A 72,089-nucleotide genomic window follows, 5' to 3' on the forward strand; every position below is an offset into this window, starting at 1 on the left:
TTTAACAATTGATACAAATATTATTAGTAATATGGAACAGTTTGTTGGTGAGAGAGACACGGACAATCTATCAGGTATGGGTATTGTTCATTTTAATATTCGTGGGCTCAGAAAACATCTTGATGAATTAACCATATATGTAGCTACTATGGAAAAATATTTTGATTTAATTGTTCTCTCTGAAACGAGAAATCTTTTTGAGGTAAGCAATTACAATATTCCTGGATATAATCTGTTTTATAATGATTCTAAAAAAATTATATGTGATGGTGTTGCCATCTACATAAAAAATTCAATTAATGCAGACGTTAAAGTAATATCAATAAATGATAACAAATTTCTTAGAGTTACATATTTATTAAATTCTACTTATTCTAAGTATTCATTTGGTGTAACAGCTTCATACCGATCACCTTCTAGTAAAATTGATACTTATATTAATGATTTAGAATCATATTTCTCGCAAATTCAAATGATGGATATTGAAATACATCTAGGTGATATCAATATTGACTTACAAAATCAAAACTCTCCCGAAACAGTTATATATTTAAGTATGCTAAATATGTTTGGCTATACTTCTTATATTAATAAACCTACAAGAGTAACTAAAAAATCAAGTACTACGTTAGACCATATATTTATTAGACAGAATAGCGCAATACAAAATTCGTTTAGAATTGATCCTGTAATTTTTACTACTGATATGACAGATCATTATACACCGTTTGTATATTTTAATACTGAAAATGATAAACCGCTGTCCAATTTAAACGATACCGCCCAGATAATAGATTATAAACAATTAAATGTAAAATTGTCCGGTGAATCATGGAATGACTTATATTCAAGTAATACAACGCAAATTGTTTATGATGAGTTTATAAATAAGTTAAATAATTTCATCATAAACTCAACAAAAACTATAAAAAGAAAAAATAAAGAACAATGTAAAAAAATTAAACCCTGGATTAGTTCTGGTTTAATAGTGTCTATTAAAACTAGAGACAATCTAAAGCGAAAACTATTAAAAAACTACTCTATTGAACTAGACAAAGAATATAAAACTTATCGAAATCACTTAAGTAATCTAATTAAAAAGACAAAAAATGATTTTTATAAAGCTAAAATTAATGAAACAAACGGTGACTATAAAAAAATGTGGTTTATTATAAATGAAATTTCAGGTTGCAAAAGTAAACAAAACAATCAACTTGAAAATATTCCGTTGATTAATACACAAGGAACTCAAATAACTAATAATATTGAGAAATCAAATATGTTTAACAATTATTTTACAAGTATTGGGCAAAAAATGGCTGATAGTATTACAAAAACTACATTACCACCGGGTTTTGAAAGAGACTTAGAATTACAATCATCAATTTTTTTGGAACCTGTAAATATAAATGAAATTATTTTATTAATATCTAATTTAAAAAATAATAGTGCGCCAGGACCAGACGGAATTACTTCGAAATTAGTTAAAAATATTCATGTGCACATTGCTTCTCCATTAGTTCATATCATTAATCTCTGTTATACAACAGGAAAAATCCCAACACAATGGAAAGAATCACTTGTAACACCTGTTTTCAAAGCCGGTAATCAAAAACAAGTCGACAATTACCGTCCTATATCAGTCATTAATAGTTTTTCGAAAATTTTTGAACAATCTCTCAAAAAGAGACTAATTACACTCTTTGATAAATATAAAATTATAACCGAAAGGCAATTTGGATTTGTGAAAAAAGCTAACACAGAGAAAGCTATAATCGATCTTGTTGATCAAACAGTACAATGTCTAGAAGAATCAAATAAATGTCTAGCAATTTTTCTGGATCTCGCTAAAGCTTTTGATACTATATCACATGAGATTCTTCTAAACAAATTATATAAAAATGGGGTAAGAGGTATAGCTTTAAATCTTATTAGTAATTATTTATCTCAAAGAACACAAAAAGTTAAAATAGGTAATTGTATTAGCTCAACTAAAGAGATTACTGTTGGGGTACCCCAAGGAACAGTACTAGGTCCGATTCTATTTATACTGTACATTAATAGTATAACCGAAATTCATGGGTTTTCAGGGCGAATTTTATGCTATGCTGATGACACAGTCTTAGTATTTAAAGATTCAACATGGGACCGCGTATGTAAAACAGCTGAATCTGGCATAAGTAAGATACAGTTATGGCTTAACCACAATCTGCTCAGTCTGAATATAAAAAAAACTAAATTTATTACTTTTTCTCCCACCATGTCTGATCAGCCAACTAATATTAGTTTAAAAATTCATAGTTCAGATTGCAACAGTGTGCAGGCATGTCCATGTCCCTCTTTAGAAAAAACTAAATCTATTAAATATTTAGGAGTTATAATTGATCAGCATCTGAGATGGCGTGAGCATGTGGCACACGTTGCAAAAAGAATTAGATCCTTAATGCCTAAATTTTACTTATTAAGAGACATTCTCTCAAAAAAAACCTTGAGTATCCTATATAACTCTTGGATTGAATCTATAATACGATATTGTATTGTTGTTTGGGGTGGTACATTTAGTAATACCTTACATATTTTACAGACAGCTCAAAATACACTTCTTAAAATAATATTTAAAAAAAGTAAACTTTTTTCCACATCACTTTTATATAAAGAGCTAAAACAAATGAGTGTCCGATCTATTTATATACAGCAATCATTAATTTGGGTATTTTCCAATTCAAGTAAGTTAAAAATAAATCAACATCAAAAGTATACAAGGACAACTGAACAACTTTTGGTTAAAGTACCATTTTTCAGCAAGACAATTACAAAACGATCACTATTTTATTATGGTCCAACTCTATTTAATTTATTGCCAAAAAATATAAAAACAATAATAAATTATAAACAGTTTAAAAGAACCATAAAAAATATGATATTAACTTAAACAATTGAATTCAACATTTTCTAAAAATTAATTTTCTAGCCAAACTGTCTTCTAGTAAATATAGTTGCGCCATGCCGATTAGGTCTTCTCTCCTCTCACTTTCAATTGTATTTTGTCAATCATAGAGTATGTAAATTATACCAGCCACAAGTACTTACTGTTTAAAATTGTACAATAGGGCTTTTCATCGATTGTCATTTGTTTCGAGCTTCTGTCATATTTTGCATAATCTGTGTATAATATTAATATACACGGATTACACGACATTTGACAGAAGCTCGAAACAAATGACTGTGAATGAAAAACCCTATTGGATTGTACACCTTCAGGGATTAAGGTTACAATACAGGTATTAAGTTGCCTAGTGTGTTTTTTCCCTGAAGTGGGTGCATTATATTAAATATAATATTATTGTTAATTACAATGTACAAAATTCTTCTTTGGAAATAAAATTGAATACAAGAAAATGCATAGTGTCATACAGCCTTAATGAACCAAAAATGGTACCGACCTAAAGACATATTAAAAAATTTGCCAACACAAAACAAAACACAGGCACAGTACACAGATCACTTTTCACTTTTTATTTCTAGGAGGACACTTCGACACTTTCTTGTTTTTTTCTAATTGCACCATCGGCACTTCAACCCTCGAGCAGTGAGGTAAACGTTAATACGGAAGACATTATTATAAATAAACCCGCCTAAAATAAAACGAAGGAAATAAAGCTCTTCACGTTTCACTTTCATTTTTTGTTGTGAGAAGCTGATATCGTGATATTAGTGGTTATGATCATCGATTTTAAAAATCGATTATTTTTAAATTACAGTTAAACTATATTCAACTTACTTTAAATTAGTATTACGTATTTTCTTTTTGTTTTTAAATTTCTTCTACTATTAACTAATTGGTCTTACTAAAAATCTATTTCAATACCAGAATAATATAAAAAATAATCCTATCGAAACGTATCTATTATTCGATAAATCGATTAATTTAGTTTTCGAACCAACTATGTTAATCATGTACCGTGGTCACGTGATAGTATTTAAAGGAGGAGAAAGGCTTGGTAGTACGTCATCACCGCGCGCGATTTGAAAATTAGACTCAACTGTGATACTTTCATCATTTTAGCTCCTGTGATACTTTTAAAGAAAAAAATAGCGTCAAATCAAGGTTGGATTGAAATAGTTATGCTAAATGATTTTAAAAGCGAAATCATAAACTTTTTGTTTAAATATTGGTATTATTTACATTACTTTTACGTGAAATACATCTAATTTTTCGAAGTCCATAAAATACAGTGAGTAAAATTCAAGCGATACGTATTTAAGCAACACCGTTGTAAAATTTTGTTTTCCAAAATATTTCTCAAAATTTAACCAAAGGAAGTTATTTCTGTTTCGTGATTATTACGTGAAATAAACGTACCTTTGCGACATAACCGACATTCACACCTATTATAAAAAACATGTACTATATTCGTCATTATGATTTTATATGATTTCTAATGACAAACATGTATAAAGGAAGCCCTAATATATAGGTGAATGATTTGGCACTGAAATACGTTTTTTTCCCGTCATAAATCACCGAGTTACGTATTCGTTGAAATTTGCCGTAAATTTCACGTAATCATCACGTAACTGGGCTCAAACCTGTTTGCTGGGAGCAGAACACATTTTATGCAATTGCATAGCGCTGTTCTACAAACGACTAAAATTCCAAGAAGAGGTCACCCTAACGCCCTCTGACATAGAAAACAAGTCACCTAGGATACTAATCAATTTCATCAGAAGTATTGGCATCCTAGAATTTAACTGGATTAAGGTATGCACAAAAGATCTTTATATGTCGAAGTGCTGAGAAGCTCCATAGCCTTAACGACCTCACATAATTAAATCTAATCTAATGTGACGTCACGGGTCGTTTGAACTATTTTAAATCACAGAAAATTTTAGATTTGTACTTCTAAGTTATTATGAGTTTTTGAAGCGTGAAATTTTGGAAATCTCATTATTATGTAGGTAATAAAACAAATGGGCAAGTTTCCTATTACCGCAAAATGGGCACTAATATTTGTAGAAAAATAAAATTAAACTATGTATTTCTGATACATTTTCAAAATATTGCCACCTAATCTACCTGATTATCTGTATAATATGTTAAGTCGACTATACATTACATGATTTTTCATGTGATTTGTCATATGATTTGGTCATGGAGTGAAATTTACATGTTTGTCATATTTGATGATTGTGTCATAATCATTGTGTTTTATCCACTGGTTTTATCAGGTTTGTTCCAACATGAACTTTTGGACGGTCCAGAAACCGTCACGAAACTACTTGTACCGTTTGTTGTGCGCATGTTCGTAATTGTATCGCCCAGTTATCGTCCCATGACGGTAATCATATATTTGTCATTTTTGTTGGTGACAGCTTGTGTACTTTTAGTCGATCAAAGGCTCAAAAACTTTAAATAATTAAATCCTAGTGCGCAAGTCAGTCCAACCAGCACATTATGCATTTGCCCGATTACTGAAATGATCATCACGAAACCGTCACCGAAAGATCACAATTCTTGTTGGAACAGTGGGAAGGACGATCCGATGACGATCATATTTTTATTGGAACGGATTTTGTTTACTGCGCAGGAGCGTTACCGTTTCGTGACGGTTCTCGGACGTGTTGGAACAAAACCTATAGGCCCCGTCTCACCATCAAATAATTTGATCAAACTTGACAGTTAGTGACACAAAGTGACAGTTAGTGACATCACATCCTGAACATCTGGGCCCAGATTACGTACACTCGATACGCATCGTATCCGCCATGTTTTACTGTAGCGCCTTATGGGAAAACATGGCGGATACGATGCGTATCGAGTGTACGTAATCCGGGCCCTGATTCAAGGCATAATTCAAGGTCAGTTTGCTCAAACTCGACAAATGACAATCAGCTGTTAGACATAACATGATGGAATTTGAATTTTTAATAAATAAATTAATATTCAAACAAATGAGAAGCGTTGAAAAGTCCTATTTTATGAACAATAATATTATTATATTACTGATTCTGATTACTACAACACCTAGAGTGACTCACAGCTTAAATTCTGAAATGATACAGTCGCTACTTGTGTCACTAGCTCAATATTGATTAGAAAATAATTACATACTGATACTGAAAGTAAGTTACTATACGTCTTCTAACATAGCACAAGCTATATGTTTTGGGTTTTAAATATACCATACTTAAATACCTTGAATTATTTTATGTATGATTTTGATGTCAGCTAAAATGATAAAGCAAACTTTTAAATAAGAATGAGAAAATAAACACAAGGCAGTGAACTATGATTGCTAATATTTTATAGGTCCTTCGTTACCAGGTTCCAGTTACAGTTGGGGTACTATTTATGTTATTTTTTAATGTCACAAATTTTCAATAACATTCAAATCTGGTGACTAGGCTGGTGTTCTAATGACATTTCAGCACTTATAAAGCAACCAAATATGAACCTGATATAACATATATGTTTTGAAAATCCACAAGGAAGGACTTCCTGTAGTTGGCTGTATACCATTAATTACAAGTGAAATTTAATAAAAAATTTTCTTCTTGGTAAATGGTATATTAGTTTAAAAAGCCCTAAAGGGCTACAAACATGTGAACAAAACGTTTTCGCTCTGTAACAAGAGCATCATCAGTGTTACAAGAACATGGTGAGCCAACCAAAAAAAAAAAATACAAAGGTCAAAGCCTTTTAAAAGGAGACAAAAGTCTTATATCAATAACTACATTTGAAAAATCCAAAGGATGGATAGAAATTCCTAAGGATACGGCCCTAAAGCAACATATGACTCCCACACGTTGTAAGTGGGTCAAAAGGTGATTAGGTCATTATGTTATATTGTTGCCTGCCACCTCTTATAACATAATGACCTAATTACCTTTTGACCCACTTACAACGTGTGGGAGTCATATGTTGCTTTAGGGCCGTATCCTTAGGAATTTCTATCCATCCTTTGGATTTTTCAATGTAGTTATTTATATAAGACTTTTGTCTCCTTTTTAAAAGGCTTTGACCTTCGTATTTTTTTGGTTGGCTCACCATGTTCTTGTAACACTGATGATGCTCTTGTTACAGAGCGAAAACGTTTTGTTCACATGTTTGTAGCCCTTTAGGGCTTTTTAAACTAATATACCTTTTACCAAGAAGAAAATTTTTTATTAAATTTCACATATATGTTTTGGATCAATGTCCTGATAAAATGGGTAATTATCATCGATACATAATTTTTGAGCACTAGCAGTGAGATGATGTGTTAGTATATCCAAATATATGTATTGGTTCATATTACTGTCAATAAAATGCATGTTACGTACTCCTGCAGACAACATACACCCCCCACATCATCACCTCCTACGTGCTTTCATTTTTTTTAGTCTTAGTTCTTTAGTCTATCGGACCCAAACAAGTTTATTTTCATCAGCAAATATTACTGAATTCCAAAAGTTACAATCTTTGTTAATATGCTCCCTAGTGAACACAAATAATGTAATATGCCCATTTCTTTGGCTGATAGAAGATTTATTTCTTGCAGTTCATGTAGATTATTCTTTTGTAATATCCTAAATAATTAAATTTATTTCAAAGGTTTATTAATATTTAAGTACGGTATACTTGAAACCCAAAACAGCTTATGCTATTTTAAAAGACTTATACTAACTTACTTTCAGTATGTAATTTTTTTCTAATACATATTGAGCAACTGACACAAGCTAGTTTTATAGAGCTTTTCATTCACAGTCATTTGTTTCGAGCGTCTGTCATATGTTGAATAATCCCTGTATATTAATATTATACAACATATGACAGAAGCTCGAAACAAATGACAATTGATGAAAAGCCCTATTGAGTAGTGGCTGTGATGTATGCAAATAGGTAGTATTCGGAACGCACTCAAGTTGGTAATATTGTAAGAGTGACGTGACAGTGACAAGGACAGTGAAGCGGAAATAAAACCATTCTGAATCTAGACACGATAGATACAAGTTGTTTCATTATAAACTATCCTCCAAAGTTAACCTAGGAACCCTACCACGTGTTACATTATAACATTACATGGTGCCGAAACCGTAACCAAACCGAAGAAAAACGTATATAAGAAGCATAATGGAATTCAAGGCAGCAATAAATTCCATGCAGATGTCGGGTAACGTGTACGAAAATTGGAAATTCTTCATACAAAGATTCAAAAACTACTTACAAGCTACAGAATTAACAAAGAAACCTGAAATAACCCAGTGTGCACAGCTATTACAGTTAATAGGGGACGAAGGGTTCAAAATATATAACACGTTTAAGTTCTCAACAGAAGAAAAAGACAAGTTAGAACTGTTAATAAAAAAATTTGAAGCACATTTCAAGCCAAAAAGCAACGTGTCAAATGCAAGGTATTGCCTGTTCACCAGAAAACAAGAAGAAGGTGAGTCAGTAGACAAATTTATAACAGATATTATAAACAAGGCAAAAAATTGTGAGCTAGAGAATTTGGAGGACAGTCTGATTAAGACTTGCATAACTCGTGGGGTAGCAGATGAAACGATGAGACAGAGACTATTAGAAGATGAGATGAGCTTGGAAAAAGCAATCAATCTGTGTAAAAGTATAGAAAGTTCGAAAATCCAGTCTGAAAACATGAAGTCAGAGGAGGTGCACTACGTAAAGAAAAGAAACTTCAATAAGAAATATGAAAATAGAGAACAGTGGGAAGACAGAAGAGTGAATCCAACTCATTCGAAGTCCCAAGACGGCCAGTTCAATGGTAAATCTGGAAGCAGTTCAGGGTGCAGTAGGTGCGGAATGGAGCACAGAGGCCAACCATGCAAAGCATATAAAGCTAAGTGTAATTTATGTAATAAAATAGGGCATTATGCAAAAAAATGTTTTCAAAAACAAATTAAGTATGTAGATGTAGATGATTCAGAATCAGATGATTTGTTTATAGGCTTGGTAAATACTAAAAATAGCAGTTTTGATGATGATTTCATGATAAATTTTGAAGTTAACAAGCGTAATATCAATAAATAAGTTAAATTCTCTAGAAGTTAATGTTGAACTACAGAAAACAAACTGCAGGTTAACGACATTTTCGGATGAAACACTTAGGGTCATTGGAAAATGTAGTTTAGAATGCAAGTATAAAGATAACATGTACAACATAATGTTTTATGTGGTAGAAATTAATTCACCAACGGTATTAGGTCTTCCTACATGTAAAGCTTTAAATATTTTAAAAAGAATCAATATTATAGAAAAAATTGAAAATAATTTGAATTCTAGCTAAGTGTAATTTAAAAATGATTACTCTGATGTGAAAAAAATATTTAAAGAAGTTTTTTCAGGTATAGGCTGCTTGGATGAGCCATACAAAATCATGCTAAATGAAACTGCACAACCAGTTATACATCCTCCAAGAAAGATTCCACTACAATTAAAGGAGAAACTAAAACTTGAATTAGCTGAAATGGAGAAAAATGGAATAATTGAGAAGGTTGATGAACCTACAGATTGGGTCAACTCGATAGTCTTGGTAAGAAAACCAAAAAGTAATTCCATAAGAGTTTGTATAGATCCTAGAGACTTGAATAAAGCTATCAAAAGAGAGCACTTTCAACTCCCTACGATTGATGAAATAGCTGCAAATTTAAAAGGTAACGTTTATTTCAGCAAGCTTGATGCCTCAAAAGCATTTTGGAGCATAAAGCTTGATGATGAAAGTAGTAAATTATGTACTTTTAACACTTGCTATGGTAGATATAAATTTTTAAGACTGCCTTATGGCATTAGTTCAGCAAGTGAGGTGTTTCACAAAAGATTCAGTAAAATATTTAATATGGAGGGTGTAGAAACATATATTGATGATTTAATTGTTTATGGCTCATCAAAACAACAACATGATAAATGTTTATATCAAGTTTTAGAAAGAGCTAGGATAAATAATGTCAAATTTAATTATGAAAAATGTAGTTTTGGTGTAAAAAATGTAAAATTTTTAGGATTTAATTACAATAAAGATGGTCAAAGTGTTGATAGTGATAAAATTAAAGCCATTCAAGATATGAAAAAGCCAGAAAATAAAAAAGACATACAGAGATTATTAGGAATGATAACGTATTTGTCTAAACACATAAAAAATTTGTCAGACTTAACCGCACCTCTTAGGGAATTAATTAAAGAAAATGTAGAATGGCATTGGTCACATAAACATGATGAATGTTTTAGTAAAATTAAGGAAATAATTTCAAAAAGCCCAGTATTAAGACATTTTGATATAAATGAAAAGTGTTTAATATCGGTTGACTGTTCAAAAGACTCAATAGGAGCTGTACTCTTACAAAAAGGTCAACCAGTAGCTTACATATCAAAGGCTTTAACTTTAACACAACAAAATTATGCACAAATTGAAAAAGAACTTCTTGGAGTTCTGGTGGCATGTGAGAAATTTCATAATTATATATATGCTTCCAAGTTTGATATAGAAACTGATCACAAACCATTGATATCCATAGTAAAGAAACCCTTAATGAATGCACCACCACGACTTCAAAGAATGTTATTTAAATTGCAGAGGTATGACTATAATCTGATGTATAAAAAAGGTAAAGAACTATATATAGCTGATACGCTATCGAGATGTTGTTCGGAATTGCCTGTAATAAAGAATGATTTAGATATTGAACTAGAATCACAAATTTCTTTAGTAAGATTAAACATTAATGTTTCAAACAATCAACTGCAAAAAATCAAAGAAGAGACTAGCAAAGACAAAACTTTAATTGATCTAAAGACTTTCATAAAAAAAGGTTGGCCAAAAGAATTAAATAATGTACATAAAGATTTAAAAGCATTTTTAAGATTAAAGATGAAATAACCTTCTTTGATAGTTTGTTGATGAGGAATAGTCAAATTATAATTCCTCATGTAATGAGAAAAAAAATGTTAAAAAGAATTCACTATGGCCATCAAGGAATAAATAAATGTAAAATGTTAGCTAGACAATCATTATATTGGCCTTCCATGACAGTTGACATTGAGAATGAAGTTAAAGGTTGTCCAATTTGCCCACAATTTGAAAATGCAAAGAGAGAACCTTTGACTCCACACAATATCCCAGAACTCCCCTGGGAGGAAGTTGGCTCTGATATATTTTACATAGGTCAAAAAAGTTATTTAATGGTGGTAGATTATTACAGTAAATATCCAGAAATTTGTCTGTTGAACGATAAAACCAGTTCAACTATAATTACACATTTAAAATCGATATTTGCTCGTCATGGAATACCAAAAATATTTTACTCTGATGGTGGACCACAATACACAGCCAATGAATTTGTTAAATTTTGTCAAGAATGGGAATTTAAAAGCATAAAGTCAAGCCCAGAAAATCATAGATCTAATGGTCTAAGTGAAAGATATATTCAAACCTACAAAAAAGCGCTAAGAAAATCTCTTAGAGATGGTAAAGATACATATTTAACATTGCTACAACTTAGAAATACACCAATTGATTCAAATTTAGCATCACCATCTCAACTTTTAATGTCACGAGTACTTAGAACTCAGATTCCCACCACTGACAAAATTCTAAAATCAAAATTATGTAATTCTAAAATAGTAATCAGCGATTTTCAGAAAAGACAAAACAGTCAAAAAGCTTATTATGATAGAGGGACAATAAATTTAAAACCGCTTAAAAATAATGAAAAAGTTTATATTAAAGATAAAAACAAATTAAGAGAAGGTCTTATCACACATAAATTAAGAGATAAAACCTACTCGATTAAATTAAGAGATTCTGGGTCAGAAATTGCAAGAAATAGACAATTTTTAGTTCGCATTCCTGCAACTTCTGACGATGAACATTCAGATAACGAATCTGAAACTAGTGAGTCACAAAATTTTGAAAGTGTCTCTGATAACCATTCTGATCATCACTCTCCAATAAACTTACCTCCACAAACCTCTTCAGGTCGAATTGTTAAAAAACCTGATAGACTAGATTTATAAGTAATTTTATTATAAAATAAAAGGGGGTAAAGGGTGAATGAAACAATTGTGGAAATTTATAAATGTTTATTTAAAGATTTGTTAAAGAAAGTTATGTTTATTTTGTCATTATAAAAAGAGGGGGATGTGATGTATGCAAATAGGTAGTATTCGGAACGCACTCAAGTTGGTAATATTGTAAGAGTGACGTGACAGTGACAAGGACAGTGAAGCGGAAATAAAACCATTCTGAATCTAGACACGATAGATACAAGTTGTTTCATTATAACCTATCCTCCAAAGTTAACCTAGGAACCCTACCACGTGTTACATTATAACATTACAGTGACTGCATCATTTAAGCTGTGAGACACTGTATATCAGTGGTGGCTTCGCTACATATTAAAATTATTGTTGATCTTTCCTTCCTTGATTTCCTTCTTTGCTTTCTTTAGCGTGCATACTAAACAAGTTATTTATGTACAGCAGCTTTTGTAGCCAATGGTTACTCTTGTTTGTTTTCTAGATTTTTTCTCATCAGGACTTCTGATTGCTTTTTGGTTTGTTACTTTTTACAATTCAGAGACAGAGTTTGGGGCTTATTATTCGTCCAAGTGTTGGAATGCTTGTGGGTTTTGATATATATGTACCAACTACCTACTAGGTTTGGGTTGAAAGGCTAAGGATTTGGTTGTGATAAATATTGTGGGATAATTGATTGCATTTGTGTGGATAAACCTGGCATCTGTTGATTTTGATCTTGGTAGTCCATCTTGAGCTGTGCCATTAGCACTAGGAAATAACTTTGTTGATATGACATATATCATTTACTTGATATCCAGTTTAAAAATACAGCACACCATTTTTAAATCCCTTTTTAACATCACTGCACTAGTAGTAGGATTGTTTCTGGTTTGTTAGTCGAAATAAAACACTTGTTTTATTTTTATTTATTTTGGCCACTCATAATATTAATAAAACTAATTATATTAATTATCAGTGTAATAATAATTGAAAATCTTCAAATATACAATAAGGTTTAACTAAAAAGGCACTAAAATAATTTACATTTTAAACTTATTCACAGCCGAATGTTGCTAACTGCACCAATAGCTATTAAAAAATCTGAAATTAAAATCTGATATATTTGGATCATTTCTTCTTATATCTGCAATAAGAAATTGACCATCTGCATAATATAATACAGCAAAAAGTAATGGCCGTCAGTTCCTTTATAATTTCTATAGTATCCCTTCTGAGAGGTTGAAAGTTCACCATGTTTCCATCCATAGCTTCTAGACAATGTGAAAACTGCCATTTGCTATTCAATTTATTGCTAATTTAGAAAAATTATATGCAATTGTCGTGGAAAAGCTTACCCTTTTTAATGTGAGCCCTGTGCCTACATAGCGTAAAGCAACAATTAATCTGTAAAGAACAATATTGTATTGCATAGATGTATTTTTTCCCAATGTCTTCTTGTACACAATTTATTTTTTATTAGGGCTTTCATTTCATGGAAAAAGTCCAGGTCTAGCCTACATTCTTTCTTTTCTATTTTTTCTGCCTGATATGCCCGAACAGTGGTAATAGGTGCCCTACTTAGTACTTGACAACAAAGTAAAGTCACAACTCCCTTCAGCACTCCTCACTCCAGCCTTTTCATTTCATTTTCAATTTTCATTGTGGATTAGATTTTCAAACAAGTTAGACAACTCTTAATACAGAAAATTTGATCAAACTAGACTGATCGTGAGAACACCGATTTTTAGAATTTCAACAAACTGCAATTGTGACGTCACTTTGACGTACTTCCTCTCGTACGTCAAGTTTGCTCAAACTGTTTGATCAAATTATTTGATGGTGAGACGCGGCCTTCATAAGCATTGTCATGCGGCTCGTCATGGGCAAAATCATATGACAAATAATGTAGTGTAAAGTTGACTTTACTCAGAATTATTTGGAAAGGACGTTTTCCAAGCAACGCACTTCTTTGTTTTACCATTAAAAAATATTCATTTAGATATATGATTTATCTATTATTTTATTTACTACTAACTATAAAAACCTAAAATTTTGTGATATAAGAAATTTGCTTCATAACATTTAACAAAGTTTTTAAAGTTTTGTACAAAATGTGTTGCTAGTAGTTTTGTTCCAACACGACCAAGAACCGTGAACGTTCCATGTGTTCCATGGGAACGAATTAATACGTTTCATGGTATTGCGCAGGACTGTGATCGTTCATGGACGGTTTCTGGGTCGTGTTGGAACAAACCTAGTACATTTTGTGTCATTCCAGTACATTTACAAAATTCCAATATTCCAGTACATTTCCAAAAATTTCTCTGGCAACACTGTTAACGTGACGAGTGACGATGACGATTAACATGACATTGACGAATGACGCGACGCCATCTCCGATTTCCGCCATGGCCATCTCATTCATCTCCATCATCATCCATGACATGTTTGGATTGATGTTTGGGCGTTTGGGTTTGTTTCACAGTACATTTCTGTCATGTAATGTGGTTTGTTTGTCTGTTTTTGTTTGTCCCCTTTTGTCCATGAAGCGTTTTAAAATGCATTTTGGATATTGGTGCTGCTAAGTGAAGTTATATAATGTTGGTTTTAAGGTAAACACATGCAGAAGAGTAAATTTTTACAACTGCAGGCACATTCTCTCCAAAATATGATTCCTTAATCAAACGTCTGAATGTATATTTGACCACGTAAATGCCGGCGTAAGTAACTCATTTAGTTCATAACTACTCATTCATCTATTTTAATTTTTTTTTTATTTTTTAACATCAATGCTATTCTTAGTTGCTTACATTTCCACATTATAAAATAAATCGAAATTTACGGCGATTCATGTTGCTAAAATTATGGTGCACAGTATCAAATTCTCAAGTCTCTGTGGAGACCTCGCCATAATATTTGTTAAATCTAGATTTATTTTACTTAGGAACAGTTACTTTAATATAGCTAGGAGACCTACTTATTAAAATTTGAATATTATCCAAAATGGATGTTGTAATCATTTTGTTTTAACAAACTCTGGATTATGTCATCTTGTTAATTTTAATATTGTGGCAAATCGTCAGTGTAATTCATTTAGTATTCCTTGTAACTCTGGAACAACCAACTTTACAGGAGCCAATTAAACATTCTTGTTTCTTTTTTGGCTTTTTTCCCATTATGAGTTCTCTATTTTTGCCCTCAACAGTATGCCCTTCTCACATTCACCTTCTCTGAAGTCTCTATCTGTCATAGCATTTCCTATGTACATTTTCCATCTCATAGCAAGTCTTCTTCCCAGCAGATACCAGCCTAATATATTATGTTCTGCCACATGTGCTCTGGTATTCTTTGTACATGTGACATACCCTACACTGCAGGGCACTGTGTTCCAACTTTTTTGTAATTGAGCATTCTACTTCCATTCTGTCCTTTATTTCCTATGTTCTTATTCTATCCTCTAATCCTCTTCTTTGGTGATTTGTAGACATCTTCTCGTAAAGTCGAATTCAATTGTTCTTATTTTATTTCCTATTTTGCTGTCATTGGGTCTTACACACATTTATCTTGAGCCTCCATAGCTCATACTCTTTCTTTAATCTTCTTATATTTCCTTATGTTCTTCCTTTCGTGTGCAAAAATGACTTGGTAATTGGCGAAAAGTAGTGAATGTAATATTTTCTTGTACTGGAACAAGAACATTCTTGTTTAAAACCTATCATCAAAAAAATTATTCAGATCTAATATTTTTGCTAAAAAAATCAATCTTAGTTTAGCTGAATAATATACAGTTTGTCTGCATAACTTGAAATCATATGGGAAATTTATTATCTATTTTATGAATAACCGTTATTCTTTATAAACGGCTCTGCATAGTCTAAAACAGTATACGAGGTATGTAAAAACATATGAATTTCACTCAAGAGTAAAGTATGTTTATAAACTTAAGTGCATAGAAATCGGCCCACTTAAAAATTTGGTAATTTTTGATTTTTCATATTTCCTAAACCTGTTGGCTGATTTAAGTTCTTTTTTGATCATGTTATAGCTTGATTCTTTAGCAATACCATTGTAATAATATTGTTGCTAAACAGGTTAATTTTCATTGTATAGGGTCAATAGGGGCTAATATGAAACAAAAATGTAAACTTTGCAATATATCTTATGATCTATTTGCCCCAAGCCCAAGACACAAACAAAAATTCATTAGTATGTATCTTTGTGTCCTTTACAAGTTGGTGGTTTCAAAAATGTTTTTTGTCATAAAATAAAAGCACAAAAAGTAAAACTGCGTTTCACTTTACCCCCATGAAAAGGGGCTATTATGAAACAGCAATGGGGCTATTGTGAAACATATACTTAATTGCCTTATTACAACCATTAAATTAATCAAAAAACATATCAGCATTTAGCTGTGTATGTAAACTTTCAGTACCTACTAACCCAGCGGTTCTCAACCACTGTGTCACGACACACTGGTGTGCCGGAAGAACCTATCAGGTGTGTCGCGAGATTTACGAATACGATATTTTTATTTATATTTTTTTACTTTTTTTTTTAACTATTAGGTATATACCACGTTATACCAATCAATAAAGTGCCAATCCGTAACTGTTTCCGTAAAAAATAATATGCTTAATATATTCATCTGTACTTACCTGGAATCAAACTGGAATCAAACAGCTGTCATCAAGGTGGATAATGAAACAATGCAAGCTCAAAAAATTCTCAGAGGTGTAAGACAGGCAAGGTTCATAAATAGACAGGTTGCATGGTAACTTTCCACCAATCAGCGTCGAGAATCTAATGGCGGGAGTGACGTCACCCAGAATGCTGCATTCAAATTCATTCACTTCACTCATTGAAATGAACTCGGAAAATAGGAATGTTTTTAATGATTGAAAATATATGTATATTTAAAAAAAATACGTTTGGATTTTTAATGACTATTTATTTAATATATTCTTTAAAAAATGTAGTAGATACCTGTAGAGTTACAAAAATCATAGAATATAATTGCAATTAAATATATGCAGTAGAATAGCATTACTACTTAATTAAAGCAGAAGTAGATTGTTTCTTGTGTTTATATATGGGACTAAATCATTCAAATATCCTAGGTATATTAATAATGGGTTGAATACAATTTACTTTTTTAAATGATTTTGAGTAGGTATATAATCATTTTGAATTGGGGATAATGCATGTAGTACATTATTATAAATTCCTTCTAACGTGTAAACCATGGTGAAAAAGAGATTTAACTAAAGATTTATGTACCTATCAAAATTAGTAGTTTTTCCCTTAAGTTTAACATAAGAGCAACTGATTACGTTAGGTACTGGATTATAATATCTAAAACTATTAAAACATTATGATTCCATTCAATAGGTACCTGTGAAGTTTTACATTAACAGTAAATTATAAAAAAAAAATGCAATTTCAGTGCAACAAAGGGAATTTTCCCTATTTTATATATTCATTTGCTTTATAATTGTTTATTCAAATGATCTTCAGATGACTGCAATATTAGGTTATAATTTTTTATGAAACAATTAGGTACATATAATAGATCTATTATCTATAGACTTAATTAGATATATTGTTCAATAAGTCTCAGCAGATTGTAACGTACACAAATGATGTAAACTTGATGTGAAGAACCGCAAGAGATATTACAGAACTGTATGTGGAGCTTAAAGAAAATGCGAAAGAAATAGGGCTAGGCGTCAACGTATATAACACTTCTTGTAAAAGAGTTTTGGGTTTAAGTTATTATACTAAAAACACTTAATGATATCTATAGATACATTATATCTCAAGATATAAACACAAATTAAAACACTAACGATATTTAATAACAAAATATAGCCTCCAAACCACGTATCCTATTATGTTTACAAACAATTCGTAAAATTGATCGTCTGGGTGACGTCACGATGACAATATTTCATTTGTCAATGTCAAAGTTACCATACAACCTATGGTATAGGGACCTTGAAGACAGGGATGCATTCTCTCCCCACTACTGTTCAATATATATTCAGAAAGTATCTTACAGGAAGCTCTTGAGGAATGCGAAAGCGGCATCAAAGTAAATGGTACCTGGGTCAATAATAAACGATATGCGGATGACTCGGTCTTAATAGCAGACAATATAGAAGACCTCCAAAACCTTCTTAATAAAATTTGAGAGCATAGTGAGAACATGGGACTTAGCATCAACCAAGATGTAGAGCGTGTAAGAAAGTTTAGGTACCTGGGAACCTGGCTATGTGAAGACTGGATGTTGGATATGGAAATTAAATGTCGGATAGAAAGAGCCAGAAGTGCATTCATGAAATTCAGAAACGTCTTTACGAACTCTGACTTTGACCTAAACCTAAGACTAAGATTCACAAAATGCTATATATGGTCGGTGCTCCTATATGGCATGGAAGGATGGACTTTAAAAATAAACACAATGAATAAGCTAGAGGCATTTGAGATGTGGATCTATCGACGAATCCTTGAAAGTTCCCTGGACCGCAAGAATAACAAATGAAGAAATCCTGAGAAGAATTGGTACAGAACGACAACTGATGTGCACAATTAAACAGAGAAAAACGGCATACCTGGGACACATAATTAGAAATGAAAGATATCAGTTTCTGCAAACCTTAATTGAAGGAAAGATCGAAGGAAGAAGGGGAGTGGGCAGGAAGAAAATGTCATGGCTCCGTAATGTCAAACTATGGACAGGACTAAAAAACATAGGAGACCTAATACATACTGCAAGGGATAGAGAAAAATGGTCAAACGTGATCGCGAACATCCATTAGTGGATTGCATAAGATGAAGATGAAGTACTTACCTACCACTAGCAAAAATTTGTACATATAAGGGTGTTGCGAATCTGTAAGAAGTACGTTAGTGCGTCGCTGAGTAAAAAAGGTTGAGAACCGCTGTACTAACCTACTACCATATCCCTTTCAGGCCTGAATTTTTTTTAATGAAAATGAAGTTTCCCTTTGAATAAATATGATATATGGTATCTAAAAAAGGTGTAAAAAATGCAGAAAAAAAAATTCATTGTTTGAATCTGTCACAAATGACATGTCACGTTCGTGCGCTCTGGGCTTATGTTCTATGAATGCGGGATCGTAAGTGTATGAAAAAATTCATTTTTATTAAACGTAAAACACCATTAGGGCCAAATAAAAATTATTTTTATAATTGTTTAATGTGCTATTACATACTAATAGGTCTGGATCCCGCGTATGAAAAAAAAGTTGATTAATAGCAAGCTGAAAATTTGTTAATAGCTTAAGGGTGTCTAGTCGAATAAACTTTGATATGTGTGAACACTGGAACAGGGGTAGTTTTAATTGTGGAACAGGTTAAAAATTTAGAACGGTCACAGCACGAAAACGGCACATTTATTTTGTCCGACAGAACAGACTTAAACTCTTCGAACAGAGATTAAACTCTCATGCAAAAATCAGACTGCTATTTATCACCAAATGGGCGTTTTAATGAGTGGAACATGTAGAATATGTCAAATGACAGGAATTATGACAGGTAATAAATAGCAGTCTGATTTTTTCATGAGAGTTTAATCTCTGTTCGGAGAGTTTAAGTCTGTTCTGTCGGACAAAATAAATGTGCCGTTTTCGTGCTGTAACCGTTCCAAATTTTTAACCTGTTCCACAATTAAAACTACCCCTGTTTCAGTGTTCCCATATATCAAAGTTTATTCGACTAGACACCTTTAAGCTATTAACAAATTTTCAGCTTGCTATTAATCAACTTTTTTTTCATACGCGGGATCCAGACCTATAACTAAAATAGAACAAACATTTTTTGCTGAAATGTCATGTCTTTCCATTGCCTCTTTGTTGAAGAAGAGCTCGTTGAAGGAACAGGTTCTTCATCCAATACAGGTTCTTCATCTAATACAGTTTCTTCAATATCCTTGTCATCGGTGTTATTTTTAAACATCTGAACGTCAAAAGCAATATCATTTTCGCCATCTAAATCTTCTCTTTCGGACTAGTTACCATCATTTAACACCTCTAGAGCCAAATCGTGGGTGAGAGGCACACCTGTAATAATTAGAAAAACTACTTTTATCATTAAAATATAGAAAAATTAATAAAAAGTCAAACCAATAAATATTTAGTATTTTAATTTCCTGCTTTAAAAATTGAATGTGTGACGGCAACTCACTATCGTGATATTCAAATTTTACGGGACAAGATCTCTACAAACAAACCAATAATTTCTTAAATCTTGTTTATTATCTTGAAGTTGAAACTTTATCTATACCACAAACCCGTTACAATAACATAAACACTTATAAAAAAGAAGATATCTTTTACTTACCTTTATCGGTTTTGTTGTCAAAATACACAGCCTTCTTTATAGGATATTCTATTGCAAACTAAGCGCGAATTCGTTAAACAATTTCAGTTACTCTAATAATACACGATAGACACAACATATTGATATCATCTTTCCTAGTAAAAATATGTTTATTTTGATATTGATACCCACATAAACATGAGCTCATGATCGTGTGAGCCGGTCACGAAAGGGTTATAACTTAATTTTTATACCTACATTTTTTTGCATTTTATCACTTTGCAACTATATTGGCCAATTAACTGATACATTAAAACAACAACAATAAGATAGTTAAATATGGATTTAGGTAGGATTAATCTCCATGGAAATTAGTAATAACAATAACAGTTTACATTTGGAAGGTTTTTATAATTCAAAATAAGCAACATAAGCTACAATACAGAACTGGAAAAATGAATAGCTGAAATATGAACAAATTTGTGTATAGGCCTAAGCCTTTGCTAACTTCAGTCATTGTTCATACACATTGACACTTCCAGGGAATACATATGTAATTTTTCTGGACTTAAAAGTGGTTACTGGATAAGGTAGAACCGCAACTATTTCCATGAAATCTATATTGAAGATGTCACCTTCCTTATATATACAAATTCCGTCATACAGCTGACTGAAAACTTCCAGCTGAAAAAATGCCTACCTTTGACACAGAGTAAAAAAGGAAGAAGCGGCATGAATAAAACAAAAAGAAAAACAAAAAGACATAACTATTTTGTTTTTAAATGTGGTAGGCGGATACAAATTTTATAATGTAGAATATTTTTGCTTAGAGTGTGTTTTGAAATAATACTGGAGAGTGTTTCACATTAGCCCCAAACACCGTTTCATATTAGCCCCTCGACTTTGGTGGATAATATTTTAGGTTTGGTCAGAGTTAGGACAAACATTTATAGCTAAAAATGCTCATTCACTCTAATAGAATGCATTGTAATTAAATGATTGTGTTTTTAAATGTATTTTTAATGCCTGAGAAAAAGTTTTGGCATTCCGATTAAAAGATTTTTTCCTTAAAATTGCAAGTCTATGATTTTTATATTTTTCTATACACAGTTAGGTGGATTTTGACTATGTTTGATATGGGGTTTAATTAATTAATGTACTAGCTACAAAATGACATAGACTCCACATCTTCATCTACTAAAACTTTAAAGTTATTTACATGTTTCAGATTAGCCCCAATGTTTTGTGTGTTTCACATTAGCCCCGATTGACCCTACCGGGTTTACCAATCAAACTGTGTTTTTTTCTCAAAGTTCACATCACCCTGTGGAATATTTTATAAAATACTGAAATTAAAACCCAACTATAGCCTCAGGTTTTCTTAACATTATGTTTTTTTTCATTTATGTTTTAACAGTTGGCCATATAAATGTATGTCTGCAAATGTTTCGTTTCCGAGATACGGGATGTTGAATTTTTGTCTTACAAATTGACAATTTATTTTATTGCTTTAAAACCAGTTGATATATGCCAATGAAATTTGGTGGGTTTTAAGAAGTAGTTAGTGCACATTTTCTGACATACAATTAAGAATTTAATATTCACCATTGGCGCGCATACGGGTCATATTACCCGGTCATATTACCTGTATGCATGCCAATGGTGAATATAAAATTCTTAGTTGCATGTCAAAAAATGCGCAATAACTATTTCTTAAAAACTACCAAATTTCATTTGCATATCTCAACTGGTTTTAAAGCAATAAATAAATCGCCAGTTGGTAAGAAAAAATTCAACATCCAGTATCTTGGAAAACGAAACATTTGCGGACATATGTTTATAAATCCAACTGTCATTATTTTTAATGCAGAATTACCCTTAAAGTTTGTGACACTTATTTAGAAACACCGTGTATTGGTGATTTTGAGTGCTGACAACATGCCTGTGACTTGTATAGTAGTGAACTGTGGAAGTCCAACTGATCGGGATAATGTTAATTTTAATTTGTTTTTTGTCCTGATTTTGAACTAATATAGTATTTAAAGACATTTATCAGATTAATTATTTTATAAACTTTATGTTTTTGGTGATTTGAGTTCTGACAACATGCCTGTCACTTGTATAATAGTGAACTGTGCAAGTCCAACTGATCAGAATAATGTTAATTTTAATTTGTTTTTTGTCGTGATTTTGAGCTTAATATAGTATTTAAAGGCTTTCTTTGGATTAATTATTTTATAAACTTTACGTTTTTGGTGATTTTGAGTGCTGACAACATGCCTGTGACTTGTATAGTAGTGAAATGTGGAAGTCCAACTGATCAGAATAATGTTAATTTTAATTTGTTTTTTGTCGTGATTTTGAGCTTAATATAGTATTTAAAGACATTCATTAGATTGATTATTTTATAAACTTTTCGTTTTTGGTGATTTTAAGTGCTGAAAACATGCCTGTAACTTGTATAGTAGTGAACTGTGGAAGTCGAGCTGATCAGATAATGTTAATTTTTTTCGTGTTCCCTCTATAGGGCTTTTCATTCAGTCATTTGTTTTGAGCTTCTGTCATATGTCGTATAATTTGTGTATAGTAATATTATACACGGATTATACAACATCTAACAGAAGCTCGAAACAAATGACAATCGATGAAAAGCATTATTAGAAACTCATTTGTTTCCTCGCCTAACTAAATTATCAAAAAACAGGACACACTCATGCTAGGAATTATGGTTTTTATTAATATTATTACAATTATTTATATGTGACACTAACGTAACTAGTGACATTAATTTTAGGCCAATGTGACAAACTTTATTAATACTAAATTTAACATTTATCCCCTATTTTGTTAAAACAATATTATTTTGTTTTTCATTTATTCAAAATAAATGCAGTTTTGACAGGGAATTTGTTTTGTTATTTATTTATTCCATATAGACCTGGATCCCGCGTACCAAAAAAAAGTTGATTAATAGCAAGCTGAAAATTTATTATTAGCTTAACAGTGTCTAGTCCGACAATCTTTGATGTATGGGAACACTGGAAGTTTTAACTGTGGAACAGGTTAAAAATTTGGAACGTCAAACTACGAAAATGTTTATGTAATTTGTCAGATAAAACTTCCAATTGATTTGCTACCAATTCATTAAACTCTCATGCAAAAACCAGACTGGTGAAAAAATCACCAACTGGGCATTTTAATGAGTAGAACACGAAGACCATGTCAAACTACAGGAATCATGTTGGTTAGTAATAGCAGTCTGATCTTTGCATGAGAATTTAATGAAAGGGTAACAGATCAATTGGATGTTCTGTCCAACAAAATATATGGGATGTTTTTGTAATCTGATGTTCCAAATCTGAGTTTCCAAACTGTTTCACAATTAAAACTACCCCTGTTCCAGTGTCACAATACATCAAAGTTTGTCCAACTGGACACCGTTAAGCTATTAACAAATTTTCAGCTTGCTATTAATCAATTTTTTTGGTACACGAGATCCAGACCTAATAGGTTTGTTCGTAGTATGACACAAACGATTAGCAACTGCTGCCAACCATCAGGTGCATGAGCAGTTAACAGTTAGCGTTGTGCAGTTAATAGTTAGCATTCATAGACTACGAATGCGCATGTGTCTGATGGTTGGCAAGAGTTGCTGATCGTTCTACGAACAAACCTATCAGTAAGCACAATTTGTGATATCCATGGGTAGTTACTAACAGAAAGAGGCAGGATTTGATTTTTAAAACATTTATTTTAGAGTCAAAACATAGTCATACCTTAAACGATAAATGTATATTATCATTACAAGTTGATACTAATTACAAAAATAAATACACATTTAAAAGACCAATACATAATTACTCATGATGAAGAAGTACATTATAATTAAAAATTAATAACCATTTTCATATCGCTGCAACACAATGTCAAAGCCATCTTATATTTCAATTCGTTTAGTGAGCGCCACAAGCACTCTGACCAAACAGTTTCAAAACTCGTTAGTTTTTCATCACAGAATGCATATGTTGCTATCTCCAAACCATGTAGCTGTAACATATGTACATGCATTGGGTTCTTCTTCGTCTGTCTTGCCCTGGGCATACTCAGCTAAAAATAGGATTGCTGCAATATGGCTGCAGACTTCACTATTACCGGCCATATGCATACAATGTGCATTTGCTATGTCATCAGAACTGGCTATCACCCCACCCAAGCATTTAGTCGTTTAGCATTAGCTTTTTGGAAATGCTTCACCTAAAAAAAATATTTTATTTTTTTGGAAATTCTTCAACTACAAAAATTTATTTTTATTAGAATATTTGCGTTCTTTACAATGATTGAGAATATTTTATTTAAAATCAGACATTCATATAATATAATTTTAGAACAATCATGACAGTAATTCAAATAGATGGCAGTAATAAATCATTTTCAGAGAATTATGGAGTTCGCTGTTTACAGATTAGGACGACGATATGTCTGGTTTCATACAGATATATTTATAAACGTAAATAAATCTAATATTTAGAACCAATTTATCCAGAAGACATTAATACTGTTATCCATATATTTCTTAATGGTGAATAAATAAAATAAAGGCATACCTTTCCAACAATAATATGGAAATCAGGAAATCATTAACAATTTTTACTCCATTCAAAACAAATCCAGCTGTAAAATATTTATATGCCTGAAGGCTTTTGTATGCTTTCATCTGCTGCTTAGAGTAGCAACTGTGAGACTCCACCAGATATGTATAAATATCCACTGGCGAAGCGTCCATGTAACCATTGTTACCATTGGTAACAGTTAAAATTTGTAAATAAATATTTTATGACTACTATGAAATAATTCCATTTATATTTTTTAAAAATAGAAATATTTGTTAATAGTATCTACCTAATTCAGTAAAATAGCCAACTAGACGCACGAAAATATCAGCGAGTTTATGTAAAATCGGTTGCACGTTATTATAATACGCCCTTACCACAGTATAAAGAGGTTCCATATTTATTATAGTGTGCCCTTACCGTGCGCCGCGCCGTTTACCACTTCTGTGAGTGGCAACGATAGTAGGATCTTTGACTGGATCGTCTCTGAAAATTTTGCGGGGACGATGGCTCTGAAACCGCGTATTGGTGTTACCAAATTTTAATTTGGTGACGCTAGGTAGGGCCGGTGTCTATCGGGACAGAAAATACCGACCGTAAGAATATCAGACTTAATAAATGCCATTTTAATTATTATTATAATTATAGGTAATAATTATAATTCCATTTATGAAGTCTGTTATTCTTAGGGCCGGTATTTTCTCGATTAAACTCCGGTTAGTTAACCGTACCGGCCCTTTGGATTTGATTATTGCGTAATATGCATTATTAATTATTATTTTATAACTTGTAACTGTACTTGCTTATTATACAGATAATACTTCTATACCTTTTTATCCTATATAAATCATATTAATCGATTTTAATTACTTGTCGAAATATATTAATTAACAACATTATTATAATATGACATATAATAATATTGATTATACAGTACCGGGTGTCCCAATAAGAATGGCTCTCGGCCATATCTCAGGAACCGTTTATAGTAGAGCTTTGAAATAAAAAATTTTATAACAAAAGTTGCCTCAGGAAAAGCCTGGAAATTATTTTCATAATTGTGGGTCCACCGCTAGAGGGCGTAATTGAATATCAAAAATAAAAAAATCTAAATTTTACCAAATTTTCCTAATGACGGGGCACTGGAAATCCGATTATTGTATTCTTCATCAAATTCTGCGCATATTTGATTTAACAAGTTTAACTCTACCTTTGCCAATAAGAGGTGGGGGTGAGTGGGAACCTTGTTATGAAAAAATGGCTGTAAGTCCGGTTCTGCTAAATCAAATTTTGAAAACTGGGTCTTGTTGAAGACAGATCTTTTTCTTCAATGTAAGCGTGATAATTTTGAACCATCCTAATAAGTAATAAGCCAGCTGGGAGGCGTTATTTAATTTTTTTTCAGAAATCTAGTTTTCTTTGGAAAATATTAAATACAAGTATGCATTTTTAATCATACTTTAAAAAATTAGATTAAATTAGCAATAGAATAGCGAAAACCGCATGTCGATACCTTTTTTCTATCTCAAGATATCTCAAGAAACGTGTAAATTTTATACATAACTGTTACTATCACCGGTAAACTAAGTTAATGAAAACTAGTGTGCTGTGGAAAAAAACAAAATAACATTTCCCAGATGTCAACGTATAAAAATATAATTAATTAAAAAAACAATATAAAGAGAAACAATACTATTAAAATTAAATATAACACAGAACAAAAAGAACTACTTAGTGACGACCTAAATATTCAAATTGTTGCCCATCATACACTACTCTAGAATACATTATCCAGAGAATACTAAACGCCATTCAAAGCATATCAAGAGCAGAAATTGAGACTGCTGTTCAATCTACTCTTGAAAGAGTAAATGTTTGCAACGAAAATGATGGGCAAAAATTTGAACGTTTATGTCATCACTAAATAGTTGTTTTTATTTCTTTGTAATAGGGCATTTCAACGCTTCTCATTTGTTTCGAGCCTCTGTCATATGCCGTACAATCCGTGTATAATATTAATATACGAGATATGAACGAGGCTCGAAACAAATGAGAAGCGTTGAAAAGACCTAATATACGTTGACAGCTGGAAAATGTTTCTTTGTTGTTTCCATAGCACACTACTTTTAATGAATTATTTCGTTTACCGGTGACAGTAACAGTTATGTTTTTAAATTTACACGTTTTGTAAGATATCTCGAGCTAGAAAAAAGGTATTAACATGCGGTTTTCGCTATTCTGTTGCTAATTTTGTCTAATTTTGTAATATGGTATTAAAAATGCATGTTTGTATTTAATATTTTCCAAGGAACACTAGATTTCTGAAAAAACTTAAATAACGCCTTCTAGCTGGCATATTACTCAGTAAGTTGGTTCGAAATCATAACTTTTACATTGACGAAAAAGATCTGTCTTCAACAAGACCAAGTTTGCAAAATTTGATTAAGCAGAACCGGACTCACAGTCAGTTTTTCATAACAAGGTTCCCACTCACCCCCACCTCTTATTTCCAAAGGTAGACCTAAACTTGTCAAATCAAATATGCGTAGAATTTTATGAAGAATACGACGATCGGATTTCCAGTGCCCCTTCATTAGGAAAATTTTGTAAAATTTAGATTTTTTAATTTTTGATATTCAATTACGCCCTCTAGCGGTAGTCCTACAATTATAAAAATAATTTCCAGGCTTTTCCTGAGGCAACTTTTGTTATAAAACTTTTTATTTCAAAGCTCTACTATAAACGGTTCCTGAGATATGGCCGAGAGCCATTCTTATTGGGACACCCGGTACATTGTAGTGTATAATCAATAAAATAAAAATTATTTAATATTTTAGGCTAAAAATGACAAATGAATATACTGATTAGTATACTAATTATACAATTTGGATTTTTTAATAAAGTATAAAGGTGATATAATACATATTTTACCTAAAAACAACAAATATGTTTTTAGTTTGTAGATACTTTATATAATTTCTTAAATTTTTAATTTTTTAATTTTATTTCATCTATTTTTATAATAGACCTGGATCACGCGTACATACCAAAAAAAAGTTGATTAATAGCAAGCTGAAAATTCACGGTGTCTAGTCGAACAAACTTTGATGTATGGGAACCCTGTATATATAAAAATATTTATAAAATACATTATATATACAGGGTGTTTCATTAATAATTGTCCATATAGTAACTGGAGAAACCTTAGTACAAAATAAGAAGATTTAACCTAAAACACTTAAATAAAATGTGGTTCCTTACTGAGTTACAGGGTGTTTTATCTGAAAATTTAAAAATTATTTTTGCTCAGCATTTTAAAACTATTCGACGTATCCTTTTCATACTTAGCAGAAAGTCTACTATACACCCTACTAAATTATGATAAACAAACGTTTCCAGCTACTACCAGAGACGTACGACAGGGGATAGTGAATGGTTGACCCTTCTCAAATTCTACGCCACTGGAGGAATTACTATTTTAGTGCCATTTTTAGATTCTCCAATACTTTGTACGTAAATAATATGCTCCTCATTGGTAACGATAAAGTCATTAGTTTTCGAGATATTTGAAGTTAAATATGAAACGGCACAGTTATTTTGATTAATTTATGGTATGATTCATATGATTAAAATTTAAAAATAATTTGTACCCAGTTACTTTAAAACTATTTGGCGTATCCTTATCATACTTGGCAGAAAGTGTAGGTACTGTACACCCTACTAAATTAAGATAAATAAACGTTTCTAGTTACTACCAGAGGCGTACGACAGGGGATAGTGGCTGGTTGACCCTTCCCAAATCCTACGCCACTGACGAAATTGCTATTGTAGTGTAATTTTTTGATTTTTCAATACTTTCTATGTAAATAATATACTCTTCATTCTTAACGATAAAATGATTAGTTTTCGAGATATTTGAAACTAAAAATGAAGCGACACAATACATTAATCAAAATAACCGTGTCGTTTCATTTTTAACTTCAAAGATCTCGAAAACTAATGACTTTATCGTTACGAATGAAGAGTATATTATTTTCATAGAAAGTATTGGAGAATCCAAAAATTGAGCTAAAATAGACATTCCGCCAGTGGCGTAGAATTTGAAAAGGGTCAACCATTCACTTTCCCCCGTCGTACGTCTCTGGTAATCGACAGAAACGTTTGTTTAACATAATTTAGTAGTTTGTACAGTACCTATACTTCCTACCATGTATAAAAAGGATACATCGAATAGTTTTAAAATGCTGAGCAAAAATAATTTTTATATTTTTAGATAGAACACCCTGTAACTCAGTAAGGAACCACATTTTATTTAAGTGTTTTAGGTTAAATCTTCGTATTTTGTGCTAAGGTTTCTCCAATTACCATATGGACAATTATTAATGAAACACCCTGTATAGATAATATATAATATATCTGGTATTAATGAACAAAATGAACAGTAAATAAAAATTGTTTCGCCTTCCTTTCTCGCAACATCTGGAGTTTCCAATAATAATTTCCTTAAATAATCAATTTGCATTGTGGTAAAGTTTATAAAGTTCACAAAAACAGGAAACGAAATCCAAATGAATCCAAAATAGACAAAATACGACGATAAACAATGAAAAATCATTGAAAAATAGATACAAACATAACCTCTTTGTTAGTTTGTGTGCCAACCAGAGGTCACGTGGTTTGGATTGCCTAATTCATTTCATATCCGTCAATGAATCTAACCTCAATGTTTACATAAATACTTCTATAAATGAATATTCTTGTTTAGTTCCAAACTTTACTTACCGTTATTTCACTGGAAAACAATTTTTTTACTCCAATTAAAATTTTTAATCAAAAACTTTAAAAAATTAAAACTTAATATTGCATGCTATGCATGCCCAAGTAATCTCTGAGTTCAAGCACCAAGATCCAGAGAAAATAAAATACACTTAGTAATCTCAGTGCGGCTGACTTCCAGTGGCATATCATTGAGTCATCTGAACTTAACAGCTTACTTAGCTGTCCAGCCACTGAGATTGTCTGTATATACCAGGGTTGGAAAAAACCAAGGTTTTTTCAAAAAATAAAAAAAACAGGTTTTTTGTTTAAACCAGGTGTATTTGGTTTAAACCAGGTTTATTTGATATGAAGTATATAAGTCTAAATACTTTAAAAATGAATAAATTATTATTTCTATGAATGTTTAATAACATGCTCATTATTCGCTATTTTTTCGTAGATAATAGCACCCATTACTGTATCCATGAGTAATAATTCATTACTCACGGGCTGAAGTTACTCACGGGCTGAAGTTAGATTCAAGTGACGCATGCCACTTTTAATATTAATCGTATATAAACTGCAAATAAAATTACTTGTTGTTTATTTAATCCAATAATTTATTGTAATTTATATCAATAATTAACTTCAAAAAATTTTTAATAGTATATTATTCAACGAGCATGTAATGATGGCTATTAGCTATTACTCACGATGATGAAGTTTGCGACACGAGCCGTAGGCGAGTGTCATAATTCATCAGAGTGAGTAATAGCCATTACATGCGAGTAGAGTACTATACTTTTTCTACGACCTTTTTTTTATTTTAATTAGTAAAAAATTTAATTATGAACTACTCCAGATTTAAATAATAATAATTTACAAGAATACCTAAATGCTATTTACCCCTAGTACTTACGTGGCTGAATAATTGGTTGCCTACTATTACCAAATTATTATTTATTGTAAAAATACAACTAGAAATAGTCAATATAAGTTCTATTGGTTTCCGAAGAATTATAAGCTTAAACTTGTACCTACTGTCTTAATAATTAATTTTCTCGACAATGGATGATTTTGGAACAAAATCCCGAAACAGGTCAATTTTTATTTTTAAATTAGGACTTTTTGGCATATATATCATACTAGTGACGTCACTCATCTGGGCGTGATGACGTCATCGATGATTTTTTTAAATGAGAATAGGGGTCGTGTGATAGCTCATTTGAAAGGTAATTCAATTCTCTATTCAGTAATATAAACATCATAATTATTTATACAGGGTGTCCAAAAATTTTTTTTTGATTAAATTGACAAAAAGAAGAATGTATGTAATTTATTTAATTCAAAATACATTTTACTGCTCTCAGAAAACTGAAAAAACTGTTTATTTGAAAAATAATCATTGCTTTTCGCTTAAATTAATTGTTCAAACTGTCACGAAACTGGTGGGTGGCGGCTTTAATATTGAATTTAAGCAAAAAACAATATTGATTTGCCAAATAAACATTTTTTTCCTGTTTTCTGATAGCAGTAAAATGTATTTTGAATTAAATAAATTACACACATTCTTCTTTCTATCTCAATAAATTTAATTCAAAAATTTTTTTGGACACCCTGTATAAATAATTCTGTTAATGTTTATATTACTGGATAGAGAATTGAATTACCTTTCAAATGAGCTATCACACGACCCCTACTTTAATTAAAAAAAAATCATCGATGACGTCATCACGCTCAGATGGGTGATGTCACTAGTATGATATATATGCCAATAAGTTGTAATTTAAAAATAAAAATTGACCTGTGTTGGGATTTTTTCCAAAATCGTCCATTCTCGAGAAAATCGTCCATTCCAACCTTTATGTGCTCACTGTATAGTTAAATGTAAATATACATTATAACTATTGAAATACATCCACCGACAACAGCCATTTCCTATTTATTAGATTAATTGACAGTAGGTACAAATTTAAGCTTATAATTTTTCGGAAACGAATAGAACTTCCATGGACTATTTCTAGTTGTATTTTTACAATAAATAATAATTTGGTAATAGTATGCAACCAATTATTCAGCCACTTACTAGGGGTAGATAGCATTTAGGTATTCTTGTAAATTATTATAATTTAAATCTCGAGTAAAAAGTATAGTATTCTACTCGCATGTAATGGCTAATAGTCACTCTGATGAATTACGACGTGTCGCAAACTTCATCATCGTGAGTAATAGCCATCAATACATGCTCGTTAAATAATATACTATTATAACATACCTAATAGTAATAAACAATGAAACAATTCTTAAAGCAACTTTTATTTTTATTTATACACACACAAAAATAATATACAAAAAAAATCTTTAAACGAGATAATATTCAAATAACTAATAAGTTCGAAAATACAAAAATAGAATTTATTTATCTTTAGTTTCTTCATTTGCGACAGATGTATTAACCTTCCGTGACTAACATTCGGTTTGTGAGATGGACCACTTAGAGTTTTTACGATTATATCCAAATTGTTCGTTATGTATCTTCGCCGCCATCAGTAGCTGCCTGATTCAGGTGTCTGTTTTTTAGTGTTGAAGTTTGAGTCTTTAGTGCCAAGTGATTATGCAATTAACGGCAAATTTTTTCTCAGAGACCGATGTTGGAAGTGACATACCTACTCGATGAAAAAAATATTTATATTAACGAACCAACGTGCTTACGCACGTAAATCAACTGATAATTTAGTAACCCAATTGCCAGAAGTAAAAAAGTGAAGCTAGGTACAAAAAAACTGCAGTGGAAAAATTGAGCTTGTTTTTCACAAATGAGATGTTATATAATTGTTTTTATTTTCTTTGCTATTTTGCTAATGTTTAAGACGTTAATAAATTAAAAATAGGTATCATTCTTGTTTAATTTCACTTCTTCAAGGAGCATACACAACCCTATACTTAAAATTGTTTAAATGGAAACATTTTTTTAGTCTCTTTTTAGTCTCTGAGACGGATGTTAGCTTTAATGTTCAGAAAACCTATGTTAGTTGCGGAAGGTTAAAAACTTTAAATAAAAACACCCGTTTGTTTTTCTTTCTTAAAAAAGCCAGTTGGTTTAAACCAGTTTGGTTTTTTTCTTAAAAAAAACCAGTTGGTTTAAACCAATTTCAAGCATGTTGGTTTAAACCTGCCAACCGTGGTATATACCCCATGTTTTTCCATTTGCCATCCATATTGGATATAACAGATCCGTGCTGATGCATTTGCTATAATAGTGAATTCTTACCTTTCTGAGATTCAATCTAAAAATAATGATTTAAATGTTACAAAAAGTAATCCTATTCCTATGATAATGGGAGACTAACTATTGCAGCACATAAAAATTTCACTTCAACTGATAATTTCAAAATACTCAAATAATTTTAAAGTCAACTTGTTTAAAATGTATAACATAATGTCTGAATGAGTTAGATAAAATAAATTTTTTAACTAGTAACAAAAAAAAATTTGTTTAATCTATCAATGTTTTCTGTTTTTAGAAGGATTTCTGAAGTGGAAATTGAAACGTCAATTATAATAATTAATAAAATATAATTATTATATTGTCAATATTTCAGAGTTGCCTTCCAGGGATGATTTTATTGAAAGATAATTCATTCGATTATATGAAATCAACTTCAACTTAAGAATACTAATAGAAAATAAATCATAGCGTGTGATTTGCCTTTAAAAAGACAACTACATGGAATGAGGACAGCAAAATTTTCCTGTTAGTGATCTCATAGTAAATCACGAGGAAAAACCTCAAGGTACTATTCTGACATGGGAAGTATTTGGTCTTACATTTAATTTACTATGAATATTAATACCAAAGTCCGATTTTATATGTATGTTATTTTAAAACATGTACCCTCTATGTGTTATTAACTTAGTAATAGTGGTATTTTTCTTTCTATTAATTTCCTTTTTTAATATGGGTCACCAAATTCTACTGCATTCGGTCAATGAATTTGTGACACAATTGGTTTCATTTAACATGGAGCTACTTCTTTGATTTTTCTCTTTTTACAATCGTGTTTCTTTTAGGACTATACTTACATATTTCCATTCTCCAACTCCATGTTCATTCTTCCATGCCTATTTACATGAGCTTAAGTTCATTTTCCCATGCATATTTGAGATCGATCAAATTCACTATTTTTTATGTAAGATTGATGTTCACTTATTTTAACATTAAATTTTACAGGTCTTGATGTCTTAACTAAATAAAAATGCTTGCATTCACAAGGTATTTTATAAATAATACAATTCTTTTTTCTTTCTTTCTTACAAATTACAATGCATTTGTTTTTTTTGAATGTTGTTGAAATGTTAAATTATTCTTTTGTCCAATAATCGTTTCATGGATGACATTGTTATTTTCCTTGATATTATTTTTTGTGAATGATATAGGATCCCATTCTAAGTTGTTTTGTGCCATTCAGTTTTTCTCGTATTCGTTTTTCAAAATACCTACGTACTTAAGCTTGTTGATGCCTAAAATATTAAGAAAAACATACAATATTTTACCTAGTTGGCTATGACACTAAATTTGCTTAAACATTTGACATTATATTATTTTGTAGTTCCAGTTGCTTTGTTTGTTGCCATTACTAATATGAACTTTTCTAATGAGGAACTGATGAATATCTTTTTTGTACTAGGAGAGTATAACAAGCGTGTGCTCCTAGCAATCAGAATTTACCATCAGCAAGTCCCTGATCGACAACAACTAAGAAAAGAAACTTTTGAAAGTTTACTAGGACAGTTTCAATGGACTGGATACCTAGATTATGAGAAATCTGATCGAACAAAACTATTGTAAATGAATAACATGAATTAAATGTAATTCTTAGTGTCACTGCATATGAGTATGACTTAGGATCTGCATATTAGTATGACCGTTCTCATAATCTAAGTGTTTTTTTTTCTGAGTTGAGAATCTTCTAAAGAGATCTGGGAAGGTGACCCAGATACTGTTGGATTCGTCCGAGCTGTAACGTTTGAATATTGCTGAGGTTAGCTCGAACGCCTACCAACTAAACTCACCCCCTCTTCCAGCAGCGCGCCAGTGATGCCTTCTTCTCTGAATACGTAAGACATCTTTGGCTCCAGCACTGTGACCCCATGCCAAAATTGCATAACTGATGTGTGAATGACACAGTGCAAAATAGGCCTGTTGTAAAGTGAACTGAGATACACACTCAGAAAGTCTTGTAATCAGAAAAGTTGCAGTTCCTAGCTTAGCAACAAGGGACCTTGTATGAGCTTTCCAACATAGTCCTGCATCCAAGTAAACCCCCAAAAATTTTATTTGTTTGTCTTCATCTCCGGATGGAAGCTCTTATTGAAAAAATCAAAGACTGGGTTTTATTGAGGTTTAGAAGCAACATATTTGCTGCAAACCATTGTTCTGCCTTATCTTGTGCTCGTTTTGATGCCTCTATTGCTGCATTACAATCCCAATCTTTGCAAGTAATAGTAGTATCATCAGCAAAAATTGTAAATGAACTGGTAATAGGTCTGGATCCCGCGTATGAAAAAAAAGTTGATTAATAGCAAGCTGAAAATTTGTTAATAGGTTAAGAGTGTCTAGTCGGATAAACTTTGATATATGGGAACACTGGAACAGGGGCAGTTTTAATTGTGGAACAGGTTAAAAATTTGGAACGGTCAGACCATGAAAACGGCACATTTATTTTGTCCGACACAATAGACTTAAACTCTCCGAACAGAGATTAAACTCTCATGCAAAAATCAAACTGCTATTTATCACCTGTCACAATTCCTGTCATCTGACATATTCTACATGTTCCACTCATTAAAACTCCCATTTGGTGATAAATAGCAGTCTGATTTTTGCATGAGAGTTTAATCTCTGTTCGGAGAGTTTAAGTCTGTTCTGTCGGACAAAATACATGTGCCGTTTTCGTGGTCTGACCGTTCCAAATTTTTAGCCTGTTCCACAATTAAAACTTCCCTTGTTCCAGTGTTCCCATATATCAAAGTTTGTCCGACTAGACACCCTTAAGCTATTAACAAATTTTCAGCTTGCTATTAATCAACTTTTTTTTCATACGCGGGATCCAGACCTATAAGGTCTGTCTGTGGAAGATCATTAATATAAATTAAAAACAAAGATGGTCCCAATATTGATCCTTGAGGTAATACGATATTTATAGCTCTCTCTGCCGACCTCATTTTACCCTCCTGCACACTCTGCTTTCTATTGGAGAGATAGCTAGAGATCATTGCAATACTACTATCTCCAAACCCATATTTCTCCAATTTCCTGAGAAGCAGTTCATGTGAAACACAATCAAAAGCTTTGCTCAGGTCACAGTATGTAGCTGACAGATAGCAGCTCTGCTCAAAAGCCTCTTGAGTCTTCATCACTAAGAAAGTCCATGATGGCTTTTGTTGTATTTAGACCCCTTCTAAAACCAAACTGCCTCTTTGCCTAATTCCTTTTTAGTGCGCTTATATTCTTCCAAGTTTTCTTGGGTTCTGTTCCTTTGTGCTATTCTCCTGGCCCTGAAACAGTTTGTTATTTTCAGCTTTATTGTGTTGTTCCACCAATAGGGCCCGGTATATGTGACGAATTTTTTCTTGCTGCTTTTATGTGCCTGCTTTAACTTTTTATGGTAATCTGTAAAGTTTGTAGCTTCTCGTAGATTACAGATTTTGTTTTTAAATATTTCTTTGTTGAAGCTTATCTTATTCCTACCGCTCTTCGTGACTTTGATGCCAGCCTTGTATACAATATATCTGTGAAAAGTAAAAATGTTTTCGTCAAGAACATCCCAGTTAGATATTTGATTGGCATAGCTTTCGTTTACGAGGGTAATGTCTATGTGACTTCGGCTCTCACCCCGAATAATAATAAGTCTATCAATAAAATAGTTTATCTTCTTCATTGTCGTCTATCAATTGCTGATAATAAATTCTTATTGCTAGTAGCACATTTTTGATATACTCTCCTAGCACAAAAACCACATTAATCAGTTCCTTATTTGAAAAATTCATAATATGAGTAATGGTAACAAAGCAACTGGAACTATAAAAATAGTAAAATGTCATATGTTTAATCAAATTTAGTGTCAGTTAACTAGCTAGAATATTGTATGGTTTTATTAATATTTTACGCACCAACAAGCTTAACTACGTAGGTGTTCTTATATCTCAACCAATATTGATAAATAAAAGATCAGCCTAGAATTCTAGATCCTAGATTATTATAATTTTTTATTTCGAAAAATTATTTTTGATTGAATATTTTCACGGCCACCAATTTCACGTAATTTTTGTTGCAATTAATGTTTGCTTAAAAAATCACGAATAACTCACAAATTAACCTTTAAATCCTAGCCATATTTAAAATTACACATACACTACCCTGGGGTACACTAGTACCCCATTAAAAAATAAGTCAAAAAGTAATGTTTGAATGAATTTATTAAAAACAACTTTTTAACACAAATATAACTAACGAATTTTAATAACTCTGTGAACATTACTGTTTTTCAGAGCATCCTGGACAAACATTAATTTGATGTTCTGCACAGATGAATTCTTTGCACACATTGCACCTCGTTCGGCTCTTACCATTTTGGGAGCACACACTGAAACTGCATCTAGCTGAATTTTCATGAGTTTCTTCTTGAATGTCATTAGGCCTCCTTTCCTTCAAAATACCCTTGATATCTTCCGGAAGATATACTGGTAAAGTTGGCCAAGTCAACTACTATTACCCCAGGGTCTTTGTAGCGTAGCGTATCGGGAGCAATTGAACGAAACATACACTATGCCGAGCCTAATACCATTTTAGGAAGGAAGATGGAGGGTCGGCGTTGAAACTTTAAAAAATTCCAAGAGTCATAATATAATTAATTTTGCTTGGGGTACTCCAGTACCCCGGGTAAGGTTTAAAAGTTAAAGCACTTTCATGACAACACTAAAATACTTTTCATTTAAGAAAACTTAGAAAATACTCATTCCGAGTTTCGACCAATCCTGCACAAATAGCACACTGTATTAAAAATCGTTTGAACATAAATAGAAATTTGATGTTAAATCGCTACAATTCTACAGGGTGTGAATGTTGTTACAAAATAAACTAAAAAACCTAATTATCTTTTAAACTACCGCATATAATAATAACTTATAATAACTGGAGAAACCTTAGCACAAAATATGAAGATTTAACGTAAAACACTTAAAATGCGGTTCCTTATAAATGCGGTAAAAATAAAATGCGGTAAAAATAAAATGCGGTAAAAATAAAATGCGGTTCCTTACTGAGTTACAGGGTGTTTTATCTAAAAATTTAAGAACTATTTTTGCTCAGCATTTTAAAACTATTTGACGTATCCTTTTCATACTTGGCAGAAAGTGCGACTACTATACACCCTACTAAATTATGATAAACAAACGTTTCTAGCTACTAACAAAGGCGCACGACAGGGAATAGTGAATGGTTAACCCTTCTCAAATTCTACGCCACTGAAGGAATTACTATTTTAGTGCCATTGTTAGATTCTACAATACTTTCTACGTAAATAATATACTCTTCATTGGTAACGATAAAAAATAATAAAGCCATTAGTTTTCGAGATATTTGAAGTTAAATATGAAACGGCACAGTTATTTTGATTAATTTGTGATATATGATTCATATGAATAAAATTTAAAAAATATTTGTACCCAGTACTTTAAAACTATTTGGCGTATCATCATCATACTTGGCATAAAGTGTAGGTACTGTACACCCTACTAAATTAATATAAATAAACGTTTCTAGCTACTACCAGAGGCGTACGACAGGGGATAGTGGCTTGTTGACCCTTCCCAAATTCTACGCCACTGACGAATATGCTATTTTAGTGTAATTTGTTGATTTTGCAATACTTTTTATGTAAATAGTATACTCTTCATTCGTAACGATAAAATGAGTGGTTTTCGAGATATTTGAAATTAAAAATGAAGCGACACAATACATTAATCAAAATAACCATGTCGTTTCATTTTTAACTTCAAAGATCTCGAAAACTAATGACTTTATCGTTACGAATGAAGAGTATAATATTTTCATAGAAAGCATTGGAGAATCCAAAAATTGAACTAAAATAGCTATTCCGTCAGTGTCGTAGAATTTGGAAAGGGTCAAACATTCACTTTCCCGTCGTACGCCTCTGGTAATAACCAGTAACGTTTGTTTAACATAATTTAGTAGTTTGTACAACACCTATACTTCCTACAAAGTATGAAAAGGATACGTCGAATAGTTTTAAAATTCTGAGCAAAAATAGTTTCTAAATTTTTAGATAAAACACCCTGGAACTCAGTAAGGAACCACATTTTATTTAAGGCGATGGGTGCGTATTTTCGGCTGCAATGGTATTTAAATGGGGATTCATTTTTTTCAAATCCTGAGAAAACTAATAAGTATTTTTGAAAAATTTAGACGCACAATGAAAGATTACGTTCTTACCGAGGGCCGAAAGTCTCTGAAAACTTTTATAATGTTTATTTTAATAAGTTACAGGGGTGAAAATGTAGTGTTATTTTTAATTTCAAATATATCATTCAAAAGAAACTTTTTATTTATTCTAAGGGACTTTTGGCCCTCGGTAATAAAGTTATATTTCATTCTGCGTTTAAATTTTTCAAAAATACTTACTAGTTTTCTCAGGATTCGAAAAAAATTATTACCTTTAAAATACATTGAAAATTTTGACAGGCGTCAAGATGTTCTCTTTCCTCTTAAGTGTTTTAGGTTAAATCTTCGTATTTTGTGGTAAGGTTTCTCCAGTTACTATATGGACAATTATTAATGAAACACCCTGTATAGGGTGTTCCATTTAAAAAAACAAGTTTATGTCACCCTGTCAATACGGGTGGCCCTGTATATTTGAAAATATTTTTAAATTGTGGTCCATCTCTGCCCCAACTTTTACCTCAATAACTTTTCTTTGTATCTCTTATGACAAACGGGTAATCAGACTTTGTCACACTAATGCCCCACCCTGTATGTAGTATGACTGGTGTATAGAGCGCCAATTCATTTGAGTTTCTTTTGATATAAAAGTTAACAGTTAGTATTGCATGTGTAGCATGGCGTTGATAAATAGTAGAATTTGTTAAAAAACTATTCTTAATATTTTAGTTTTTGTTTTTTTTTCAGTATTTTAAAAAATTATCTAATATTGACCATTGACGAAGTGACCATTTTACATTTAGTAATAATTATTTTGCGAATAGTACGGGAAAATCAATAAGATAATATCTTTGTTAATGTTTTGCGATACTAATACATAAAATAAGAGATTTCTAACTGGCAGTACCAAACTTTTACTGCTAATCTTTCCATTTTTTACGTTTTCCTTACTTGTTCTCATCTACATACATTTTTGACTTCATCCCTTATTGTTCTTCTCATAATTAAGCATTTTCGATGGGAAATACGCCACAATTTTACCAAAAAATGAGTTTATTAACGTTTCGACGCCCAAGTCTGGTGTCATTGTCAAAATACAAAATAATACTGTATTATTTTGTATTTTGACAACGACACCCGACTTGGGCGTCGAAACGTTAATAAATTCTTTTTTTTTTTTGGTAAAATTGAGGCTTATTTTTCATCGAAAATACTTAATTATAAAAATGCCACAAGGAAATAGTTCTTCTCACACATTCTTCATTCTAATGTTTGAGAAATTTTTATTGTATTCTATTTCTCTGTAATGTTCTATACTTTTTAATTCGTAATTTGACTTTCTATATACCATGTGTAACATAGTCAAATAACCTACCTATCTATTTTAAATTTTTTAATATTAAACTCATAAAAATAATATATTTACATTTGGCAATACAATAATTATAAATGAAAATCTAACTGAAATAAAATATTTTATTCAAAATAAAATCGCATTAACAAAAATTAAAAATAAAATCACGAAGTTGAAATCTTCTTTTGCGTGCCATATAAGGTCCCCTTAACGTTGGCCATTATATTGGCGAATTGTTCACGGTCTTCAACTAATCGAAATAGTTGTTCGGCAATGCGAATTCTTATCCAATCGCAAATGTTCTTGGGCTATGACATCTGCTTCTTTTCATTTCATCTGTGCCCCCGATTTTACCTTTCATGGTAATCTAGAGGTTTTTTAACAGTCTCCTCTAAGAACATGCCCTGGAAATGAAATCTTACTTAGAGGTGACATTTGCTTTGTTAACATAGCTTTGTTATTCTGTATCGCGGTTCAGAGTATTCGGAGCATTCTTCTATGCAACCACATCTGAAACGCCTCTTGGTAATTGATAGTATCAGTTTTCAGAGTTCAGGTCTCAGCGTCATGTACCAATACTGAAAAATACAGCTTTTGATCATTCTTTGGCGTAATTTTAAGGTTTAAGCTGTGGTCACACAAGAATTTCATTGATTTCCTTTCTAGAAACGTTGTGTGAGTTGCTTCAATTCTGCACTTGATCTCTTTATACTTGGGTCTGTTTGTTGCGTAATGCAGCATCTAGATAGTTAAAGTGAGTAACTCTCTCAATATTTTGTTGACCTATCTGTAGAGAAGCATTCGCGCGAGGTTGGCGACTGAATATCATAAATTTTGTCTTAGAAACATTCATTTTAGACCCATTCCTCTGCCTGTCGTGTTTACGCAATGCAACAACTCTCGAAGGCTCTAGATATGCCATCCTCAAATAAAACGAGGTATGTGCAGCCAACTTAAAACCGAGAAATCGGCTCTCAGGACTCTATAATATAGCACATACGGCATATTCCAATTTGTTTATTTTGGTAGTAAATAAAATGATAAGGCTTTCAGACATTGCAGAAGTATAAATAAGGTCACAAGGAAACCACATATAGCAAAAACTCGATTTTCAATTTTTTTTGCAGATACCGTGTTTTAATTGAGGACGGCAGAGATACTCTTGCATAACATAACAGTGTCCTCAGTGTATCTAAGATTATTAATAAGTTTATTATTGATTTTCACTTCGAAGTCTTTGTCTTGCAAAGCCTTTTTGAAAACTACCCCAGGCCGTGGGTGAAAAAACGTGATATAATTCAGGAATTTTTGAAACCTATCAGGTGTTGTAAAGGACGATGCCAGGAATAACTTCTACTAAAATGTGATCAAAAATATTGTGAGCTTTTTTTTAATTGCGATTTTCATTTGTTAAATTTGCAATTTTTAAAGATTGTTAATTTTGCAGCTTAGGATATTGATTTTAGAGAAAAACTTTTTGATAGAAAGTTGTAGTAAATTAAAAAAGCTACAATTTGAGCTATGCTAAGTTTAATTTCGTTTATTGGTTATTGCAAAACATCATGCGAAAGGTCCAAAATGGCCGTTTTTTACAATTGCGGTATTTATTGTACAAATAATTTTTTTATTTTTTAAAGCTTTAAAATAAAGATCTTTCAATTCCAAACATAAAAAAAATTGCAAGGCCGGATTAACGAATTTGTTGCTTAGATATTATAAATTGTTTATCCCAAGAGGTCAAATGTCGAAGGCTGTAACTTTTTGAAGAAAAATGATAGAGAGTTGTTGTAACATCCAATCTCCTTCTAAAGAGTTATATTTTCATATTCTTATGTAAATAAATGCGTAAAATATTTTTAAACCTCTAATTTTTGGGTTTGAAAATAAGGGGGCAAATTTCGTTATAAACATTTAGAGCTGAAGGGGCCCAGTACATCCTATGAGTTTTTAACTTACAGATTATTGTTGCTGAAAAGGAAACGAAGATTTATAAAAAAATAAAATATTTCTACGACCAGCTGAAGCCGAGCTAAATGTTGGGTTTGAAAATAAGGGGGCAAATTTCGTTATAAACATTTAGAGCTGAAGCGGCCCTGTACATCCTATGAGTTTCTAACTTACAGATTATTGTTGCTAAAGACGAAACGAAGATTTATAAAAAAATAAAAAAAAATTACAACCAACTGAAGCCGAGATAATTGTTTATTTTTTCTTAAATCGTAGTGCCTTTATTTATATCAATTAAGAAATTATTTTACAGTCATTGACTAAAGAAAGACTTATATTATCTTAAAATAAAAATTATTATAAACTATAATTACATTTAGTTATTAAAAATTATTTTTAAAATCGGTGCTTTTGCGAGCGGCCGAATTTTGGAAATCGCCCGGCTTACTTCAAATCCGCGCGCTCGGAAAATTTTTACGTAACTTGTATTAAATTTTGACCGAAAACAATTTAATAATATTACCATTATAATATACAGTGTATTTACCACTGTATTTGTTTTTCTTGATAAACTTTTATATGTGAAATCTCATTTCTGCAGAAATAATATTACAAAAATTATACATATAACTATATTCTTAATTTTTGCATTGTTATATAAATATAATAATAATAATGTTACTTCTTATTATACAATATAAAACTTTTTCTTCTTGTAGTGACTATCCGTTTTGGATGTTGGCGACCATCATGGCAATTTGGCAAACCCCATTTGGAAACTGAGAACCAGGAAGGCGAAGGATTACCTTGCTAGAAAATTTACGTACGTCGTTCAACACAACAACTACAAATCTTTTTAGAGCAGCAGTACTGATTTAGTGTGCAAGTACAGATTGCCATGATGGTCGCAACATCCAAAACGGATAGTCACTACAAGAAGAAAAAGTTTTATATTGTATAATAAGAAGTAACATTATTATTATTATATCTATATAACAATGAAAAAATTAAAAATATAGTTATATATTTCATATGCATGTATCATTTTTGTAATATTATTTCTTCAGAAATGAGATTTCACGTATAAAAGTTTATCAAGAAAAACAAATACAGTGGTAAAGAGACTGTATATTTATTATAATGGTAATATTATTAAATCGTTTTCGGTCAAAATTTAATACAAGTTACGTAAAAATTTTCCGAGCGCGCGGATTTGAAGCGAGCCGGCGATTTGCAAAATTCGGACGCTCGCAAAAGCACCGATTTTAAAAATAATTTTTAATAATTAACTGTAACTACATTTTATAATTATTTTTAATTTAAGATAACATAAGTCTTTCTTTAGTCAATGACTGTAAAATAATTTCTTAATTGTTGTAAATAATTTAAGAAAAAAGAAACAATTATCTCGGCTTCAGTTGGTTGTAGAAAATTTTTATTTTTTTATAAATCTTCGTTTCGTCTTCAGCAACAATAATCTGTAAGTTAGAAACTCATAGGATGTACAGGGCCGCTTCAGCTCTAAATGTTTATAACGAAAATTGCCCCCTTATTGTCAAGCCCAACATTTAGCTCGGCTTCAGTTGGTCGTAGAAATTTTTAATTTTTTTTATAAATCTTTGTTTCGTTTTTAGCAACAATAATCTGTAAGTTAAAAACTCATAGGATGTACAGTAGGGTGGAACGAAAGGATAGGAAAAAATTTTTTTTTTTCATAGAACTTTCTAATAGCACTCGAAAGTTGCCTTTTCATGTCTACAATAAAACTACAAAATATTTTTGTTCTAGGTTTACATCTTGAGGTGCCGCAACAGCATTGAAAAGTTAGGTTTTTAACAAAAAAATACAGAAATTTTCAAATATTTTATATATTTAACCTGGTGCCATAGCTAACATTTCTTAGTCAAATATTGATTATAATAACATTTAACATTGCTATCATTGCTATCACTCTTATATGTACACATTGCTATAAGATTTCTTTAGCTACAATATTCTTCTTGATATTCAAAACATTGTTTTTTTGTCTAAAACTTGGGCATAATCTTTTGGGAAGTAATATTTGCTCTAGCAAAGCCATTTCTTGCTTCTAGACCACAGACACTAAGGGACGACTCAGTCACGAGCTTTATGACTCTTTCCACTGCCTGCGTATGACAGGGAAAACACTGAAAATCCACACACTGCACCTGACAACTAGGGTCTCTTGCTTCACTTATATACTTTAAGTCCCCGTCAGTTATATGTTTTGTCATAGGAGGTTCAGTAATTTCTTCTTCCTTCCAGTTAATTATATCAATGTGGTCATTGGCATTAAAGTTAAGCTTCGGGATAACAAAGTTCCTTACACCATTTATGAGTTCCGATCTTGCCTTCAAAAGTCACCGTAGACCTAGCTCTCTTATGTGTTTTCTCTTGTCACATAACATGGAGAGAAGCATATTTTTTGGGTGAGAGAAGTAATCATTCCTTTGAATTCCTGGATCAGTTATTTGGAGATATTCCTCACAAAAATAACGTGAAAATTTTATGAGTTCCCATCGATGCTTTGATCCATTTACACAAGATGGTTTTAGCTTGATATGAGACAAGACTGGGGCATACACTTTCATCACATACATAGTTAAAGTTTTCAGATTATCTGAAGGATTCTCTGTTGCAACATATAGCAGAAGAATGTGATTAGCCAACGTAAGTCATCGTTAATGAGCCAATTTCCCAGGGGTTTTTAAAGAAAGATGAAAGATCAGAAGGATATACATATCAGATTACTTTGCACATTTCAAGTAAATATTTTCGATCTGTGCTTAGATCATCCTCAATCTCTAGAATAGGGAGGTTGTTTTGTATGGGAGCGAAATTAACCACAGGAAGCTGTACCAAACAAATGACGCAAAGGCAATTCATTGGTATGAAACAAAGAAATCAGCCACTGCAGCGGCTTAGTTAGGTTTTTTTCTACTAAAGCAATTACACCATTGTTAAAACCGGTGATAGTGGCAGTTCCATCACATCCGACCGCTGCTATATTGGAAATGTTCAAAGGATTGTCACCTTGAAAATGCTCCACTATGCTATCTTTTATAGCTTCACCTGTTCCGGAAGCAGGAGTTATATGCCCTAGGAAGGTTGATCCAGGTTCCTCTACTATTGAAATTTGCTCTTCTAGTATAGTTTTTTTGTAAAATTTGTTCCCTCGTTTTTCTTGATTAATTGTTTTGTCTTTTCTTAAATCAAGGAATAACCCCGCGCTTTTTCCAATTTGCATGAAGCTAATTTCTGTGGCTTTTGTACGATTTTTCAACCGTGCTCGACGTATTTTCATCCTGTCAATTGCCTTACTTTTATTATCTTCCATAATAATGCCAACATCTTGTACAGCTCAGTTGATTGCTGCTGCTACTCTGTTTGAAACACCAGTCCTGTTTCAGATAGAAGCTACTGTTAACAGTTCTACTCGCATTTGTTTAGTTCTTATATTTAAAGAACTTGACGGCTTTTTGGAATTATAAATAAATTCTTGCTCGTAACTTTGATTATGATCATCAGCATGTAACACATGTAATATTCACAGCAGTGTTACCATCAGCTACTGATTATTGTTTGTAATTCAAATGCTGCTGTACTAGTTTTTGCCTCCTTTCCTCCCTCGTTGCCAGAACCTTTGAAACTATCTTGTCAACTCAATCAATCAATACACATTTTCCTCACGTCTTGGCTTTCATTTGGTACTAAGAATGTTAAAATATATTAAGAAATGAAATAAATATTTACTATTAAATATTTCTTTAAATGTGGAATTCTAGTTGAAACTTTGTCAGTTTTAGTAAAAATAAATATTGGATTGTTGTAAGCTGAAACTAAAATTATCTTTAAAGAGTAGTTTTGAAGTGTATATTTATCATTTAAAATAGGAATTAAGACATTACAATAGCTATTTTTGATCAAAATAAAATCATCAAAATTCGCAAAATTTAACTAAAAATTCTATTTTCAACCCTTTTGCGGCACCTCTAAAAATATTTTGTTTTGAAAAATATTTTATTTGTGGCTTAACAATGGCTATAGGCAACTTTTTATCACTATTACACTTTGAAATTATAAAAACATTTTTTTCGTTCCACCCTAATGTACAGGGCCGCTTCAGCTCTAAATGTTTATAACGAAATTTGCCCCCTTATTTTCAAACCCACAAATTAGAAGTTTAAAAATGTTTTACGCATTTATTTACATCAGAATATGAAAATATAACTCTTTAGAAGGAGATTGGATGTTTCACCAACTCTACGATTTTTTTTTCAAAAAGTTATAGCCTTCAACATTTGACCTCTTGGGATAAACAATTTATATCTAAGCAACAAATTCGTTAATCCGGCCTTACAATTTTTTTATGTTTGGAATTGAAAGGTCTTCATTTTAAAGCTTTAAAAAATAAAAAAAAATATTTATACAATAAATAACGCAATTGTAAAAAACGGCCATTTTGGACTTTTCGCAGGCTGTGTTGCAATAAACAATAAACGAAATTAAACTTACCATAGCTCAAATTGTAGGTTTTTTAATTTACTACAACTTTCTTTTAAAAAGTTTTTCCCTAGAATCAATATCCTAAGCTGCAAAATTAAAAATCTTTAAAAATTGCAAATTTAACAAATAAAAATCGCAATAACAAAAAAAGCTCACAATATTTTTGGTCACATTTTCGTAGAAGTTATTCCTGACATCGTCCTTTACAACACCTGATAGGTTTCAAAAATTCCTGAATTATACCCTGAAATCGACCTATTTTTCACCCACAGCCTGGAGTAAATCATATCCGGGTAGATATTAAATATCATAGGCAGAATGCACCTCTGTCTGATGCTTTTTTTAATGTAACAGTCGCTGGTTACTCTCCCAATAGTAACAAGAGCAATCTCGTAGGACTGCTTCCAATTAAGTTTTGTATATGTTTTTTTACAGGTTTTACCCTATCGAAAACCTTTCTGTAATCGATGAAAGTCAATAAATAAATATGTTTATGTTGGTCTTGACATATTTAGAGGAGTACATTTAAGTCAAAAAGTGCCAAACCGGTGCCCAGCGCATTCCTAAATCCAAACTGAGTTTCACCATCGCCTCTTTCACAATTACTTCTTATTCTTCCATGAATAATATGAAGAATAATTTTCACTGTATGGCTCATCAGACTAATTATTCTGTATTCTTCGCATCTTTTTGCTCACTATTTTTTCGGAATTACACAAACTACAGCCTTTCTTCAGCTGTTCCGCCAGTAGTATATAGCTATAACTAGGGCACGGATGTGGCCCCCTGGCTTCTTCAGAGAAGAAAAGAGTCAGAAATGAGGAAGTATGAAGATGAGCGGGCTTTCAGAACGGGAACTTTTTAATTATGTAAAAAGTAAGAAGACTGCATACTTGGGGCACATATTACGAGAAAACGATGCACTTTTCACCTACTGATACTTAATGGAAAGATAGAGGGTAAGAGAGGTCTGGGACGTAAAAAGATGTCATGGCTGCGTAATATTCGCCAATTGACAGGAATACATAGCTATGAAATGCTTCGCAATCTAACATCTCACCTGGCAAGACAATGTACGGTGGACGGCTACGCACAATTGCACCGCTCCTTAGGGACCGTTCAAGTATTACGTAAGCCAGATGGGGGGGGGGGGGGGGTCAAAAATCTTCAAAAATCGCGTTACGTAATACTTGAACGCTCCCTTAAGAAGAAGAAGAGCAAACTATAAGTAGAGTATTTACGATGTTGCCATTAATATTAAGCCATAATTAAACACAATTATGCCTATATTGGTGCTAAAATAAAAAGACTTCATATAAAATCTTTGAATACGATATGTGGTCATAATAATTTCGTCTGGGAGTATCAGTATCAATTAAAAATACGTTTAATTTGGCGTTTCGATTTTAACTTTTAACGAAAATCGAAACATCAACTTGTATCTTTAATTGAAACGATTAATTATTCAATTCCCATTAAATATAGCAAATGACCTTAATTGTTTATTCTACTGGTGGTAAGGAACTATCCTTAACATACAACTAATAAAGAAAACATTTGAGAATCTTAATAAAACTCTCCTGCTTCATATTGGCTTGACATAGGCAATGATCTTGGAAATGGCTCATACTTCTCAATCCTTGCATTCGTCACTCCTTCGATCATTGGTGAAGTTTATAGGAGAGCGGGTGGCACCCCCAAAATGACCAGGTACTGACCACGGAGAGGTGAATGGTCAATTTTAGACATACTGTATCTTTTTGACGGTGCTGAAAATGAAAATGAGATTGATTTTGAATTTGATGTGGGGGAACATTGCCAAAATCGCAATTTTACCCTAAAAATAAAAAAAATCACGTTTTTTTGCGTTTACCTCGCTACAACTCTGTTCCATTTTAATATTTTTTTCGGAAATGTTTACCGCAGCGGTTCTCAACCTTTTTGAGTGATGTACCATCTACAGTTATTTTTATTATTTTTGGTACCACCTATATTTTTAAATTGTATTATCAATACTTATAGGTCTGGATCCCGCGTATGAAAAAAAGTGGATTAATAGCAAGCTGAAAATTTGTTAATAGCTTAAGGGTGTCTAGTCAGATAAACTTTGATATATGGGAACACTGGAACAGGTTAAAAATTTGGAAGGGTCAGACCACGAAAACGGCACATTTATTTTGTCCGACAGAATAGACTTAACGACGTTCTACACCTTCGTTGCGGGGTATGCCTCTCAGAGGAAAGGGGGGAAACTTATATGCAAGCAAAAGTTGGCAACAATGCATTTATAGCAGAATACTCAAATCATATGTTTCAGTATTGAATACTTTATAAAAATAAATTCTAATAAATGACGGAAATTACGGAATAAATTACGGAATTAATTATAATTAAAAATAAATGGTACGGTAAACAATCCTAATTTTTTAATATGTTATTCCTTACAAAAAAACCTTTAATTTAAGCACAACTAAATAAAAATCGTCAATTTGGGTCAAAAGTTATTAACTTTTTAAGAATTCCCATAAGAGCCCATGTTAAAACTTAACTTTGACCCTTAATTGTAATTAAACGGCACGGTAAAACAATTTTAAAAAAATCAAGTCTTAGTTTTTTGAAGTAAACTATAACATACTAAAATTTCATGCAAATCCTTAATTCTTTGCCGAAGGTGTAGAACGTCGTTAAACTCTCCGAACAGAGATTAAACTCTCATGCAAAAATCAGACTGCTATTTATCACCTGTCATAATTCCTGTCATTTGACATATTCTACATGTTCCACTCTTTAAAACGCCTATTTGGTGATAAATAGCAGTCTGATTTTTGCATGAGAGTTTAATCTCTGTTCGGAGAGTTTAAGTCTGTTCTGTCGGACAAAATACATGTGCCGTTTTCGTGGTCTGACCGTTCCAAATTTTTAAGCTGTTCCACAATTAAAACTTCCCCTGTTCCAGTGTTCCTATATATCAAAGTTTGTCCGACTAGACACCCTAAAGCTATTAACAAATTTTCAGCTTGCTATTAATCAACTTTTTTTTCATGCGCGGGATCCAGACCTATTACTAAGTACTACTATTTTAATTTTTTCTGTGTTTTGTGTACCACCGCCAATACTGATATGTACCACCAGTGGTACATGTACCACAGATTGAGAACCTCTGGTTTACAGTATATAGCTCTAACACTTCTCAAGACAACGGTACCTGTTTCAAGCTTTAATTCTTATTCTGATAAACGTTATGAATTTTTCAAAGGAAACGGTGCGAATTTGTGCATTGCAAAGTTTAATCGCAACAGTTGAGCGACGAAATTTAAAACTTAGCCTTTTAATCACGTTTATGTTAAAATAGAGAGTACAAAGAAGTTTTATGGGGAATTTTAGATCAAAATGTTTTATAGACAAAAAAATAGTGCAACTTTTATTATCGGCATTAGAAATCCGCAATATAACGGTTATTTTTCGAGATACTGACCATGGGCGGTAAATGGCTAATTTTGGTCTTAGATTATGTTTTTGACGCTGCTGAAAACGAAAATGAAATTTATTTTAAATTTTAGATGGGAAATATTGTCAAAATCGCAATTGTTCCCTAAAAATAAAAAAAGTGAAATCACGTTTTTTTGCGTTTTACTCGCTACAATTCTGGTTCATTTTAATATTTTTTTCTAAGGTTTGTACTCTATATCTTACTCACTTTTTTGAAGACAATGTATGCTAGCTTAAGATTTTAGTATTATTCTAGTAAAAGTTATGAGTTTTTTAAAGTACAAGGTGCAGATTCGTGAATTGCAAAGATTAATCACAAAAGTTGAGTGGCAAAATTTGAAATTTATCTTAATAATCACGTTTATGTTAAAACAGAGTACAAAGAAGTTTTCTGGAAAGTTTTAGTTACAAATGTTTTATTAAAAAAAATGGCGCAACTTTTAATATAGACATTATACATCCCCAAAATAACACTTATTTTTCGAGATACTGACCATGGGCGGTAAATGGCTAATTTTGGTCTTATTTTATGTTTTCGATGGTGCTGACAATGAAAAAGAGGTTGATTTTGAATTTTATATGAGGGAACATTGTCAACATCGCAATTTTAACCTAAAAATGAAAAAAATAATGAAGTCACGAATTTTTACGTTTAACTCACTACAACTGTTCCATTTTAATATTTTTTTTCCAAAATTTCTACGGCATATATTTCTTACCTTTGTGAAGACTATGAAAGTAACTGTAGTCTTTCAGTCTTTTTTTAAGTTATGAATTTTTAAAAATAAAAGGTGCAGATTCGTGAATTGCAGAGTTAAATCGCAAAAATTAAGTGACAAAATTTAAAATTTATCTATTTGATTACGTTTATGTTAAACCATAGAGTTTAAAGAAGTTTTATGGGGAGTTTTAGATCTAGATATGTTATAAAAAAATATGGTGCAACTTTTAATTTTAAGAAAAACGTGGTTTAATTTTTTTTTTATTTTTAGGGCAAAATTGCGATTTTGACCATGTTCTCCCACCTAAAATTCAAAATAAACTTGATTTTCGTTTTCAGCACCATCAAAAACATAAAGCAAGATCAAAATTAGCCATTCACCACCAATGATCAGTATCTCGAAAAATTAACGTTATTTTATGGATTTATAACGTCGATGTTAAAAGTGCACCATTTGTTTTCTATAAAACATTTTGATTCAAATATTTCCAGAAAACTTCTTTGTACTCATGTTTTAAAAATAATTTAATTTAAGATCTATATTTCAAATTTTGTCAGTCAAATTTTGCAATTCACGAATCTGCACCTTGTACTTTAAAATATTCATAACTTTTACTAGAATAAGACTAAAAGCTTAAAGCAGAAACCATTGTCTTTAAAAAAGTGAGCGATATATAGTGTACAAACTTTGTAAAAAAATATTAAAACGGACCAGAGTTGTACCGACTAAACGCAAAAAAAACGTGATTTCATTTTTTTTTTATTTTTAGGGTACAATTGCAATTTTGGCAATATTCCCCCACCTAAAATTTAAAATAAATTTTATTTTCGTTTTCATCAGGGTCAAAACATAAATCTAAGGCCAAAATTAGCCATTCACTACCGATTGTCAGTATCTCGAAAAATAAGTGGTATATTGGATATTTCTAATGTTGACATTAAAAGTTACACTTTTTTTTTCTATAAAACATTTTGATCTAAAACTTACCAGAAAACTTCTTTGTACTCTCTATTTTAACATAAACTTGATAAGAAGCTAAATTTTAAATTTCGTCACGCAACTTTGGCGATTAAACTGCAATGCACAAATCCTCACCTTTTTCTTTGAAAAATTCATAACCTTTAGCAGAATAAGGATAAAAGCTTGAAACAGGTACCGTTGTCTTCAGAAATGTTAAAGCTATATACTGTAAAAATTTCAAAAAAAAATGTTAAAATGGAACTTAGTTGTAGCGACGTAAATGAAAAAAAAAACGTGATTTTTTTTTATCTTTGGGGTAAAATTGCCATTTTGACAATGTTCCCCCACATGAAATTCAAAATAAACCTCATTTTCGTGTTAGCAACCTCGAAAATATAAAGTATGAATAAAATTAGTCATTCATCCCTCCGTGGTCAGTATCTCGAAAACTAAGCGCTTTTTTGAGGGTGTGCCGCTCGTGTATTAAGGGTTATTAAAATTATGAAATATTTAGATACACATAAAGAAATTCCAAAACTCTGCTGATAAATCAACATTAACATTTAGTCAAAGCATGTTTTCACTAATCTTTATTTTTTTTATATTATTTTGAAACATGTACAGTTGAGTCCGGGAATCTTTACCCGTGCGTCATCATTTAAAGCATACGAAATAAGTCTATGATAAGTCGAAAATTGAAATTTACTAAACGCAACAGCAATTGACAGTAAGTGACTTGCTGTTGCGGTTAGTAGATTTTAATTTCCGACTTATTATCGACTTATTTCGTATGCTTTAAATTATGACGCACGGGTAAAGATTCCCGGACTCAACTGTAGATATTAATTTACTCTAATTCTATTTTTTTTAGGTTAAGAGCAGAAGCAGTGCCATCACCGTGTCTGGTTACATATAATTGGATTTTTGGTTATTTTGGAGAACTGACAAACACCTCATGATTGCCAAAAGCATTTCTGCCGAAGATGACATTTTAAGTTTGGTGTTTTTTATCCGATCGACACTGATGAATAGAAATAGCGTTTAAAAAAAGAGACGGCGAATAATATTCAAAATATTGATCTAATGTATAAATGTAGTAATGCAGTTCCTAAAGTAGTCTTAATATTAAATTTTGTTTGTTGTGTAGTTTCTTTTATATAGAGCTCCTCCAGGTTTATTAAGTTTTGTTCAAAACGTTCAACGAGCAGATATCTTTTTTTTTATCTAGCAGACTAAGTTTTTTTAACGATACTAAGTTAGTATCGGTTTTATGTTTAAAAAATCGAATGATAATCATACAATAAGAAGTACAGAAATAAGTGAAATTCGAATGACCAGTATTTATGAAAAGATATCGATTGAATTTTTATCACGTGAAACATGGTAGATCAAGGATTTTCAACACCAAATGTAACTTCTAACCAATGTCTGATTCTACAATTCCTTTATCCAATTCCTTTCCCTATGAATTTTAACTTTCATGGCCATGTCACCACTCTCCGAAAAATTGGAAGTAAAATCTGTAGTCGCGCGTGGCGACCGCGCAATTTTGGCAGTCGCTTTTGCCCCACTCGCATTGCTATTCGCATAGAAACATACGGCTTTTAACAGGGAAAACCCGCATCCACCACTGGTGAATTACCAATTGCGTACTGCCGGTATTACTTCCTGAGATCAAAGCGCCGACAGAAGAGTGATTTTACCGTGGAACCTCTATATACTGTGGCCATATCAACGTTTAATGAAAAATAAAGTGAAATGATGTTTCTACTAGCTTTATTTGTAATAATCATTACGCTAGTATTTGCTTCAAATTTGAAAAGTGAATTTATGATTATTATAAAGCAAGAAGCAGTTATTTCATCAACAATATTATCCTACAACTATATCTTAAAAGTAATTTGCCTTCATCATCGGACGAAGAAAAATGGACGCTTTATGCTAGTTCAATGTGCTGTACGTGAGAGAGGCTTATGATTTCTTATCTCTGCGAAAAACTAATCTAGCGCATTTGTTCCAGTTTTTTAACACGTCGACTGTTGTTAGCATCTATGCGACCGAGAAAAAAGTCAATTTAAGATTTTTATAAAACGAGAAATTTGAATTATGTATACTAATGAGATTCTACAAGAAAATCTACATCTCGAGATTCCTTTTACACCAAGAAACACGTTTAGCAAATATTCAGGTGAAGATATCCATAAAATATTAGTTAAAATTATTTAAAAAGACAGTTTTATTCATGAAATAATCTCGGCGAATTACCCTCAATCTCTAAAATTATTATCGACTTGTTGCCCACGACTCTTGCCACTTTGACATAATTTCAAAGTAAAAAAATTAAAACTGTCAAACTGTCACTCGGGAAACAATTCGATAATTTTAGAGCTCCCGTGCAATTACTACTAACATACACTCTATAAACTACATATTTATAGATAAAATAAGTGCACTTAAACAAGAAATCGAATGCAGTTTGCTGATTACTTTAATTGTAGGTATACACACAACATACAGGCATTAACAAAACCCAAATCTTAAAAGACATTTTTGATGCCTATTCGAACTGTTCTCTAGAATGTGGCATATTCAATGTTCTAAAAACTAATGTAGTCATATACTTACTTAAATTAAAAAATGCAAATACAAAGTATGCCAAGTGCTCAGCTGGTTTGAAAATAATATATTTAAAATCAATGAAAACACAAATCTAAAGTTATCTAAGTCTAAAGGATGATATAAACTAAATGTTTATAAATAATTATGATCATCTTCTGGCAATTCTGAAACAAATAAGGATTATTTAGATACTTCATTTAAATTGGAGAACTGTGCAGTATTGGGCTTCCTTAATAATTTACCAGACGTAGACACTGTCTTTTTCTTGGTGGAAAATAATGATACCTGTTTCTGAATTTTCTTGTTACTTGGCTCAAGTCTCATTCGAATTATTCTGAAATTTGTAGGCTTTCACAGTAGCAGTCAATAAAGCAGTGGTAGCTAATAATTTACCAGACGCACAGTGGTCCAAAACGATGAAAAAGTTGGTCAAAAATGAAGTTGTTGTTTGATTTTGATCAAATTTTAGGTAGTGGGGTTTGAGGGGTCACTCGATCACGAAAATAGAGTCAAATTTTCGAAAAACAAAATTGCGGATCAAAAATTAGATATGTTTGTGAAATTTGATAATATATCATTTTTCACTATGTTTCAGAAATTTTCATTGTATTATCAATTAAAATCCAACTAAGTTATAGTTTAAAACCGAATGTATGGTTGTCTTAACCATAAAAATAGTTGATACGTTTCGTATTTCGGTTGTTAGTGACAATCAAAATCTGGGATATTTTGAGTTATGATTTTGAAAAGCACATAGGTTTAGAGTTGCAAATAACGAAATGCTGTGCAAAAAAATGTTTATTCATTAGTTAATATAATATTACAGTCGCTACTTAATACTTAACAAGTTTTTATTGCGTATTACATACATATCAAGATAGTTTTTAAAAAGTACATGACATTAAAAATCTTAATCCAACTCGCATTCATCGTTATCAGAACGTTCACTGTCACTTCGCAACATGAAATTTCGCAGATGTTTGAACAAATAAATCTCGAACTTCAGGCGGAAATGGTTTGCTCACTTTGCTTTCACAATTTTGCAAGCTGGAGATGAAGGGATCCGAAGATGCGAGTAGCCGGTGAAAAACATCTTCCATTGTCTTTTCTCGTGAATACTTACGAGAAAAGTTTTCACGATAACGTCTGATGTCCATCATATATTATCCTGAAAATCACAATTATGGAAATTTAGGCCCAGTCTTTTCACCTCCAAATAAATAGTTATCGGGAAGTTTATCCGGCAGATTACATGTAAATCTGTCAAATAAACTTCCCGATAACTAGTTATTCGGAGGTGAAAAGACCGGGCCTTAGTGCGTTATAAAGAACACCATTTAGAATGTCTAGAGCCTTTTTCTGAGAAAACGCCAGGTATACAATTACAGGCGCGCCTGACTGTCGCGGTCGTCGTCGCTCGACGATTGCATGCTACAGCCAAAGTAGCAAAAAGTTGGATGATTTTGATTTCAAATAGCATTACTTTTACTAAAAACATAACTACAGCGTGGGATCTCACGGGTTCATAACTATTTTGATGATTTTGTGAAGATAAATCAATAAATGTCAATTTATTACAGGTGCTTTTTAACGCTACTTTCATAAATGAAAAAAAAAAAAAAAAATTATACTTCAGATTTTTAAAGATTGAAATTTTTTAACATACCTTCAGGATTTCCCTCCATTTTACGGATTTACAATCCGACACACCGTTGAATTTTGCTCCCACCGACACTGTCGCGTAAAGATAGACAAATGAAGCCCGTACGAGATGCATTCCGGCGGAGCCGGATTCTGACTGACACACAAGAGCGAGTTTTAAAGCTACCTGCCTATTCTTTCAGGATAATACGTAGAATATCCCCCTTTACAATAAAACAAGGTAAAATTAAAAAATAAAAAAAAAATTATTTAGTTTTGGCCAGCTTTTTTGTCCCTTTGGACCACTGTGAGACGTAGACAGTCTTTTTCTTAGTGGAAAATAATGATACCTGTTTCTGAATTTTATTGTTACTTGGCTAAAGTCGGCTTTATAAATTTGTCGGCTTTCACAGTAGCAGTCAATAAAGCAGTGGTAGCTTTCATTTGATTAATGGCTGTCATTAAAATATCTTCACTGTTACACTTTTTACCTAATGCAATTACTTCTAGTGCTGAAGCTGTTAGTATGTCCTGTAATTTTGAAGTATCCCTCGGTTTTTGATGTCCGTAGATGCTGAAGGGAATACTCCAGTTCTTCCCTAATATCACTGTTTGTAGAACTGCTTGGAACTTCATTAGTTACTTGTGTAATACAGATGTAGTGAATATGCTGGAAAAATATTTGATTTAATAAAATAATCGAGGCAAGTACACGAGTAGGAATGGTAGCATATTTTACATAGCTGACAAGATAACATACAACATACATTAACAGTTTTCTCTGTAACAGTATATGTTTTTGTGTTTGTTTTATTTTTAATTGTCCATTTTTTAAATTCGTCACTTCCTTCCACACTTTCAATATCAAACTTTAGAATTTGTGGCTACTTTATGGCTAGAGTTAATGGCAGTCAATCGATCAGTCCTTTTTCCTGAAAAACAAAAAAATGTTAACAAAATTAAACATATTTAAATTACAACATACCTTTTGTTATCTTAATTAGTCTTTCCACTTGTTTATCTCGGGTGTAGCGCATCAAATTATGTATGCTTTTATCTAGTTGTTTCACCTTTTTTCCTTCTAGATATTCATACTTAATAATACGATGCATACTCTGATGCAACCAATTAAAGAATTATTCAATTCCGAAAAGCAAATATTAACTTTTGAGGAAACAGTTGATTTATTTGAAAACGCTCATGGAACAAAAAATGTTATCAGCGTATATAAATATACAGTAGACATTCTAGAATTTAAAAAACTCATAACCAAAATTCATTCATATACATCCGAGCGCTCATTAAAATTGAAATGTACAAAGCTTAACAAAAAAATTACGAGACAGCTCACAAAAAACAACTACGAGGATGAAGAACCTGACACGGATACATCGACTGAATTATCCCAGGAGCTGAACATTTAATAATTATAACTATAACATTCAATTTATTACAATGGAATATAAATGGGTTTTATACCCATTATGAAATGCTAAAACTTTTAATTAATGATATTACCCCCGCTATCATTTGTCTCCAAGAAACGAATTTCAAAGACCAATATTGCCACACATTTAAAAATTTTTCAACATTTTATAAAAATAGAAACAACCAGGAAAAAGCAAGTGGTGGAGTGGCCATTTATGTTAAAAATACTCTTGAAGCACAAACGATTCCACTAAAAACAGACATCGAAGCTGTAGCCGTCTCAGTTAAAGCTTCCCAATGCATTAATGTATATTGCATCTATACTCCCCCAAATACACTTCTCACCTTAACCGACTTAAAAGCACTTATTTCACAAATACCTATGCCCAGACTAATAGTAGGAGATTTCATTAGTCACAACCCAATGTGGGGCTCAACAAATTTTAATATCAAAGGCAGACTAATCGAAGACTTGTTAACTGAAGAAAATTTAAACATTCTCAATGATGGAAGACCAACCAGATTTAATGTACATACTGGTACAACATCGGCAATCGATCTATCGATTTGTGACCCAACTCTTTCAACTGCTCTTAATTGGGATCCCCTACCCTTTTTATATGGGAGCGACCATTACCCAATAAAAATGTCTGTATTTTCTGATGATAATATCTCTGAATACCAACCAGTCCGAAAATGGAACCTGAAAAACGCTAATTGGTACAAGTACGCTGATGCCATAGAAACAGGCATAGAATCACAAGAATCTAGTTTTGAAAACACTGATATAAATGAAACTCTCAACATTTTTACGAATATTATTACATACGCGGCAGAAACACATATAGGAAAAACTAAAATATTAAGGAGACACAGACCTCTACCATGGTGGAATACGGAATGTCAAAATGCAATCAAGCAATATAAAGCATCTTTTAATAGAATGAAAAAACATAGTAACACAAATAACATAACAATACAAAAAACAGAGCTCGATATATAACAAAAAATGCTCGAAAAACCAACTGGAGGAAATTTGTCTCAAATATAAACAGTACAACACCTTTATCTACAGTCTGGGCCAATATTCGTAAAATATCAGGAAAAAACAAATTTTACCAAGTGCCTTTTATTACTCATAATACTAATATAATAACAAAACCTAATGAAATAGCTGATGCTTTTGCTACATACTTCGAAAAAAACTCCAGCAATAGCAACTATTCCGAAGAGTTTATACAACACAAAATCATCACAGAAAAACAACAGCTCGATTGTGAAGATAGAGATAACAGTTCCTTCAATATCCCTTTAACCTTAGATGAATTTAACTTTGCCCTTAATACTACAAAAAACTCTGCTCCTGGACCCGATAATATACCTTTAGTATTCTTGGAAAAACTGCCAGACAATGCAAAGTGTACTCTTCTAAAAATTTTCAATCGAATATGGTTAAATAATGTCTTTCCAACCTCCTGGAGTGATTCAATAATTATACCTATTCTCAAACCTAACAATGCACGAACTAAAATTTCCTCATATAGACCCATCTCTCTCACCAATGTAATGTGCAGTCATGGAAAAAATAGTTAATAAAAGATTGCTATGGATATTAGAAGAAAATCACCTCCTGGTTAACGAGCAAAGTGGATTTCGACAAAATCGAACTACTACTGATAACCTCATTGATTTAGACTCTGAAATTCTTGAATCTTTCGCAAACAAACAGGAAACTGTTGCAGTATTCATAGACATTACAAAAGCATTTGACACAGCATGGCGTTACGATATTATCAGATCATTACACACTGGGAATATTAGAGGTAATATCATTAATTTCATTTCAAATTTCCTTAAACAACGCAATTTTCAAGTAAGAGTCAATCACTGCACATCTTCAATAAGACTTCAAGCAAATGGCACCCCTCAGGGGTCTGTAATAAGCGCAACGTTATTTTTAATTGCCATTAATAATATTATAGCATCAAACTCCAGCTTAGTTCATGGCAGATTATATGCGGATGATCTGGTATTAGTATCTTCAGGAAAAAACATCTCATCAGTACAGCGTCACTTACAAACCTCACTTCATGAACTCGAAAACTGGTCGAAGAAAACAGGATTTCAGTTTTCACTCAGCAAATCGAAGTGTTTGTTATTTTCAAAGAAACGTGATCCGAATAAACCGCAACTAAAATTATGTAACCAAATCCTGAATTATGCCGATGACATTAGGTTTTTAGGGATGATTTTTGATACGAAACTCACATGGAAAAAACACATTCTACAAATAAAAAAAACATACCAAAATAGAATTAATCTTATGAAAACTCTCTCTAATAAAAACTATGGAGCTGACTATAACTGCCTAATCCATGTTTATAAAACCCTAATTAGATCTAAAATAGATTACGGTTCCATAGTATATGCATCTGCGAAAGAATCCTTATTACACAACCTTGACGTAATCCAAAATACGGCATTAAGAATAGCTACAGGAGCATTTCGGACCAGCCCAATAGAAAGTTTACGAGCAGAAACTGGAGAGCCATCACTTGAATATAGAAGGATGCACTTAACTCTCACATACGCATTTGCTGCTAATTCTAATCCAAACAATCCATCTAGAAATAACATATTCACTGATCGTTTTAAAAACCTATATACTGAAAATAGGAACATGAAACCGCCATTTTACGAAAGAGTTAGGCAAACCCTTAGTACTTTACAAATTCCGATACCAAATACCTATTCCAACTTCATAGAAATTCCTCCTCCTTGGACATTAAGCATTCCTCAATCCGATACATCCTTAAATATCTTTAGAAAGAACGATACTCCACACTCCTTAATAAAAAATACTATCATCAACAAACTAACAAAATTTTCTAAATCCTGTCATATATATATACAGACGCTTCTAAAACATCTACTGGAGTTGGGGCAGCTGTCATTACTCCAAATATTACACTTGAGTATAAACTACCATCCTTAAGCTGTATACATACTGGCGAGCTATACGCCATCTATCAATCTCTCGTTCATATTAACTCCAGTAATATATCCAATGCTCTTATAATTACCGATTCCCTCAGTTCCATCCATACCATTAACCAACTGTACACGAAGCATCCAATTGCTCTCCTAATTAAAAAAGAACTAGCTACCATTCAAAACAACAACCATATTGTACAATTCCTATGGGTTCCTTCACACATTGGCCTCCAAGGAAATGAAGCGGCGGATCGGACAGCCCAACAAGCCAGGGACAGTGAAACCGCGAGTGAAGTGAGAGATGTAGTTATTAATGATTTAAAGTCGAAAATCTGTGGCAAAACCAGTGGGACAGTTCAACTTCAAAACTTCGCGAAGTGAAAACGTTTGTAAAACCGTGGAAATCTCAAATTCACAACAGAACTCACCATGTCATTGTTTCTCGTCTTCGTCTAGGACAGGGGTCTCCAAACTACGGCCCGAGGGCCACATCCGGCCCGCAGACAGATTTTGTCCGGCCCGCGGAGACATACTTGAAAACTCCTTAATATTTTTTATAGCAAATAAAATGTTTGTGATAAGTTGGATAAAGAAACACAGAATGGTAATGAGTAAAGACATGTATAATTTATGCAGTAAATTTAACTTCAGCATATAATAACTAACAAATTATTGAAATGAATCCAACTAACATTTTATACATTGTAAGTAATGAACAACACATACCTTATAACAAACATGACATATGAAATGCTAATGAGATGTATGTAATTGAGATTTTCCACCGACAATAGTTTGTAGTTGTGGACTAATTTTACTTGTACCAATTATTAAAAGAGATTTAAGATGCTCGTCAGTTAATTTAGATCTGTATACATTTTTTGTGTACTTCATTTTGGAGAAGGTTTTCTCACACAAATACAGTAGGAAAAATGAAAGAATACCCATGAACGAACACATAAAACACGCTGTATTTTCCTGTCACCCTGTCACACAAAAAATTAGCCAGCGCAAGTACATGTAATAATTATTATTACATGTACTTGCGTTGGGCAATTTTCTTTGTGACACGGTGATAGGAAAATACAGTGTGTTTTATATGTTCGTTCATGGGAATTCTTTCATTTTTCCTACTATAAGTAGTACCAAAAACGGAAAACAGCCCACGAGCAAATTTATGCAAATTATCAAATTGTGTCAGTGGAAGACTCTTATAAAATTGCAACAAAGATGAGTTTTCATATTTGTTCTTAATTATATCACTGCACTGAAGATCAATCATTTCCATTTGAAGTTCCGGGGCTAGGGTTTCAATGTCAGCATCAAAAGGATTCTGAAAAATCTTAATTTGATTCGCAATGGCATCAAAGGCCCAGAAACGAGTATCAAAATTTATCTTCAAAGCACTCAAAGTTTCGATTGCAAAATCGATAGGAAACTCAGTCTCAGTAGTTTGGCTGAATATTTCACATGTTTTAAAATGTGAAAAACATTTACTTCGTAGTTGTGATTGAAACAGTATCAATTTCATCCGGAATGACTTGATATTAGTGTATAAATCAGGAAGATGCTGGTTTTCTCCTTGCAATCTCAAATTCAGTTCGTTCACATGTTTTGTCAAATCAACATAGAATGCTAACTTCCATAGCCATGCGTTGTTTTGTAATTCAGTAAGAGGGCGGTGCTTTTCATTCAAAAAAATTTCGATCACTGCTCGAAGTTCAAAAAAGCGCTGAAGGACTTTCCCACAACTAAGCCAGCGTACGGCAGTATGATAAGGTAAGTCTGTTTCTCCAATCTCTGCAATAAATTGTCGGAATTGTCGGTGATTCAGCCCAAAAGATCTGATGAAATTAACAGTTGATATGACTGGTTTCAGAACGTCAGACATATCCAAACATTTTCCGCACAAAGACTGTTGATGAATGATACAATGTAAGACTAATGGTTTTGAGCCGCCGTCATTTTCTACAGCCTTTGACACAAGAGCGACCACTCCTTTATCTTTCCCACTCATGTTTTTGCCTCCATCAGTTGTAATACATTTCAAGTTTTTCCATCGAAGGTTCTTTTTATTAATGGCCATTTCAACTCCTTTAAAAATATCGATACCAGTAGTTGTGCCATGAATACTATACATATCAAGAAGTTCTTCGTGCACTTCATAGCTTTTATCTACTCCTCTAATATAAATCAACACCTGAGCAGTATCTGACACATCCGTTGACTCATCCAAGGCCAAAGAAAACCACTCAACATGTCCATTTTTGTCGAACAGTTGAGAGGATATATTTTCAGCGATGTTTTGTACCCTTCGAGCCACAGTGTTTGCTGACATACTGACAGTTTTTAATAAATTTACCTTTTCAGGGCACATTTCTTCGACTACTGCAATTATGCATTCCTTGATCATTTCTCCATCGGTGAATGGTTTTCCACGTTTTGCAATTTCAAGAGCCACACGAAAGCTGGCACGAGTTGCCGCCTCTTGTTCAGTTTTGACTTTTGTAAATAAAGATTGCTGCGATTTCAATCCGCACTTCAAAGCTTCGAATTTTTCTGTCCGCACAATTCCTGTATATTTTGAGTAATTTTGAGAATGTTTTGTTTCATAATGACGTTTCATGTTATATTCTTTGAGAACGGCTATGCTTTCATTGCAAATCAAACATAGCGCCTTGTTACTGGACTCAATTACGAAATACTGAATGTTCCACTGATCTTTGAATTTTCTGCATTCACTATCAATTTTTCGCTTCTTTTCCATTCTACTAAATCACACACAAAAGCAACAATTCAAATCAAATCAAAATACTGTTACACGCACAAACTTGTTTTAAGGAGGTACGCCCTATTTTATTTCACAACAGTTTCATAGGAACTGACTTGTAGTTACGCCACTATTGTCATCGCCAGCTAACTTGGCGGAGCGCACAAACCCAAAATTGCTTACTGGCTTAGGTGGGGTCTTTAGTCTCCTCCCAGTTATCAGGGGCGTAACACTTAAGTGATTTGCGGCTATTATTTTTCAGACTTCTTATTATTTCGGATAGTTAAGTGTGTTTGTGACAATTTCTAACGATGGCGTTGAAAAATAGTAGAAAGAATAATTATGTTATTAGTGGACAATCTCGGGAGAGATTGGAGATTTCCACTGGTGGAAATATTTTGTTTGTTTATGTCTACCTTGTATTAAATTAAAATATATCAAAAATAGGTGAATATTTGACATACTTAATAATGTTGACAGCTTACCACACTTACAAAAAATTAAATTATTCGTTATTTTACGGGAAAAAATTAAATACAGGAAAATTAATAATATGCAGTGTTGCCATCTTGGCCCTCGGAACTTACAGGAGTAATCAGTATGGCCCTAAGGCTGGAAAGTTTGGAGACCCCTGGTCTAGGACATACCCGACTTACCCACGGACACATAATTGGTCACACTAATCCCACTTTATGTGAAAACTGTAATATCCCACTAAGTGTTAAGCATGTACTTGCAGAGTGTCCAAAATACCAGTTGCAGAGACAGAACAACCACATCATCGGATCAACAAGTGAAATCTTAGGAGAAAATTGTAAAATTGTACACTTGGTAAAATTCCTTAAAGATATCAATGTATTTAACAAAATCTAACATTTGTAAATAAATTACCTTATGTATATGTATATGTCGCTAATAACCTCCGAGGTTGATGCGACTATTTTGTAAAATAAAAAAAATTTTTTCTTGCTTCAAAATTGATCACTCCTTGTATTAGTCCACATGGACGCGGGTGTGGCTTATTACTTTCTAACGTATCTTATTGGGCAATACTGAAGAGTAATTGGTCAAATTGTTCGGAAGTGCTTAGGCTCAAATCATATCGTTATCTGGTCAAAATACCTTCTCATGTTTCAAAGGCGGCAAGCAATATAAACACTATATAAACAGTGTCGTCGTCATAACTTACAATTATTTTATTTTTATAATACATTTTTTGTCTCATTTCTTTAGTACTTAAAAAATGAATGAGCACATTAAATTGCATTTGTAAGTATTATATACTTTTAATGATCAATTTTAAATTTTAATAACTGTATTGTTTATACAGGGTGTCCCATATATTATGCGAGATTTAATGACGTCAATTTGCTCAGTCCGCTGATTAGATAATGTAATTAATGGAATTTTTCATGTTTCATATTTTTATTTTTTCCATATTTTCCTTTGTATGTGTCCATGTCTAAGAGCCATATATGAGGAGAGGGAGTGTACATTGATTGAAGACTCTTGATTTTAGGTATTGAGGGTATTTTTTTTCTTTAGAATAAAAGACAGTTTTCCGAGTGATGCCCAGGCCAATCTTATTATTTTTTTTTTATTTCTTCGGTCTGATTTTTTTTATTTAATTTAGTGATTTGTCCTAGAATATCTCTTTTACTTGCTTTATTCTTGTTTGTGCCACTGTAATTATTGGTTCTCCTTGTTGATTGGTCATGGCTTTTGTTTTACTGTAAGCGATGTTCAGTCCCATCTTTGTAGATTCACTATCTAGTGCTTCCATCATTCTTTTTAATTCTTCACTATTTTCTGTTTTAATACAATATATATACTTACAAGTCAAAAGTGACATTTGGAAAAATTGTGTAGCTCATGTTCAAGTAAAATAAAAATATCTTGCTTTGTCACCAATATTAATGTCTTCTTCTTTTCGTTCTTCTTCTTCTTGTGTAGACATGACTGTCTGTTTTTCAATGTGCCTCCAGTAAGTTGTCATTCCATCGTTTTCGTGGTCTTCCCACTTAGGTTTGGATCCCGCGTATGAAAAAAAAGTTGATTAATAGCAAGCTGAAAATTTTTTAATAGCTTAAGGGTGTCTAGTTGGAGAAACTTTGATATATGGGAACACTGGAACAGGGGAAGTTTTAATTGTGGAACAGGTTAAACATTTGGAACGGCCAGACCACGAAAACGGCACATGTATTTTGTCCGACAGAACAGACTTAAACTCTCCGAACAGAGATTAAACTCTCATGCAAAAATCAGCCTACTATTTATCATCAGATGGGCGTTTTAATGAGTGGAACATGTAGAATATGTCAAATGACAGGAATTATGACAGGTGATAAATAGCAGCCTGATTTTTGAATGAGAGTTAAATCTCTGTTCGGAGAGTTTGTCAGACTGTTCCAAATTTTTAACCTGTTCCACAATTAAAACTGCCTCTGTTACAGTGTTCTCATATATCACAGTTTATCTGACTAGACACCGTTTAAGCTATTAACAAATGTTCAGCTTACTATTAATCAACTTTTTTTTTCATACGCGGGATACAGACCTAACTGATCGTCTTCCTATTGGGGAACCGTCTCTCGCCGTCCTTACTACTTTGTTTTTTGTCATTTGGCTCATGTAGTTGTTCCATTATACTCTTCTGCTTTTTACCCAGTTATTAATGTTGTCCACCTTGCATATCTGTCGTATATCTGCACTTCTAGCTCTTCCCATGTCCCATCGATTTTTCAAAGTATTTTCATCTCTGCTGTTTTTAGCATTCTTTCTGTCCTTTCTGTATCAAGTCGTGTTTCTGCCGCGTATTTATGTCATTATTGGTCTGATAACTGTTGTGTAAATTGCGCCTTTCACTTCTTTTCCAATATTGGTGTGGTAGTTATAAACACAAGTGTCGAATCAAGTTCTGAACACACGGATAGTGATATATTTCAACTTGTCAAAAATATGTCCCATGTGCAGTAGTAAAAGTGATCTCTCCATTAGTCATGAATTAAGACAATTCGACTGGACAACGAATTGTTCGTTTTGATGTATTTTATGTGTATATTCAAAGTGTAGTCTTATTTCTTTAGTTCTCAAATTAATAAGCACGTTAAATTTCATTTGTATTATGTATTTTTAATTATCTTTGGTGTTCTCAAATTAATAAGCACGTTAAATTTCATTTGTATTATGTATTTTTAATTATCTTTGGTGTCAATTTCATAAAGAAATGTAAACAATTAACAACATTATTACTGTTTAACAAATATTGAACCATAATTTAAAAATAAAAGTTTACTCATTAATTTCTATTGCGTCGCCTATGTTTTACAAACGGCGCCGACAATCGGTGTCGAATTTTGTTTTTATACTGGTCCAACTGACATCGTAAGAACTTTACCATCCCTAAAAGAATTAGAATTAAAAAAATGTGAAAAAGTTAAAACCAATTTTACTTTTCTTTTACCTGAACGATTACATTCATAGTAGTATGTACAGAACTGCTTGCTAACAAGTTTCCGAGTTGAACGACTGTATTGAATATTATTCTTCTGTTGCTCTAGTTGTAACCATTCTTGAAACTCTTAAAATAAATGAAAGTTAAAATCTATAGTAAAAATGACTTAATAACAATGCCCAAAACACTACCAGAGTTTCAATTGAAAGTACATACTTACAATAATTAATTACAAAAGATTGTCGATCTTCTGTTCGACAAATTTACAGCCTCATTTCCTTGATAAGTTGGCAACTATAGACAATATTCTTGCAGAAATCAAAATAGACAAACTTGTCTTTTTACCTTTTATTAAACTAAAAATTATAAATTTGAAGTTGAGTGGGCAAAACAGATTACAAAATTAATTGTAGCGATATTCCTTTTTGTGAATGTGGACAAATAGGAAGTATAACTCAGATGTTACTTGAATTCTCAATTAACAAAACAAATCAATTTGATCGGTATCAGGAACTTGTTAATATAGGAAAGCGAACCCCCAATTTAATACAAAATCTACATAATATGACCAAACCTTAAGGGGGGCGGGGTATGGTTAAAGCGAACCCCCAATTTAATACAAAATCTACATAATATGACCAAACCTTACGGGGGGTGGGGTATGGTTTGAAATCAAGATATCAAGATCATTTTTGTGATTTTTTTCGAAGCTATGGTAGAATTTTTTTTATTTTTAAATTAAATAAACATATTAAGTACAATTCGAAGAATATGTAAGAAAAAATTCAATCCAAAATATTGAAAAATAAGCCATTGGTAACAAATTTTGGCAGGCAGCTAAAAAAAAATGGATTTTGCGGTGGACATCAGAACTCATCACTGGATCATACAAAACAAAACATTCAAAAAGATTTAATTAGCTTATGAGTTTCACGAGGTACAACGTCGAGTTTTTTTATTTTTAATGATTTTTGAATTTTTAGTATCACTCCGAAGTCAAAAATACGAAATTTTTGATAAAAATTTTGTGAAAACCAACAGATTTAATATTGTTGAACAAAAGATAAACACAAATCGAAAAATATCTTAACGTTGTTACCTCACGAAATGTAAAGAAAATCTATGCAAAATTTCAGGTAGGTCGGTCAAGTAGTTTTTCAGTTACAATGTCCACCGCATTTGAAAAAGCAGTTTTGAGAAAAATGCGTTTAAAGTTTTGACAACTGCATCTTCATCTTCTTATTTGTCTGCCAAATCGTAAAGTGATGAACATTGGAATATGTTTTTTGAATTGCGTAATAATCTACAAAAGAGAAGGCGAACAGTTGTTTAACGTTTCTCACTACGCTCAAGCGTGCTGGCGCGAAGCCGCAGCAAAACGGGCCGAAGGTAGGGATATTCAACACTTTGTATCTCGGGAAATTTTACTCCGATCAATCTGAAATTTTCAGAGAATATTCTTGAAAGTATGCATTTTTATTTGAAATAATAAAAAAATTAAATATTTCAAACCATACCCGCCCTTAAGAAAAATCAATCAATTTATTTAACTTTTCAAATTAAAATATAAAATAGTTTTTTGGCAGTAATAATGCAATGAATTTAACGAAGGGAATATTGAAAAATCCAGTCCCTCTGAAAAGGGGATGTCCTCCTACTACAGTCAGTCCAAATACCTACGAGAACTGGCCAAGTACCTTATAGGTGGAGGCCAAGAAACTAAAAGAAGAAAAAGAAGAAGAAACTGCAACTTCGGAATGGACTAAATACCTATTACCTATACTGTGTTTAGCCGTGTCTGTTGGGAAATAGCCTACGTCACTTGGTCGGCAGGGTTGCCAAGTATAATTCGTGTTACATCCTCCCCCTTTGGATCAGTCGTAGAGTATGGCTGATACAAAACAGAATAACTGATTATTAGCGAGGGCTTGGAACAGTCCACGGGCATGATACATGAGCATCTTGATAGCGCTTAGGAAGGCGCTTGGAACGTCTGGGTCTCTGTATGGAACAATCACTCTGCGTAGGCAACGAGGTACTACTGGAGTCACTGGTTGTGGTTACAGGTACACCAGAACTTGTAGATTGTTGCGTTGTTTTAGGATGTCGTTTAGGGATAGCCCCTCTGCTTTTATATGCGACATCTTTCTGCAACGTGGTTGAAGGTCGACCTCTACTACGCAACTCATGTAAAGGAGTTATAGGCGAATCGGAATCATCTTCCACAAAAGGATGGAGAGCAGACACGTGGTATTTTCCGATCGATACATCTGGGTGCGTTAGAGTTGCTAACTCGTACGAGATGGGAGAAAGTTGGTTAAGGGTAAGGTATGGGCCATTACGACGCGGTGCAAATTTAGAAGACGGTCCTGCATCACTTTTACTAAGGATGTGAGTATTTACTAAAACTTTCTATCCCTTGTTAAACAACGGTTTCGCGAAAATATTTATCTGCATACAATTTCGAAGAGTCTTGGCGTAACTCATTATTTTCTCGCGCATCTAATAAAATGTCAGTATGTCTGCGCAAGTAAGGCGTTATCTCGGGAATAACCGTTTCACTCGCGATAATAGCTCGTACGCCTTTATGTACATCTGTGGGCGTACGTAGCTCACGCGCAAAGTTCAAATAGGCCGGGGAATAACCGGTAGCTAAATTTGGTACGGTATTCATAGAAAAACGTATACTGGGTAGCACTTCATCCCATTTAGTATGGTCCCTTTGAACTAAAATGGGAATCGGAATCTTAAGATCTCGATTTTTTACGTTCCTTCGGATTTGAGGCAGGGTGATAAACGAATGAGTGATTGCTGCATACCTAGGCAGTATGTAAACTGCTGCATTATTTTACTAACGAATTGGGGTCCGTTGTCACTTATTATTCTACGAGGGGTGCCGTATCGTAAACATATTTCACTTATTAGTACCTTTGTGCACTCCTCCGCAGTAGCTTGTTTTAACGGGAACATTTCTATGTAACCCCGGAATTTCTTAATTGTATACACTATAGCTAATGCTTCTCGCTCTATCGTACTATAGTTACGTTCAGCCGCTGTGAGTAAGTGACTTGCATACTCTATCGATTTTTCATTTTCTTCCTCCCCCTGGAGGAGACATGCACCAATTGCATATGAACTTGCGTCTGTTAAGCAATATAATTATATGCAATAAAGCCACTGTATTGAGAATGTATAATAATTATACGCAATAAAGTTATTTTATTGAGAAAGTATAATAATTATAGGCAATAGTTATTTTATTGAGAAAGTTATACAATTATATGCAATAAAGTTATTTTATTGAAAAAGTTATACATTTATATGCAATAAAGTTGTTTTATTAAAAAGGTTATATAATTATATGCAATAAAGTTATTTTATTGAAAAAGTTATATAATTATATGCAATAAAGTTATTTTATTGAAAAAAAGGTTATATAATTATATGAAATAGTTATTTTATTGAAAAAAGGTTATACAATTATATGCAATAAAGTTATTTTATTGAAAAGGTTATATAATTATGTTTTAATTTAAAATCCGAGCAAATTCGGTAAAAGTTTAAATTTGGCAACAAAATGTTGAAAAACTTTGAAGAGCTATGAAACAGTCCTCGACATAGGCAACACCGCGCAGAACGACAAGCACGCGAATATTGATTCGAAATACGAAATCGATTCCCCGTACTCAGATCGTGAATGCAAAATGATGCATGGCACGCTATGGAAAGTAGGGTTAATGATTTTAAAATAATACTTACAGCGAAATTCGGGTATTAAAAAGCACTTTAACACTTACGAAACAATGTCTATATATCCTGGCCACTAATTTGGGACGCCAGTATAAGGAGGGATGTTAGGTTTTGGGTGTGGGAGTCAGGATACATATGGGTTTTGCTCGTAGTTGAACTTCAACTGTAAATAATGGAAAGCACCTCACACATCGGGGATGAATAATAATAGGCACAAACTTTACTGTGAGCGGTATAATTACCGAAAGAAACAGAAACAAACTACATTATCAAAACTAGTTTACTCATAGTTCAATGGCTCATCACTGCTTGTATTGTGAACTGGAACTGCCTCTCGCGGGAGTCGGCCGTGTCAGCCGTTGGGAAACATCCTACGTTACTCGGTCGGCAGGGTTGCCAAGTATAATTCTTGTTACAAGTGGGCTAGAGAGACGTTTTCCGGAATACTAAACAGATCTTGCTAAACTTCTGTGGTCACGCCGAATCTTGCACTCTTTCTTTCTGCGTAATTTAAAAATAACTGTCAGTGTCACCGGTAAACGAGGTTAAGGAAAAGTAGTGTGCTATGGAAAAAACAAACATTTTCTAGATGTAAACGTATATAATTAATTAAAACAACAATAAGACAAACAACACTATAAAATATCACAAAGAAATAAAAGCAACTACTTACTTAGTGCATAGGCGAAACCAGGGGGTGTGTTTTGGGGTTATAACCCGCCCCCCCATTGCGATGTACAGTGGGTGATCATATTAGAGCCACCTCAGAAAATTTTACTTTTGTTTAATAATGGTATGTAAGTTTTTTCTTTATACGGTCCACGTTGCCTTTGAAACTTTAGAAATGGATGCTATGTTTCTGTTGGAGTGATTAGTATTGAATATTAAAGTTTTTATTTCTGCTATTTTCCTTGGTGAGATGTCTTTGGATTTCCCATGATGTTCTGGTACCACTAGTGTAACGAACGCGTAATTTTTACTAAATTCACAAAATATAGTATAGGAGTGTCAGAATATCACTAGAGAGCAATGGAAACTCACAAAGTTTATTATAACTCTAAACACCAAGAATACAAAATAATAGGCACACGAGTTGCAAGCTAGGCTGGGCAGCACTGACAAATAATGGCATCTGGGAGATGCGTGCTGCCACTATTGTCAGACTATTTATTGTATAAGTGTATATATAATATAAGTATAACAAGACAGCCAAATGGAAACAAATGCATTAATATACGATACAGCTCAATTAT

At 32.3% G+C, this 72,089-nt stretch overlaps 1 protein-coding gene and 2 long non-coding RNA genes across 3 annotated transcripts; 1 reads left to right on the plus strand and 2 right to left on the minus strand.

Annotated features, from left to right (window-relative positions):
* Positions 1-14,239: 14,239 nt before the first annotated feature.
* Positions 14,240-53,326, plus strand: LOC126892971 (uncharacterized). Its single transcript, XR_007701071.1, has 2 exons — positions 14,240-14,733; positions 53,052-53,326. It is a non-coding gene; the product is annotated as an uncharacterized LOC126892971 (long non-coding RNA).
* On the minus strand, positions 19,158-20,509 carry LOC126892972 (uncharacterized). The gene is made up of 2 exons (XR_007701072.1): positions 20,375-20,509; positions 19,158-20,094 (listed from the first exon to the last, which is right to left on the minus strand). It is a non-coding gene; the product is annotated as an uncharacterized LOC126892972 (long non-coding RNA).
* A 3,978-nt stretch (positions 53,327-57,304) lies between the features above and the next one.
* LOC126891171 (general transcription factor II-I repeat domain-containing protein 2-like) lies at positions 57,305-63,629 on the minus strand. Its single transcript, XM_050660353.1, has 2 exons — positions 61,997-63,629; positions 57,305-57,372 (listed from the first exon to the last, which is right to left on the minus strand). The coding sequence occupies exons 1-2, from the start codon at positions 63,627-63,629 to the stop codon at positions 57,305-57,307; spliced, it is 1,701 nt and encodes a 566-aa protein (XP_050516310.1).
* Positions 63,630-72,089: the final 8,460 nt, after the last annotated feature.

This window comes from Diabrotica virgifera, chromosome 9, assembly GCF_917563875.1.
Source record: "Diabrotica virgifera virgifera chromosome 9, PGI_DIABVI_V3a".
Lineage (NCBI taxonomy): Eukaryota > Metazoa > Arthropoda > Insecta > Coleoptera > Chrysomelidae > Diabrotica > Diabrotica virgifera.

Excerpts from the sequence above, each read along its gene's own strand:
- LOC126891171 (XM_050660353.1), bottom strand. The coding sequence starts at position 63,629 with ATGGAAAAGAAGCGAAAAATTGATAGTGAATGCAGAAAATTCAAAGAT. Across the intron at positions 57,373-61,996 it reads CGTTTTTGGTACTACTTATA|GAAAAAGGACTGATCGATTG; the intron begins GTAGGAAAAATG and ends TTTGTTTTTCAG.